Here is a 72,089-nt window from a genome sequence, read left to right as displayed (position 1 = left end):
GAAATAAATAGATACATAGAAAAATTAAAAGAATTGGATTGGCATTTCTGGATACAAGGATGGGAAAAAATCAATACAGATAATTGTTTGCATGTGCTATTGCATGTGTTGTTTTCTAAGTTGCATTGTTCCAAGAGAATAATTTCAAGGAATTTTGTCATTTCTAATTTGGGTACCTTTAAATTCCTATGATTCAAATAGATACATGTCCATTTATCCGTAACTAAGATTTTGCATGAAAACAAATTTGAGGTTGAAAAAATGGGAAATGTTTGGAATTTTATTTATTTAAAGCTTGAGCTATGAAATAGAAAAAGTTGAGTTTATTTTACAAGATGAAAGCTCGAGAATTCAACCATATCCATGAGGTTTCTCAATGAATCAACTTCTGGACAGGGAAGAATCAAGGGGCGGGTGGGGGTAATCGCCCCTTCTAAGATTAAATTCACTCCCTAAAATATAGTTAGGCATGTGAAATCAGGTAATCATTCAGGTTTCAATCGAATCTTGTCAGGCCAGGTCAAATTTAATATAGGTCATTTCAGGCTAATTTGGTGGTTCTAATCGGATCAGGTCAGGTCTAGGTCAAATTATTTTGGTCATTTGTAGGTTGATTTGACATCATATTCAGTTTGGGCTCAGGTCAGATTAATTTCTATTCGAATCAATGTCATTCAAGGTCAAAACGGTTCAAGTCTGAAGTAGTTAAGTATCGAAATAATTCAGGTTCATATGGACTTCAATCGGATCTTGTTTAGATCGAGTCACATCATTGACAAACAAATTTCAGGTGCGATCGTATCAAATATGGATTAACTATTTTTAACCTTTCATGAACATTGAATTGTAAATCGTAATTGTGTATTGTTTAGAGTAAATTACAATTATAGATCAATTTTGATAAAAAAAAACTATTTTTAAGGACTAAAATGAACAAACATGAAATTACAAAAAAAAATTAAATAAATTAAACAACACACATTGATGAGGGATTAAATTGAAATAATTTTAAAATGTGAAGTTGAAATTAATATAAAATGGAATAAATTGCATCCATTTAAAAGGTTGGTGAACAAAATTTTATAGGGTTTGGAGATTATAATATAATTTATAAAATTTGAAATGGAGTATATCATGTGCTGTATAGGGTTTGAAGTAAATTACAAAATATAAATAAGTCTGGGCCAATTTCATATACAAATATAATTTTAAGGACTAAATTGAAAAATATAAAATTATAAATTTAAATTTAAATAAATTAAACAACACAAAGGGATTAATCGAAATAATTGTAAAATGTGAACAATTTTTATAAAATAGACTAAATTGCTTCCATTTCAAAAGTTAAGAAAAAATGTGAAACAATTATAGTATATATTAATATATATTATATAGTATAGTGTGCTTTATACTTATGCATACAATATAAGTATACATTATGCTTCTAATATATATACATATAAAGTGTAGACGCCTTTTTTTGTCCGAATTTTAATTGTTTATTATTATTATTATTGCTACTATTATTATTATTATTATTATATAAAATACTAACATTTATTTGTTTATGCACATATCCAAAATACAAAATTGGCCCAAATGCCATCAATTAAAAAGTAATTGGACCATTGAAGCTAAAAAAGTTCAAAACCGATGCAATTGTTCAGGCCCAGCAACTAGCCTACTCGTGTGGCCCAAACCCGACTAGGGTTTCATCTCAAGTGTTGCACTACTATCAGCCACACGGTCTAGACCTATCAAATGGTCCAAATCAGTGCTTTAATATTAGGGTTTGTACCCTAATACAGCAGTCACTGCCACCAGCAGATCTGGACCGTCCGGTTGGCACATGAGATGCACGTGTCGACCCTTTAACATCCCTGCCTCGTGAGCCATCGCTGATGACTCCCAAGCTACCATTGTCAGCAAATCTGACCAAACAGTGACTGAAATACAACCAAATCAGTAAAAAAATCCAAGAAAATGAAAACCCATTAAAAATGGGTTAAATTACAAAAAATCAGGGATTTTACCTATAGAGGCTTAGAGAAATCATTCCCCTATCGAATAGATTTCATGATTTTTGCTCGAAAATCAACTTAAAATCTAGCATGCAACAACAAAAAAAAGTACATTTCAAACAAAAGAAAAAGGAACGAAGAAGCAAAGCACCACAGGGGAACAAAAGGGGTTTTCGGTATAAAAAAAGATATTTTACAGCCATCATTCGAAGAAAAAAAAAGAAAGGAAAAAAACTAAAACCCAAAAAAAAATCATACTTTCGGGAATAGTGGTCACGATTTCTTCTCCGTTATTAAAGGTGACCTCTTACCTTTCACCTAAGTTGAGTCTCAAAAAGGGTTGGGCTTAGGTTCCCTCGTCGGTGCCACCAGTTTAAGGTGGCCATGAGTTTTTTTTTAATCCCACGGTAGTGGGGAGTAGAGTGGGGGAAGAGTGTTTTTAGAGTTTTTATTTTAGGTGGGATTAAAAAATGAAGTCCAAGTTTTTTTAGGTCCATTTTCAGCAGTGTCTTTGGTTATATTTCAGACGCCAAACATTTTCGTTTTGAGGGGGAAGTATTAATGCTTCATCGCATGGTGTAATAGCTCATTGGGTCCTTATTCCTCTGTAACGTTGCATTTTGGTCACTTAATGAAAGTTTTATATTGCCATTTCTCGCTTGTCATTTATTTTTTGTTCTATTTTAGTCCATATAGGTTTGCATTTATGCTTATTTGTATTTAGATTTTGACTGTTGATTTTGCATAATATTTATTTTGGTCTTGCATATATACCAGTACATATAAATTATTTTTTTATTGTTGTGTTTTGGTTAAATTTATGTTGGTTGCATGATGTTTTTTTTTTAGTCATGCATGTTGTTTTGGATTTATTTCTACTTCAATACTCCTGTTCTATAAGATTCGTATATTGGCTATGATTCTTGATAAGTTCACTGTTACACTTAAAATTGTTGCTTTTAATATTTTAATCCTTTTATTAAGCATGATTAGTTTTTATTTTAACCCATGAAATATGTATATATACATTTTAGTCCAAATTTGTAACCTTGTTTTTTTATTATCGGTCCATATTATAATTCATAATTTCATATATATATATATATATATATATATTAAATGAATTTTATTAGTCACATTCGCACTAAATTTATTTTATTCTTTATATAATTTGTTATATGTATGTGTTGTATATGTTTGTTTGATATATCATGGTTTCTTTATATGTATCAAAATATATTTATTTTAATTATTAATATATACTCCTTTATTTGTTAATACATATATATTTATTCAAACATTTTCAAGAACACTCATCATAAAATGGGTGTGAAAAGCACCACTTTATAGAGGTAGTGTGATTCAATACAATATTCGAAAGAAGGGTGGACTTAAAATAAATTGAGCATTTTTATTTATATATAAAAATAATAGTAATTTTTTAATTTCGCCTTTTATTTTAAGTACTGATCATGTGAGCTTTAAGAAAAAGTAACGGATTATTTCATACAAATTATGATATTAATTTCTTATTTGATTTAACATTTTTAAAATAATTCAAGGAGTGAACATTCTTTTACATATAATAAATAGGGTAGCCTTCCCATTGGAGGATGTGCGAATCCTAAGATTTCTTTTTCATATTAAAAAAATTTCCCTAATAATTCATTTGAAATAAATTAATGGTATTCAATAAATGGATCATACCTTAATTTTATATTTGAAGTTACAGTTTTCATTATTACGACAATGTATAAGTGACTAGGTACCAATTTCAGGAGTTGTGGGCGTACTTATCCTTCTCCACGCGTAATCGATTCCCGAATCCTCAAAAATAATTTTTTTTGTAAAACAAACCAGCTTTTATCTTTAAAAATGATTTTTAATTGTTTTAAAAGATGCTTTTAGGTATTCGTTCTACCTAACTCAAATGTCCATAACGACTCCAATTCATAATAATGAATTCAATAATCCCAATTTTTTAAAATAAAGTCATAATTGTTTTTAAAATATAAAAAAATTAAAAAAAAGGTTACGACAGCTTGGCGACTCCGCATGGGACACTTTAGAGAGTCATGCTGCAAGTCGCTTATACAATTTTGTAGTGGTGAAAATTATGAGTATGTTTCTATAGTTAGCTTATGATCCATTTATTGAAGTTTTTTTCTAATTTCTTTATCGTTTAAATTGTCATACTAATAATTTAATTTATGTTTTCAGCTTTGTTAAAGTTTCTGCCGAGACTTTTCTATTTTTTTGAGTCAAATGTTTTTATGTTCCTCCTCACACACCTCATGTGTATTTGCATGATATAAGCTTTATACTCGAGCTTCGTCCCAAGTAAGTAGGGGTGAATGCTTGATCTCGTAAGAATTTATTCTTCTTATGATGCTTATCAGATAACCTCTGGGGTACACATGCCTTATACATTCGTATGGATTTATTCCTCGTATTGGTATAAGAAAGTAAATCCCTTCAAATTGAGATCGATCCATGTAAGCCTATAATGGGTGAGGATTGAGGGCTTAGCAACCTAAAAGGGCACCAACAACAAGGATAATTCGAGCACCTTTACCTTTTAGAGCCGAAACATACATATAGTGAACCATAGAGTGGTCACCCTAGGTAGAGCCGTATAGAACCTCTGCCCATTAGTAGGTAACGAAATAAGTGTAAATGAATGAGCAACAACTCTAAACCTTTATATTTTGCTTTAAATTCATAAAATAGATTTATTTTCAAATGAAAGCAGCGAACCAGATACCATGTGGTTAGGATCAATTTCTTGAAAATAAAGCATGTCGGGTAGAAAACATGTCTGTGTAGGATTGCCATTTAATAAAAGCATGCTCGGGTAGGTGTTATATGATGGCGGGTAGGGGATATTTAAGTGGAAATTTTCACAATGAGAGATAAATGTTTTCAATAAAGTAGTTGCGTAAACAGATATCCATCGAGGGCTAAAAGAAGTTTAGAGAGTACAAGATTGGATCTGTTTGAAGATCATACAACATTCGAGACTAGAAAGATGATCCATTGATCCAATAAGTAATCTAGTACCAGAGTCTTACCTATGTTCGTTCCATCGCTAATCACCAAGGAGTGACACGTGACATCAGCACTGCAGGTGCATTAATTGAGTTAGGTTACAGAGCGTTTGAGGGGCATAATTTTCAAGGTTGAAGCTCCTAGATGAAGCATTGACCCCTTTTAAACTCAACGTCTAGGCAAAATCATGTCTATAAAATGACTATCTTGTAACATGAATACTTTTATCTCTTATGAAAATTGTTCTACGGTATTTGTCATTGAGATCAACATTTTTTGTATATGCATTTGCATCTTTGCATTTCACACCTGTATTTCATTTACTTAAACAGTTTCACATGCATCATTCATGAAAACATTGGGATTAATTCATGGAGAATTCAATGGTTGTGGTCTTAATAACATGATATAATGGAATCAAAATTCAAAAAATTAAAGGAATAATTACAATAGAATTTACAGAGAATACAACAAGATTAGGAAGCTAAATTCGAGCAATCACAAAAGGCTACCATAGACCACATCTTGCAAACTCAAGCCAACATGGTTGATCAGATTGTTGAGAAATTGGATGGGTTCAAACAGGGAAAAAAGCAAAGAGCGTTCATTTTCATCCACGGAAACCTCTAAGTGTGTGATGACATAGGTTAATCCACAACTACTCATTTCACCCAAGAGGTTTCCAAGCCACCGAGTAGGTTCTCCACCACAAATACTCAAGCAAATCTGTTAGATCCTCAGGATAACCCTACTGATCACAACATGTCCAATCCTGATGATATGAAAAAATGCCCAGAATGAGATCACTGAGAAATTAAAAAATTGGTGCAGAGAGATAATCAATGGAACGAGAGGACAAAGCTCTCATAATGAAATAGATGCAAGTGAACTAGTCTTGGTTCCTAACTTGGTGCTCCCGCCTAAATTCAAAATGCCCGATTTTGAAAAGTATAATGGAACAAGTTGCCCTACTGCCCATCTCCCAATGTTTATTCGAAGGATGACTTTATACACGAACAATGATCAGTTGTTTATCCATTGTCTTCAAGACAGTCTGACTGGACTGATATAGCCCTTGATCGAACAACACTATAAATATGGAGATGAAGCGTAATGAGAGTTTCTGACAATATGCACAATGATGAAGGGATTTTGCATCTCAAATGCATCCACTAATTATTGAAAGGGAGTTCGTCACTTTATTCATCGATATATTAAAATCTCCATATATCAACCACATGTTACAGGTTGACTCTAAGAGTTTCTCTAACTTCATCACATGTGGAGAAATGATTGAAAGGGCGATCAAGAATGGTTCACTGAGGAATGAAAGCAACATTAACACCAAGGAAAAGATGAAATCAGTATGATGTGAGCCTATACAGTTGGTTGTAAAGCTGAGCCTATAGGATGATCTGAGAAAATTGTCAATTTGACCCAATTCCAATAACTTATGAGGAATTACGTCCAATACTTCGGATGATGATTTTCAATGATGATCATGATTTTCACAGATGGAATAGTTAAGTATATGAATCTGTTTAGGACAGTTCCTAGGAAATTGAACTCAAATGATGAGATTTTCTGACTTTCAACAACACCTGGATCATGTCACTAAAGGAGATATATTTCTAGAATATGTTGATACTTTGCATCAATTAGAAGATATTTTTACAAAATCTTTACATAAAGAAAGATTTTGGACACGTAGGAGAGAATTAGGTTTAACAAACCTACCTTGACTTAGTGTTTAAAATAATTTTAGCACTTTTAATTAGAATTGAAAAATGCTTATAAAAATAATATTTTTGATTGCATTCTTTTCTAATAGTTAGGGGGAGTTTATGATCCTTTAGTGAAAATTAATTATATGTTCAAATAAAATTTAAGGATAGATTTGATTGATTGAACATTGTTAATTTTTTATATATGAGTTGTTAATACCACTAGAGCTAATTAATTTAGCATTCTAATTGTTTAAAACAGTTTTTTAACATTTTTGTGTAAAGTCCATCGATACACTATGAAAGTGTACCGATGCATTCCTTAAATGTGCATCGATACACTGTGAAATTGCACCGATGCATTCCTTGAATGTATATCGATACACTCAAGAGTGTACCGATACACTTGTTAGGTTTTAGGCTTATAATCCCTAAAATATATCATTTTTCCAAAACCCCAAACAAACACTCTCACAGCGTTTCATCCCTCTCTCTCACCCTACTTTAAAAAATTGCTCAAATCTAACGTTTCAAGTCATAATTTGTTCTCTCTTCAACATATAACCCTGTTAGTAATCATTAAATCGTGCAAACAACATCTAATCCCTATCAAATCCAAATTTTCAAGGTAAATTTTCTAAAACCACTATTTTATTAAATTTTGAACTTATGACTAGATTTGATTAGTTCTCGGTTGAATTATATATCGGGCATTTGTTATATTGTAGTCTAGAACTATAATCTTCAACTAATTTCTTCAAAAACAACATCATTTTGTCATTTTTTTAAATTTCTAAATAAAAAAATGTTTTGATTTTAAAATTGTTGTTTTTTATTTAATTATGTTTTCATGAAAACTATAAGTATTTTGATTCTTTAAACATAATTTTTCAAATTTTCCCATTAGGATACTATTTTAGTGAACCTTGAATATTAAGGATTCGTATTGAGTTTTGAGATTGATTATATTGTATACATGTGTTTTAAAATTACAGGTAATCATATCCATTCTGATTCTAATCATGTCTAAATGTGCTAGGTAATCCTCTATTCGGTCGTCATACCAACCTCAAAACTGACCTCCTATTCCTCCTCCCAATCCAAATCAAAAACCGAATGAACCATAAATGACCATTCTAAACTCTTGTTTTAATGAGTCTAGTCGTAGACAAGATCTCTACCATAGGTTCCATAATCTGTTTGAGTCATATAAAATTCGGGAAGAACGTATTCCCTCTATCCAAGCAATGGTTTATATGGAATTTAAATATCTTCCTACTCTCCGTTCTTGGAAATTTGATAATCTCTTTCACCTCATTCCTATCATTTATCACCAACTAGTTCGCATTTTCTATTCCAATGCAGTTTGTGTCCAAAACGAGTCTCGTACCGAAACCATAGGAATTCAATCCTATCTTCTAGGTCAATTTGTTTATATTGACTCTGACACTATCGCTAACACCTTTGGACTAGATAACGTAGGTTTAGATAACGAAAAAGAGACTGTGGCAACACCTTATAAAACTAAGTCTAGTGCAAGTACCTTAAGAACTCATCACAAGCGATTTCTTCACTTGATCATCTTTTGGCGGTTTAGACCATCCGTAGGTAGGTACTCCTCCCTTAGAGTTTTAGATTTATAGTGGATACATTGTATCCAATACAAAAAAAAAAATTTGCCACATATTATTTTTGATGAGCTAGTAGAAACCGTGAACAATGTCCCATCCAAATATGTCGAAACCTTAGTTTACGTTTGTCTTCTTAGCAACTTGTTTATCAAATCCAACCTTAAGGTCTCGCTTGATGTACCTATCCCTCTCAAGAACCAGATAAATTTCACAACCTTGAAGAAATCGGGATGGTCTATGGACAAGGATCATTGGGTTCGATCACCCGAGAAAACACTGGGAGCTAGCTCTTCACGAGCTCCTCCGGCACTGGCATCGGACGATGATCCAGAGCTTGAAGAACTCATGCGCGATATAGATGATCACGTACCTGAGGATGAGCCGGCACAGCAAAAGAGTCAGATTCCTTCATACATCCGATCATTTATGGAGAATCTTGACATGGGGTTTGCATCCATCAAGTCCCATTTAACTGCTAACAACGAAGCGATGAATCATCATTTCGATGCTATGGACGAAAGGGTTGATGCACTTACATGTGACGTGGCCAATATATGGGCACATCTATCTCCTCCTGATCCACCGATAGACAATTAGACCTTTTACTTGCTTTGTTTTTTTAGGTTGATTGAACTTAGAACTTAATTGTTAAAACATTTTGGATGTTTGGATGATTGAACTTGGATATTTATATATTTGGTTATGGTTGTTTGAATATTGGTTTGATTTGAATATTTAATTTGAGCTTCATGTTTATTAATTTTACATCATTTACATTTTAGAAATATTATGACCAATTTACCATTTCACATTGATTATGAATATTGTTTATGAAATAATGGCTAATCTTTCTCTTGATTGTGATCTTAGCAGCTTAAGCTTTATCTAAAATAAATTGCCTATATTCTTACAAAATCTTGTTTAAAACGTTTATAGAGTCTTTTTGATTTAACAAAAAGGGGGAGAATAAAGTAAGGGGGAGTAATTTTCAAAAATTGAGTTCAAAAATGATTTTCAAAGAAAAATCTTAAAATTACAAAAATGTTTTGTTATATCAAAAAGGGGGAGATTGTTGAAAACATTTTGATATTTCGATATATCAAATTAAGTGTTATTGAATTTTAAGATATTATAAGTATATTCGATTAAATTATTCGAATATCAAAAATATTACTCCAAGTTTTTCAAAGGTCAATTGCAATCCTTACTAAAGTGTAAAATTGTGTTTTAAACTTAAAATATTTTTGAAACAATTTTTACAAAGTATTTCAAACAATAATCGAGCCAAAAATTATTTTCACAAAGGGATGTACTGATACACTGTTGGATGTATCGATGCACACCGAACATTAAATGTATTTTGTGTACCGATGCAAAGACAATGCATCTTGAGTGTACCGATTCAAAGGTCTATTAAAACATTGAATGCAATTAGTGTACCGATGCACTTGGAGTGTACCGATACACTAAGTCATATAACGGTCAAAATATTTGAATTTTACACGTAGTGTACCGATGCATCCTTGAGAGTGTACCGATACACTTACAGTCCCACCAGATTTTTAAATAATAATTACACCATAACAGCTCTATTGACTTCACCAATGATCCCCAACGTTCAAAATCAATTCAAGGTGTATTTAAACAAGCTTAGGAGCCATTGATCAATAAGAATTAAGAAAAGAAGCTAGAGAATCAAAGTGAAAGCCTTGAACTTATCGTTTGAGTATTTTCAAGCCTGCTGTCCACTTTTTGTGAGTACTATAAATGGTGCGGATATGTGTGAAATTATACACAATCGAACAAGTAATAAAGTGATGAGTGAGTATCGTTCTCCACAGGGATTGGGGGAAATCAAATAAGTTTGTCACGGCACTTTACTTTGTCACCTAAGTAAAGTTAGAGATGGTATATATACAAATGATGATGTTGTGGCAAAATGAATGGATGATATGGAAATGGAACGATGGCAATGTGGTAGCAGATGAATATGTTGTGGCAAAATGGATTGTGTGTAGTGCGATCAAATAAAAATGTAAAGGCAAAATAAACTGTAAATACTGGATTTGCTTATAAGAACTTTAGACTCCTCACACGACAAACTACTATGGGAATGAGTGATGGGAGTTACCTAGGAAAATCTAAGTCCACTTCTCATAATGGTTTTACTTCTAAGCCTTAACTGCCCGACAGAGTTTACTAAGGGTGCCCTATGCTATCTCTAGTTAAGGGACTCGACAGGTTGAAAATGACTTGGCAAAACCGATTGGCGTTAGCTACTGCAGGGATCCTACTGGTTCAAATAACAAGATATGTCTCGACAATACCTTTTTGCGGTAGCATTAACTTCTAACCTATCGCTCGAGCACAACTCCTTTTAGTCGAATGAAATCCTAGCCTTATCTCTAAGGTGGATTAGGCCTAGTTACTATCTTGAACCCCTTGCTTATGTGGTTCCTCCCTAGTTTCTCTCGAATACTAAGGATATGCTACTTAGGCATTCTCTCGAACACTAAGTAATCACCTAAGGAATGGCTACTCTAATAGTTCCTACAACCTTAAGGCATTAAAATTCATAAGCAAAATAGATTATAACATAGAATAACAATCATTCATTAAAGCAAATCTTAAATATCCAAAACAAACTCCCACCAAATAGGATTAGTTCATGGTGGGTTCGAAATAAGCAAGCACAAAGCAAGTTAATCCGTTCCGTACAACCCAAATAATAAATAACGAAAGCAAAGAGCAAAGGGAAGGAGGAAAAGCCTTCGACGTGCACTTTCAGAGCTTCCCTCGGCCACCACGAACAGTCCCAACGATCTAGCTCCTCTCGGACGCCTAGTTCGCCACTCCCTATAGCCTGTCAATGGAGGAATGCTACGGCAAAAATGATTGACGGGAAAAAGAGATAACTTTTTCTCCGAATTTTTAGGGTCTTGGCGGCTGTCTAAAAATCTCCAAAATCTCCTTCAAAAGTCAGGCTTTTTCTTCTATTTATAGGGGAGAATGAACCTAGGGTTTTGTGTTACCTTTTATGCGAGAGTTGGTGCAAAGATTGTAATTGGCCCCTCCTTTAATGTTGATTGCATAAAGCACTTTTTATGCCATGACAGATGGCTCTTACTAAAAATATATTCTTTGACTTTTTCTGCCCAGAAATGTCGTCCGAGATGTCGCGGCAATCGCATTTTGCTCAGTAGTCTCCTTATGTCATGGCATTTAACTTTTGCTTTTCCTTGCTCCCAAATCCTACACATCATTAAACAAAACACCTTCCCCATAATGCAATACTGATTACAAAATAAAATACCGCGACAAAAAAAATTTCACCACATGCAACTATATGCTCCTAAATGCATCTATATGATCCTAAATGGGCTTTTAGACAATCAATAACTTAAGTGAAAATATCCTAAATATGACCTTTTTACAAAGTTATCACACCCCCAAACTTAAGCTATTGCTTGTCCTCAAGCAATGGATAGTATTAAGAAATATAAAAATACCCTGGCAAATTCAGAAGCAGAATAGTTATATGGTATAGAATTTCAGCCCTCAGAACATTTGACTTCAACATGTTAGACTAGTTTGAGAAATCAAGTATTGTCCCCTAGGGCAAGATTCTTTGTGTGGGTGTGTGCGTGCTTGTATCCAGTCCATGCTTAACAAACCAAAAAATTTTCTACGCAAGTTTTCTTGTTTTGCCACAACATTTACAATTTTTACTCCTACATTGTTTTTTTTTCCTTTTTGCTTTTTTTAACACTGCTACGAGGGGAGTTAGCCCATCAGACCTACCATCCCACACTCTAGGTGAAATGGAGCATACCTTCTACCCCCGAGCTAGTCAGGTAGAGTCATCCCATGACTACTTTCATTCACTCATATACCATAGCTGCCATTTATTTATTTGTGGTTTCCAGGAAATGCCATGGCATAGCGGAGTGTCCCTCTATAGATATACCGAAGCATTTATTCACAGCTTCATTTTTTCTTTTTCTTTTTTTCTTTTCTCTTTTTTTTATAAAGTGGGCTTTTCATCGTTTATGCCAAGACATGCAAGAGTTCTCTTATAAAAAAAATTCAAGTTCCTTAAGCATGAAAAATATACAATCGTGTATTCAAAGGTTTCAAAGAAGCAAGTCCTAGAGTTGGTTCTATCATCCTCAACAGTGATTTACATTCAATCCTATCCATCAAGAGTTCATCATCATCGGGCATCATTAATTTATTCCAGAAAACTCATTCAACCTCTTACTAATGTCATGGCATATTCATTCTACTAATACTATCATGCAATGATTTAAGAACCCTACCTCCCCCAAACTTGAGAGAAGCATTATCCTCAATGCTAAAAAAAACTATTGAAAATTAAACTACATGTTATGACATGAAATGCAATGCAAGGTACCTTGACTTTACGCTTGTGGTGGTGCGGCGATCGTACGACGTGTGCGCTTTTGAAATTGTGTGGAGTAGGACTATTCATGATTTGATGCTGGTACGATTGAAATTTGGGCGGACCCTAACCTTGCAAAGAAAAAAAATAGTAAATTAAAAGGAAACTGAATAAAAACAGTAACAAAATAACCATTTATTTTTTCACAGGAGTAAAACTAAAATGTCACGGCATCCTTAAGATGTTGGGCCAGTATCAACTTCATGCAAGAAAAGTGCAGTCTTGTCACGCAATGGTGGGACTCCTTGGTAGGCCTTCAAGCGCTGTCCATTGACTTTAAAGATAGACCCATCGTCCATGTTCTTGATATCAACATCGTCGTACGGGTAAACATCGTGGACTTCGAATGGTCCCGACCAACGTGACTTTAATTTCCCCGGGAAGAGTTTGAGCCTAGAGTTAAACAACAATACTTCCTGGCCCACATGAAAATGTCGAGGCAAAAGCATTTTGTCATGCCACTTCTTGGTTTTTTCCTTGTAGATCTTGGCATTTTCATTTTCTTGTGCTTGAAACTCCTCCATTTCATTCAGATTGAGCAGTCATTTTTCCCCAGCAAGTTGCGCGTCGAAGTTTAGCTTCTTGATTGCCCAGTATGCCTTGTGTTCTAGCTCAACTGGCAGGTGACAGGCTTTTCCATATACCTTCTTGAAGGGCGACATTCCCAAAGGTGTTTTAAATGCCGTTTGGTATGCCCAGAGTGCATCATCGAGTTTTGGGGAACAGTCTTTCCTTCGAGGGTTCACCACCTTCTCGAGAATCTTCTTGACTTCACGGTTGGACACTTCAGCTTGCCCATTTGTTTGTGGGTGATATGCCGTGGAAATTTTATGTCGTACTCCGTATTGCTGTAATGCCTTGGCAATTAGCTTGTTATCAAAGTGGGTGCCCTCATCACTGATGATGGCTCTCGGTACTCCAAATTAAGTAAAGATGTTCTTGTGAAGGAACTTGAGCACCGTTTTAGAGTCATTCCTCGGTGTGGCAATCGCTTCAACCCACTTTGAGACATAATCCACAGCAAGCAAAATGTATAAGTCTACAAAGGAAGATGGGAACGGTCCCATGAAATTAATGCCCCAAACATCAAAGAGTTCTATCTCCAAAATATTTTGCAGCGGCATTTCGTTTCGTCTGGAAATGTTTCCAGTACGCTGGCATCTGTCGCACGCTTTACAAAATACTTGGTGGGGGTAACTTTTCGATCACCTCGATCTTTGCTTTGTCCACCTCAATGCCCTTTGCAGAAAGTTTATGGCCAAAAACAATACCCTTGGTCACCATGAAGTGGCATTTTTCCCAGTTCAACACGAGATCGGCCTCCTCGCATCGCTTCAGTACCTTCGTCAAATTGCTGAGGCATTTTGAAAATCATCTCCATAAACTGAAAAATCATCCATAAAAATTTCCAGAAAGTCTTCAACCATGTCTGAAAATATGGCTTCCCTGTAGCGCTGAAAAGTTGTCGGGGTATTACAGAGTCTAAAAGGCATTCTTCGAAAAGCATGCGTGCCATAAAGACACATGAATGTTGTATTCTCTTGGTCCTCCGGTGCGATGTCAATCTGATTATACCCCGAGCATCCATCCAAGAAACAATAAAATGCCTTGCCAGCAAGTCGATCCAACATTTGATTGATGAATGGCAAAGGGAAGTGATCCTTCTTAGTGGCCTTGTTGAGCTTGCGGTAGTCCATGCAAATCCGCCACCAGGTGACCGTGAGAGTAGGTATCAACTCGTTGTCTTCACTCGTCACCACTGTCATGCCTCCCTTCTTTGGCAGACATTAAACAGGACTCACCCAAGAACTATCAGAAATAGGGTATATTACGCCAGCGTCAAGCCATTTGAGAATCTCCTTCATCACAACTTGCTTCATGATTTGATTTAGTCTGCGCTGTGGCTCTATGGATTTGCCATGACATTCTTCCAGTAGGATTTTGTGCATGCAGATTGTTAGACTTATTCCCTTCAGATCTAACATCGTCCATCCTAACGCTCGCTTATGCTGTGACAAAACACTTAGCAAACTAGATTCTTGGCTAGGAGTAAGGGCAGAAGAAATAATCACAGGTAAAGTTTCATTACTACCCAGATAAGCATATTTAAGATGTCGTGGCAAATTCTTAAGTTCTAGGGTAGGGGCATGCTATAATGAGGGCTTGGGAGGAATAAACTCTTCAAAATTAAGAGGTTCAAACCGCGTACCTGGGTTAGCTTTGAGGAAACTAGCCTTATGTTCCTCGGATAAAAAATCATTAGGTTCTCTAACCTTTAAGTCTTCGATTAGCCCCTCATTAGGTTCCAGCTGAATGAAATTATCCTGGCAAAATTGATATACTTCTTTCGTGATTACTGTATCCACTTCTAAAATGCTTTGGCATTCTTTATAATCATCCATGTACTTGAGAGATCGAAAGACATTCATAGTGATATGTTGATCGGCCACTCGCATGGTCAGCTCTCCCCTCTCACAGTCGATGAGAATACGACCGGTAGCTAGGAAGGGTCTTCCCAAGATGATAGGTGTTGTGGCGTCAACCTCACAGTCAAGAATTAGAAAATCAACAGGAAAAACAAATTTGTCAACCCGCACGATGACATCTTAAATTTCCCCTTCAGGACGCACATGTGAACGATCGACTAATTGCAAAATGACAGATATGGGTCTCACATTTCCTATCACAAGCTTTACGAAAATTGATTTAGGCATTAAGTTTACACTCGAGCCAAGGTCACATAGTGCCTTCCCAACAAATTTGTCTCCTATCAAACATGGGATGATAAAACTGCCTGGATCATGTCTCTTCGGTGGCAGCTTGCTTAAGGAAGAGCAAAATTCTTTTGCCGTGGCAATTATCTCGTACTGCTCAGCCTTTCTTTTCTTTGTAACAATCTCCTTAAGAAATTTAGCATAAGTGGGCATTTGTTCCATGGCTTCCAAAAAAGTAACATTGATTTGAAGTTGACTCAGAATGTCAACAAACTTCTTAAACTGGATATCTTCGGTATACTTCTTCAGTCTTTGCGGAAAAGGAGGTGGGGGTCGGGCTTCCTGTACTGACGGGGTGTGAACAGAAGTTGCCTTGGCATTTTTATTTGCCCCCTCAGTTTCTTTACTTGACAAATCCTCAGCCTTGTCCTCTTTCTCTGGTGCTTCTTCCATCACTTCTTGCTCAACTTGTACGATTACAGGGGGTGAATCATCCTTCGGTCTTCCCCCAAACTTAACTTCGACATTAATTTGTGTACCACTTCAGAGAGTTAGCACACTGTACTGTTGTTTACCATGAGGTTTTGTGACTTCAGTGTCACTCGGTAGATGTTCTGGTCTACGTTCTTGTAATGATGCGAGAATTTGACCAACCTGACTCTCCAGTGCCCTTAATGACGAACTATGGCTATGAAGTAGGGCTCATTGATTTTTGATGGAGGTCGTATGATCTTGCATCATTGTCTTCGTTGTTACAATAAACTCTTGCATTCTGGCATCCAAAGAACTAGTGTTTGATAAAGATGGCCCTCTTTTGTGAGAATTATGCCATGGCATATTCGATTGAAATCCCTGGGCTTGGATAACAAGATATGTCTCGGTAATACCTTTTTGCGACAGCATTAACATCTAACCTATCGCTCATGTACAACTCCTTTTAGTTGAATGAAATCCTAGCCTTATCTCTAAGGTGGATTAGGCCTAGTTACTATCTAGAACACCTTGCTTATGTGGTTCCTCCCTAGTTTCTCTTGAATACTAAGGATATGTGTTGAAAACATTGCTAAGGTAGTGGACGTAGACTTTGTTTGAGAAAGTCGAACCACTGTAAATCGCTGTGCAATTACTTTCAATTTTCTGCAAAAGCTTCCTCGAAATTTTTAATTGCCAATTCACCCCCCTCTTGGCCGATTCCGTCGATCGATTAACTCAACAATATGCTACTTAGGCATTCTCTCGAACACTAAGTAATCACCTAAAGAATGGCTACTCTCAAAGTTCCTACAACCTTAAGGCATTAAAATTCTTAAGCAAAACAGATTATAACATAGAAAAACAATCATTCATTAAAGTAAATCTTAAATATCCAAAATAAACTCCCACCAAATACGATTAGTTCATGGTGGGGTTCGAAATAAGCAAGCACAAAGCAAGTTAATCCGTTCCTTACAACCCAAATAATAAATAACGAAAGCAAAGAGCAAAGGGAAGGAGGAAAAGCCTTCGACGTGCACTGCCATAGCTTCCCTCGGCCACCACGAACAGTCCCAGCAATCTAGCTCTTCTCGAATGCCGAGTACGCCACTCCCTATAGCCTGTTAACGGAGGAATACCACGAAAAAAACGATTGAAGGGAAAAAGAGAGAATTTTTTCTCCGAATTTTTAGGCTCTTGGCGGCTGTCTAAAAATCTCCAAAATCTCCTTCAAAAGTCAGGCTCCTTCTATTTATAGGGGAGAATGATCCTAGGGTTTTGTGTTAATATTACCGTTGCACCCAAAAGTTCATTCCTTTTATGCGAGTGTTGGTGCAAAGATGATAACTGGCCCCTCATTTAATGCTGATTACATAAAGCACTTTTTATGCCATGACAGATGGCTCTTACTAAAAATATATTCTTTGAATTTTTCTGCCCAAAAATGCCGTCCGAGATGTCGCGACAATCGCATTTTGCTCAGTAGTCTCCTTATGTCATGCATTTCCATTTTGTTTTTCCTTGCTCCCAAATCCTGCACATCATTAAACAAAACACCTTCCACATAATGCAACACTGATTACAAAACAAAATGCCGCGACAAACAAAATTTCACCACATGCAACTATATGCTCCTAAATGCATCTATATGATCCTAAATGGGCTTTTATACAATCAATAACTTAAGTGAAAAGGTCCCAAATATGACCTTTTTACGAATTTATCATACCCCCAAACTTAAGTTATTGCTTGTCCTCAAGCAATAGATAGTATTAAGAAAAATAAAAATACCCTGGCAAGTTCAGAAGCATAATAGTTATATGGTATAAAATTTCAGCCCTCGGAACATATGGCTTCAATATGTTAGACTAGTTTGAGAAATCAAGTAATGTCCCCTAGGGCAAGATTCTTTGTGTGGGTGTGTGTGTGTTTATATCCAGTCCTTGCTTAACAAACCTAAAAATTTTCTACGCAAGTTTTCTTGTTTTGCCACGACATTTACAATTTTTACTCCCACATTGTTTTCTTTTCCTTTTTTGCTTTTTTTTAACACTGCTACGAGGGGAGTCAGCCCATCACACCTACCATCCCACACTCTAGGTGAAAGGGATCATACCTTCCTCCCCCGAGCTAGTCAGGTAGAGTCATCCCGTGACTACTTTCATTTTTTCTTTTTCTTTTTTTTTCTCTTTTTATTTGCAAAGTGGGGTTTTCATCGTTTATGCCAAGACATGCAAGAGTTCTCTTATAAAAAAAATTCAAGTTCCTTAAGCATGAAAAATATACAATCATGTACTCAAAGGTTTCAAAGAAGCAAGTCCTAGAGATGGTTCTATCATCCTCAACAGTCATGTACATTCAATCCTATCCATCAAGAGTTCATCATCATCGGGGCATCATTAATTTATTACATAAAACTCATTCAACCACTTACTAATGTCATGGCGTATTCATTATACTAATACTATCTTGCAATGATTTAAGAACCCTACCTCCCCCAAACTTGAGAGAAGAATTGTCCTCATTGCTAAAAAAAACTATTGAAAATTAAACTACATGTTATGACATGCAATGCAATGCAAGGTACCTTGACTTTACGCTTGTGGTGGTGCGGCGGTCGTACGACGTGTGCGCTTTTGAAATTGTGTGGAACTGGACTGTTCATGATTTGATGCTGGTCCGGTTGAAATTTGGATGGACCCTAACCTTGCAAAGAAAAATAAAATAGTAAATTAAAAGGAAACTGAATAAAAACAATAACAAAATAACCATTTATTTATGCACAAGAGTAAAACTAAAATCTCACGGCATCCTTAAGATGTTGGGCCAGTATCAACTTCATGCAAGAGAAGTGCAGTCTTGTCAAGCAATGGTGGGACTCCTTCGTAGGCCTTCAGGATGTGTCCATTGACTTTAAAGATAGACCCATCTTCCATGTTCTTGATATCAACAATGCCGTACGGGTAAACATGGTGGACTTCGAATGGTCTCGACCAACGTGACTTTAATTTGCACGGGAAGAGTTTGAGCCTAAAGTTAAGCAGCAGCACTTTCTGGCCCACATGAAAATGTCGAGGCAAAAGCATTTTGTCATGCCACTTCTTGGTTTTTTCCCTTGTAGATCTTGGCATTTTCATATGGTTGTGCTCGAAACTCCTCCATTTCATTCAGATCGAGCAGTCGTTTTTCCCCAGCAAGTTGTGCGTCGAAGTTTAGCTTCTTGATTGCCCAGTATGCCTTGTGTTCTAGCTCAACTGGTAGGTGACAGGCTTTTTCATATACCATCTTGAAGGGTAATATTCCCAAAGGTGTTTTAAATGTCGTATGGTATGCCCAGAGTGTATCATCGAGTTTTGGGGACCAGTCTTTCCTTCGAGGGTTCACCACCTTCTCGAGAATCTTCTTGACTTCACGGTTGGACACTTCAGCTTGCCCATTTGTTTGTGGGTGATATGCCGTGGAAATTTTATGTCGTACTCTGTATTTCTGTAATGCCTTGGCAATTAGCTTGTTATCAAAGTGGGTGCCCTCATCACTGATGATGGCTCTCGGTACTCCAAATCAAGTAAAGATGTTCTTGTGAAGGAACTTGAGCACCATCTTAGAGTCATTCCTCGGTGTGGCAATCGCTTCAACCCACTTTGAGACGTAATCCACAGCAAGCAAAATGTATAAGTCTCCAAAGGAAGATGGGAACGGTCCCATGAAATCAATGCCCCAAACATCAAAGAGTTCTATCTCCAAAATATTTTGCAGCGGCATTTCGTTTCGTATGGAAATGTTTCCAGTGCGCTGGCATCTGTCGCACGCTTTACAAAATGCGTGGGAATCCTTAAATAGTGATGGCCAATAGAAGCTTGATTGGAGGACCTTTGCAGTAGTCCTTGCACCTCCAAAATGCCCTCCACAGGTTGCGGTTTGGCAATGATATAAGATATCGCATTGCTCCTCTTTGGGGACACACCGGCAAATCATTTGATCGGCACATTGCTTGAACAAGTACGGCTCCTCCCAAAAATAGAACTTGGCATCATGCATAAACTTCTTCTTGCCCTGGTTGTTTAGTTCATAAGGAAAAACACCACTAACAAGAAAATTGACAAGGTCAGCGTACCACGGAATTGCCGTGGTATATAAAATTTTCTCATCAGGGAATTCTTCTTTATTATCGAAAATGTCATGGCATTCTAAAATGTTCTCTAGCCTAGATAAATGATCTGTAAGCTGGTTCTCAGTACCTTTCCTATCTATTACCTCTAAGTCAAATTCTTGCAATAGTAATATCCACCTAATAAGTCTAGGCTTGGCATCTTTCTTGTTCTCTAAATATTTTATAGCTGAGTGATCAGTGTGAACAATGACTTTGGTCCCTATCAAGTATAGCCTAAACTTGTCAAATGCAAATACCACGGCATGTAATTCTTTCTCAGTGGTAGTATAGTTTAATTGTGCCTCAATCAAGGTACGACTAGCATAATATATAACATGAAAACTTTTACCTCTACGTTGCCCAAGTACAGCTCCCACGGCAAAATCACTTGCATCACACATCAATTCGAACGGTGCCGTCCAATCTGGGGGAACCATGATCGCTGTAGAGGTAAGTCTTTGCTTCAGCTCTTTGAATGCACCATGGCATTTCTGATCAAACACGAACGACTGGTTCTGTTGCAGTAGGGTGCACAAGGGCTTGGATATTATGGAGAAGTCCTTGATGAATCTCCAATAAAATCCAGCATGTCCAAGGAAACTCCGAATGCCCCTGAAAGAATTTGGTGGGGGTAACTTCTCGATCACCTCGATCTTTGCTTTGTCAACCTCAATGCCCTTTGCAGAACTTTTATGGCCAAGAATAATGCCCTTGGTCACCATGAAGTGGCATTTTTCCCAGTTCAGCACGAGATTGGCCTCCTCGCATCGCTTCAGTACCTTCGTCAAATTACTGAGGTATTTTTGAAAATCATCTCCAGAAACTGAAAAAATCATCCATAAAAATTTCCAGAAAGTCTTCAACCATGTCTGAAAATATGGCTTGCCTGCAGCACTGAAAAGTTGTCGGGGCATTACAGAGTCCCAAAGGCATTCTTCTAAAAGAATATGTGCCATAAGGACACGTGAATGTTGTCTTCTCTTGGTCCTCCGGTGCGATGGCAATTTGATTATACCCCGAGTATCCAACCAAGAAAAAATAAAATGCCTTGCCAGCAAGTCGATCCAGCATTTGATCAATGAACGGAAAAGGGAAGTGATCCTTCTTGGTGGCCTTGTTGAGGTTGCGGTAAACCATGCAAATCCGCCACCCGATGATCGTGCGAGTAGGTATCAACTCGTTGTCTTCACTCATCACCACGGTCATGCCTCCCTTCTTTGGCACACATTGAACGAGACTCACCCAAGAACTATCAGAAATAGGGTATATTACGCTAGCGTCAAGCCATTTGAGAATCTCCTTCATCACAACTTGCTTCATGATTAGATTTAGTCTGCGTTGTGGCTCTATGGATTTTCCGTGACATTCTTCCGGCAGGATTTTGTGCATGCAGATTGTTGGACTTATTCCCTTCAGATATGACATCGTCCATCCAAACGCTCGTATATTTTGTGACAAAACACTTAGCAAGCTAGATTCTTGGTTAGGAGTAAGGGCAGAGGAAATAATCACAGGTAAAGTTTCATTACTACCCAGATAAGCATATTTAAGATACCGTGGCAAATTCTTAAGTTCTAGGGTAGGAGCATGTTGTAATGAGGGCTTGGGAGGAACAAACTCTTCAAAATTAAGAGGTTCAAACCGCGTACCTAGGTTAGCTTTGAGGAAGCTAGCCTTATGTTCCTCAGATAAAAAATCATTAGGTTATCCAACCTTTAAGTCTTCGATTAGCCCCTCATCAGGTTCCAGCTGAATAAAATTGTCCTGGCAAAATTGATATGCTTTTTTCGTGATTACTATATCCACTTCTAAATTGCTCTGGCATTCTTCATAATCATCCATGTACTTGAGAGATTATAAGACATTCACAGTGACATGTTGATCAGCCACTTGCATGGTCAGCTCGCCCCTTTCACAGTTGATGAGAATACGACCGGTAGCTAGGAAGGGTCTCCCCAAGATGAAGGGTGCTGTGGCGTCAACCTCACAGTCCAGAATTAGAAAATTGACAGGAAAAATGAATTTGTCAACCCGCATGATGACATCTTCAATTCACCCTTCAGGACGCACATGTGAACGATCGATTAATTGCAAAATGACAGATGTGGGTCTCGCATTTCCTATCCCAAGCTTTACGAAAATTTATTTAGGCATCAAGTTTACACTCGAGCCAAGGTCACCACTTGCGTCTAATCTTGAAAACCATGATTCGAACACTTACGAAGCAAGCTTTTATATCGGTCCCAGCACTCATACATTGATTCGTCATCAGCATGACGAAAAGAAGTAATTTCGTTCCTCAGTTGGGTATTCATGTTCGGAGAATTATACCCCACCAAAAAATTTTGCACAGATCAGTCTAAGACTCCATTGAACCCGCTAGAACACCACTCAACCAAGACCTTGCTCGGTCACGCAGAGAATACGGAAAGAGCTTTAATTTCAAGACATCTTCGTGCACTCCTTGTTGGCGAAAGGAATCACAAACCTCCAAGAAGTTACGTATGTGCTGCCTGGCATCTTCATTTAGCATGCCCCCAAATTACCCTATGGAGTTCAGCATATTGAACATGACAGGTTTAAGCTCGAAGTGGGCTGCCTGAATTTCTGGTGCCACAATTCCAGGATTTAATCATCTAAGATCGAGTTTAAGTGATCACGAATGACACGAGGTATGGCTGCATTCCCAGCATTTGGAATTGCCCCCACATTTTGATCATCCTCATGACCAATGCCTTGATTTCTGATTTGATACATATTTTCACGTTGATCACGTCTTCTTCTCCTAAAGAGCCTCTCGATCTCAAGTTCAACCGGTTCTAATGGCTCGTCCGAATGTCTTCTGGTCATACACCACAAAAAAAAGCCTGAAAAAGATCAGGAAAATAAAAAGTAAAACTATTAAAAATATTAAATAAATAAATAAACAAGTAAAATAATAATGCTATGACAAAATAATTTAACTTCCAGTTGCCAATCCCCGGCAACGGCGCCAAAAACTTGTCCGCTTTTTGTTAGTACTATAAATGGTGCGGATATGTGTTCAAGTATACACAATCAAACAAGTAATAAAGTGATGAGTGAGTATCGTTCTCCATAGGGATTGGAGGAAATCAAATAAGTTTGTCATGGCACTTTACTCTATCACCTTAGTAAAGTTAGAGATGGTATATATACAAATGATGATGCTGTGGCAAAATGAATGGATGATATGGAAATGGAATGATGGCAATGTGGTAGCAGATGAATATGTTGTGGCAAAATGGATTGTGTGTAGTGCGATCAAATAAAAATGTAAAGGCAAAATAAATTGTAAATACTGGATTTTCTTATAAGAACTTTAGACTCCTCACACGACAAGCTACTATTGGAATGAGTGATGGGAGTTACCTAGGAAAATCTAAGTCCACTTTTTAGAATGGTTTTACTTCTATGCCTTAACTGCCCGACAGAGTTTACTAAGGGTGCCCTATGCTATCTCTAGTTAAGGGACTCGACAGGTTGAAGATGCCTTGGCAAAACCGATTGGCGTTAGCTACTGCAGGGATCCTATTGGTCCAGATAACAGGATATGTCTCGGCAATACCTTTTTACGGCAGCATTAACATCTAACCTATCGCTCATGCATAACTACTTTTAGTCGAATGAAATCCTAGCCTTATCTCTAAGGTGGATTAGGTCTAGTTACTATCTAGAACCCCTTGCTTATGTGGTTCCTCCCTAGTTTCTCTCGAATACTAAGGATATGTTACTTAGGCATTCTCTCAAACACTAAGGAATGGCTACTCTCATAGTTCCTTCAGCCTTAAGGCATTAAAATTCATAAGCAAAACAGATTATAACATAGAAAAACAATCATTCATTAAAGCAAATCTTAAATATCCAAAATAAACTCCCACTAAATAGGATTAGTTCATGGTGGGGTTCGAAATAAGCAAGCACAAAGCAAGTTAATTCATTCCTTACAACCCAAATAATAAATAACGAAAGCAAAGAGCAAAGAGAATGAGGAAAAGCCTTCGACGTGCACTGCCGAAGCTTCCCTCGGCCACCACGAACAGTCCCAGTAATCTAGCTCCTCTCGGATGCCTAGTTCGCCACTCCCTATAGCCTATCAATGAAGGAATGCCAAGGTAAAAATGATTGACGGGAAAAAGAGAGAACATTTTCTCTGAATTTTTAGGCTCTTGGAGGCTGTCTAAAAATCTCCAAAATCTCCTTCAAAAGTCAGGCTTCTTATTCTATTTATAGGGGAGAATGAACCATGGTTTTGTGTTAAAATTACCCTTTCACCCTAAATTTCATTCCTTTTATGCGAGAGTTGGTGCAAAGATGGTAACTGGCCCCTCATTTAATGCTGATTGCAGAAAGCACTTTTTATGCCATGACAGATGGCTCTTACTAAAAATATATTCTTTGACTTTTTCTGCCCAGAAATGTCGTCCGAGATGTCGCGGCAATCGCATTTTGCTCAGTAGTCTCCTTATGTCATGGCATTTTCTTTTGCTTTTCGTTGCTCCCAAATCCTGCACATCATTAAACAAAACACCTTCCCCATAATGCAACACTGATTACAAAATAAAATGCCGCGACAAACAAAATTTCACCACATGTAACTATATGCTCCTAAATGCATCTATATGATCCTAAATGGGCTTTTAGACAATAAATAACTTAAGTGAAAAGGTCCCAAATATGACCTTTTTACGAAGTTATCACCTATTTTTATTCAATATTCATTTTGCTTTCAAGACACCATTTGTGATCAATTGTATTCATTCTTGAGTGTTCGTTTTTTATTCTAGAATTGTGCAAACATATTGCCTTATGAGGTTTTTCTGTAAGTTTGCAAAATTTGTGTTTTTCTCTTTGGGAGAGAGTGTTCTCAAGAATTTGGGGTATAATTCTTGAGGGAGTTGTAAGGTTACTTTTTATCCTCAAAAGAAAGAAAAATTAGTGAATTTGTGGAAAATCCTTAGTGTGGATAGCTAAGGTAGTGGACGTAGACTTTGGTTGAGAAAGTCGAACCACTCTAAATCGCTGTGCAATTATTTTCAATTTTCTGTAAAAGCTTCCACCAAAATTTTATTGCCAATTCACCCCCTCTTTGCCGATTCGTCGATCGATTAACTTAACACTACCTCCATTTCCTTGAAGTAATCTTAAATACTCTGACTTCCTTGTTTGAGATTTTATAACATGTAGAATAGGTCACGATGGTAATAAACATTGATAAATCTTATTCTCATAATGGCTTTCATATTATTCCAAGTATTGATGGGGCGTTCACCATTTCTTCTCCTTGTGTTCATCAATTGATCATACCATACTATAGCATAGTCTATGAACTCCATGGTTACCATCCAGACATTCTTTTGTTCTGAGTAGTTACGACATTCAAAGACATGTTCCACATTGGTCTCCCAGTCAAAATAAGCTTCAGGATCTATTTTTCCTTAGAATGGAGTAATGGATGCTCTTATATTGTTGATATTATCGTCAAAGAAGTAGTATCCACCATATTCCTTGTGATACTTGATCAATTTCAGCATTACCTACATCTTCAGATTCTTCTTCATCTTTTCTTGGTTGGGGTTGCCTTCTAGGAATGGAATTGTTCCTTTAATTGCCTATGGATTCTTGATCTATTCGTTCATATAATGATTCAAGTTCCAATCAAAGAAATCTTAGAATTTCTATCATGATTGCTTGTACTTGTAGATTGGATGCTTCGCTTGGGGTGATTGTCATAAACCTTGAGACATAGTTAGTGAATATGAAAGAAAAGAGTATGTAATATAACCATACCAACATAATCTCACTAAGCCTCGTGAGAACACTCCAAAGAAAGTTTGAAATGTCACTTAATCACTCATGTTTGTACTTAGGACTTTAACGGCTTTTACAAGTCCTCTTCTAGTCTCACCACACACTTTTCCTTTTTAAACTCTTTGTCACTTGCAAATTGTTTTGTAGACTTACTCAAAACTTTTGTAAGTAGTCCTATTTATGATATGTCAGCTGCAAAAAGGTTAGTAAGTAGGGGTAAAATAAAATATAATGCAAATGGTGTTTTATTATCATTTGAAGAACCATATTCTTTGCTATCCTGAGGTCTCGACTACAAACATGTTGCCCCAAATACTACACATTCTTCATAGAAATCCACAGTTTCTTAATATCATCGAGCCCGATTTTCACAGCTTCATCTTCTACTGCAAAAGTTGTTTATTTCAACATGGATTCAATCTCGATCTCAAGCTGACCGATGAAAACCCTAATATTATCTAACTCTTTAATGACCACATAAGTCTCTGCTTGCATTGAGCTAATCACTTCCATGTATCCTTTCAATGTGTTCTCGTAGCTTTTCCATATGGAATCATTCTATTTCCCCATCGAACCTAATGAGATGGAGGTTGTAGCGGCCAGAGCTGTTGTAATCAGTGGGGCAGCCATGGATGCTTCCATGATCGAACAGATCAAAACTGCAGTGAATGTAGCCACAAATATCTACTATAGAAGAATTGGTCTATAGCGACGTTTTTTGTCCTATAGCGGAGTTTAAAAGCACCGCTAAAAATGATGTCGGTGCAAAAAAAAATGTCATTATTACAAACGCTGCAACTGTTAGTGGTATTTCTACTAATAAACGCTTCTAAAAGCCAAGTTATGTAACGGCATTTGTATACTAAACCGCCGCTAAAGGTCAAGTTATATAGAGGCATTTTAGAATACAAAAACCGCAATAGGTTCGCTATATAGTGACATCTTTGTGTTCAAACGCCTCGGTAGGTTTGATATTTATAGGCATTTTCCCGCTACAGGTTTGATATTTAGTGGTGTTTGTTGTCACAAACGCTGCAATAGATAACGACGTTTTGGGCACAAAAGTTGTTATAGGTTGGTCATTTAGCTGTGTTTATTCCTAAAGACCCCACCACATATGCACTCTATTAGTGGCGTTTTTCCCCTAAAACGCCGCTAATCGAAACTGATTTTCAACATATCTTCTTCTTATTTTGTATTACCCAAATTTAATCTGTAACAATTTCCAACAACTGGCAGTAAATTTAATTATGATTCGAATTAAGTAATAATACATAAAAACATAAATAAATCATAGTTTACAAACGTCCAAGTTAAATATAATGTAGTTCAATATTTTCAATAACATAAAGGAAGCATTAACCTAATATAACACTTAGGATGATGAATTCTTCGTTTGATTCTGATGCATCATCTGACTCATAGCTTCAATTTGTTTTTGAAGTTCTTCATATTTTTATGAAATCATGTTTCTCTCTCTGCTGCTCTCTCTACTTCTCTCACTTCAGCTTCGGCTTTCATTTGAGCAATGTTTTCATCAACTTGACTCAGAAGTTGTTTTAATCAAATAACTTCTTATTGATAAGATTGGTTGTGTGATGGCATATACTGAGACGAGCTTGGATCCAAAAAAATTGGTTGCAGTAACGAATGATCCCTACAAACGAACTGATAGGGAAGCGGTGGCGGATTGATGAACGTTGCTCTTGTTGAAGAATCAAACCTAGAAAAGCTCTAGACTCGATGAAGAACAATAAGGAATGAATGAGGAAGGTGGCAGTAATAGCTAGGATTCTTTAGGGTTTCTCTTAGTGCTAGAAACAAGAAAAGAAACAAGATTAAAATAAGATAAACAAAAGATAAAGGAATTAAGAATAGAGAAAATAACCAAGAAATCAAAGATCTCCCATATGAAAGTGAACGGTAAAGATGATTGATGGCGTGGATGGATGTGGAAAATCGATGGATAATGTCCTATCGAGCCCTCCTAGTCGCAATGAAAAGGCAAACACGATAATATGGCTCTAACCAACCCTCCTAGTCACGATGAAAAGGCAAATTGGAGTGTGAAGATTAATCTCCCTCACAAGAACTTGAAAGAACTCCAGGAGAAGAAGCTTCGAAGGCACAAGGCAATCAGCACTTGCAAAAACAAACTCTTGTTGTATTATTGATCAAAGAAATCTGATTTACAAAGTTGAATGAAGCCTCCTTTATATAGGGGCTGAATTCTAAAGGTCCTAAATAACTAAAGAATAAAATATTAATAAACTAAACATGTTTTAACTCTAATTCCTAATAAAATAATAATAACTAAAAATATTGTTTTAACCCAACCTTAATTCCTAATAAAATAATAAATCTGGTCCTAAAAGATAATTAATCATCCTATATTAAATTATATTACAAATAATCAATATAAATATTGAAAATTCGTAATATTTACAAAATAACGTATTAATCCCGTATAGGATTTCCTGCATGCACCGTCTTCAGTAAAATGACCATATCTTGAGTTCCCAATTTCGGATTGATACGATTCAAGAACCGTTGGAAAGATAAGAGACAGACGGTTGTATCTCCAGAAGAAATGTCGACCGGATAACAATTGGATACCCTTTAAAAAGTTGTTGCAAATATGCTTCTATTAAACCCTTCCGGATGAATGCTTGAACTGCGATTTGAAGCTTGTCTTTAAGAAGTTTGATCCGGCCTCGTGTGATAGGGCCAAGTGGTATAGTAAATTCATCATCCTTAGCTTTAGGGCATGTGGTGCATGTATCATCTCCCCCTTCCTTAAAAGGATTTGTCCTCGAATCTGAAATATCAAAAGGAGATAAGTCAGAAACATTAAAGGATGCACTCACGTTATACTCACCGGGAAGATCAATACGGTAGGCGTTGTCATTGATTCGTTCAAGAACTTGGAATGGGCCATCGCCTCGTGGGTCTAGCTTGGATTTCCTTTGTGTCGGGAACCTTTCTTTTCTCATGTGAACCCATACCCAATCTCCTGGTTCAAAGGTGACATGTCGTCGGCCCTTATTAACTCGGTTTACGATTGCCTCATAGGTTTTCTCCATCTTGAGTTTGGCTTTGGCGTGAATGTCTTTGACAAGGGCAGCCTTCTTTTCACCATCTAAACTGGCAACCTGATCTAAAGGTAAGGGATTAAGATCCAAAGTAGTTAGTGGGTTAAAACCATAAACTATTTCGAATGGAGAATAACCTGTTGTGGAGTGAATGGATCGACTATAAGCAAACTAAACAAAAGGTAAACATTCTTCCCAATTACGGGTATTCTTACCTACCACAGCTCTTAGCAAAGATCCTATAATCCGATTTATTACTTCGGTTTGTCCATCGGTTTGAGGATGACAAGAAGTGGAATAGAGAAGTTTTGTGCCAATCTTACCCCATAATACCTTCCAAAAGTGGCTTATGAACTTAGTGTCACGATCGGACACAATGGTGCGAGGAATGCCATGAGGGCGGACTATTTCTCGAAAGAATAAATTAGCAATATGTGTGGCATCGTCCGTTTTATGGCAAGGAATGAAGTGTGCCATCTTTGAGAATCTGTCCACAACCATAAAAATACTATCTCGTCCTTTCTTAGTGCGGGGTAAGCCAAGTATAAAATCCATCGATAAATCGATCCAAGGAGAAGAAGAAATTGGTAAAGGCGTATACAAACCATTAGGATTTACCTTTGACTTTGCTTGTTTGCACGTGATGCATGATGCACAAATCTTTTCCACTGTTTTACGCATGTGCGGCCAAAAGAAATGTTCCATGACCATATCAAGTGTTTTGTGAATACCGAAGTGTCCCATAAGTCCTCCGGCATGTGACTCGTGAACCAAGAATTCTCGCAAAGAGCTTTGTGGTATACACAACCTGTTCATGCGAAAAATAAAGCCATCTACAAGATAAAACTTGTTAAAAGCACCTTTTACACATTGTTTATAAATCTCAGAAAAATCTGGATCGTTAGGATAAAGTTCTTTGATATGTGCAAAACCCATAACAGTAGCATGCATTCGAGTGATAAGTGTGTATCGTCGGGATAATGCATCAGCTACGATGTTATCTTTCCCTTGTTTGTATTTGACGATGTAAGGAAAAGATTCAATGAACTCAACCCATCGAGCATATCGTTTGTTTAACTTACCTTATCCATTTAACCATTTGAGTGATTCATGGTCCTTGTGAATGACAAACTCTTTAGGGAGAAGATAGTGTTGCCACAATTCAAGTGCTCGGACGAGTGCAAGAAGTTCCTTGTCGTAGGTAGAGTAGTTCAATTGTGCACCTTTTAACTTCTTACTAAAGTAAGCGATAGGTTGTCTTTCTTGCATGAGGACGGCACCAATCCAGCGTTTTCTAGGTTTTCTGGTTTGGTCCCTTTTTCTTTGACTCTTAGTGCTTTAGGTTCTTTTGTTTTTCCTTGTTATTGTTCTTTTGCATTATCTAACACATTATCTTCTTTGTGTTAGTAGGACTAAAGAGTTTGCATACTTCTTCCTTCTTTGCATTCTCGTTCTCTTGGAGTCTAACCTTTGTTTGGCCACTTAGAGCTTTTAGGTTTTTCTTATTGCCTTTGCTAGTAATCAAACTCCGATACGAACTGTGAAAGACTACTTGGTAAAGTGAGTTTTAAAGAGTACAAGATTGGCTTACTTGCCTCTCGTTGTGTTACTTTCTTGGAGTGACTTGTGAGGTTTCTTGCTTTGTTGAATTTTCTTTCTTTTATTTTTATTTTACTTTAAAAATTTTCTTTTGAGTGTTATGATTTCAGAATGGGCGACACTAACAACAAGACACTTACGGCTATCTTAGCCACACTTGCCCGACTCACGACTCAAGTTGAAAGATTTGATGAAATCGTGAGAGAACAACAAGAACCACAACTGGATCTACCAAACCAGAATCCAAGACCAAACAATATTGAACTTTTGGTACCCAGGTGAGAACAACCACGTTTCCAAGCACCCAAACTCTTTGCAAAACCAAAGTTCATGATCCCTTCTTTCAAATGAGACAATGATCCGGAAAGGTACATCGATTGGGAAGAAAAAGTTGATCTCATCTTCGCATACCTTGACTACCCCCAAGCTAAACAAGTTCCCCTCATCACCATGCAATTCGAATTATATGCTCGAACTTGGTGGATGCAAACAAGGAAAAAGATCCAGAACTTCCAAATTCCAACAATCACTTCTTGGACCGACCTCAAACAAACCATGAGGAAGTGATTTCTACCGACACATTATACACGAGAAGTTAAACTACGACTACACCGACTTCGACAAGGTAGAATTTCAGTTGAAGACTACTACAAGGAGATGCAGTCCTTACTCAATAGGGCTAACATAACCGAAAAAGAAGAGGTCACCGTGTCAAGATTCGTCGTCGGCTTGAACTCAAACATCACTGCTCTTCTTGACCTCCATGGGTACGAAAACCTTGAAGATACACTAAAGAAAGCAATGACAATCAAAGCACAAATCCAGATGAGATTTCGAGAACATTACCAAGGTACTTCATCCTCTTACCAAGGTAATCATTCAAATCCTTCCTCATCTTCTGCTCCATCTTCTCTGAAAAAGCCAAGAGATGACAAACCTGACAATGAGAAAGAACGACCAGCAAAGAATGACACACTTCCAGCCCCTAAAGATCAAATTTGTGAGGAGGTAGGGAAATCAAAAAAAGAAAAAGTTGAGAAAGAGGCAAAAGAAAAAGAGGTCACTAGTTACAAAAGACAAAAGCATAATGACCCATGGGAGGTGAGTGAACCTAATTGTGAGAAGAAAAGAGTGACTCAAAATCTACGTGTGAGCACAAAAGAATTGAGAGAGAACCTTTTTTACAAACAACCTTTCATCCTTGTTCGCTTTAGAGAATCAATTGTTTCGATTTCTAACATTAACAAGGATTTGCCTAGTGTGTTTTCATCTTTGTTGCAGGATTTTCGAGAAGTGTTAGGTGATCCACCTGACGGATTACCACTGGAAAAAGGAAAACAACACCAAACCAATCTAATTCAAGGTTCCATCATACCTCGTCAAACATATAATCTCGAAGAAACCAAAGAGTTAGATTTGTTACAAAAAAGGATACATCCATGAAAGTCTTAGTCGTAACGTCATCTTAATGACGAAACATGACTTGAACAACTCCACATGCTTTATAGTTCGTGCACAGGGAATCCATATAAATGATGAGAAAGTAAAAGCAACACGAGACTGGCCCACACCATCTTCCATCGCCAAGAGTTGTCGAATAGTGCTAGGTGACCCTCCTGACGGGTTACCAACTGAAAGCCCTAATCACTATGTCATATTAATGAAGAGTCACGATTTACGAGAGTCCAAAGGTAAGTATTTTATTACTCATTTTAATGACATTATAACGTACTTCTTCTCCTTCTTACAAGGTAAGGCTCGTGAATTTGTCAACCATACTAAACACAACTCCTTTAAGTGCGTAACATACCGAGGTAAGCAAAACACAGTAGACGATACACTACCACGAAGGTATACTCTTACCTATCAAACTCATATTACTATTCTGAGAATTGAACATATCAAAGATTTATATCACGATAACTCGGATATTTCTGATATTTCTACCCATACTTTTAAAAGTGCTTTTAATGAGCTTTATCTTGTATATGAGTTTCCTTGCCAACTAAACAGGTTCTACAGTCCACAAATATCCTCCTGGGAATCATTAATTCATGAACCACACTTAGAAGACTTAAGGGATTACTTTAACAAACCAGTTGACATGGTTTTTAAACACTCATTCTCACCACACACGAATAAAACCATGGAGAAATTATCTGAAATAATCATACAGAAAGCCAACAGTGGCCGGCGCCATATTGAATTTCAACCAAAACATCATATTGCAAGACTTGTATGGAAAAGAGGATATCAAGACTACAAGAAATCAGTTCCTACAAAGAAGAAACCTCGACTAAAACGCATAAAGACACACCACATTGATCCTGGTAAATGTTTCACAAGTTTTTCTTTCAACACATCTAAATCTCTTTCTTTTGGATTTTCAGATTCGAGGACGAATCCTTTTGAGGAGTGGGGGAATGATACATGCACCAGAGTCCATAATACATGCTTCTTTGGACTAATGTTTCTACTCGAACCTATTAGAAGAACAAAGTCTCGAAGATTCAAAGCATATCTATACGGTAAGCATAATGTGAATGAATTATTAAACTATTCTAATTTTGCTCCCTTTAATATTTCAGATTCGAGGTCGAATCTTTTTTAATAAAGGGAGGATGATACATGCATCACAAGGCTCACATCAAAGGAAGAAGTAATAACTCTTCCAAATGATCCACTCGTCCAAGCTTTGGAAAAGAAGATCAGAACAGTAGCAGACTTGAGATGACTTTTTGAATGGGATCCTGATCTTATTTGGTCAACATATCTTCTGGCGATACAACCGTCTGTCTCTTATCTTTCTAGCGGTTCTTGAATCGTATCAATCCGATATCGGGAACTCAAGATATGGCCATTTTACTGAAGACGGTGCATGCAGAAAATCCTATACGGGATTTTGTAAATATTACGAATTTTCAATATTTTTATTGATTATTTGTAATATAACTTAATATATGATGATGCATTATCTATTAGGATTAGATTTATTATTTTATTAGGAATTAAGGTTGGGTTAAAATATTATCTTTAGTTATTATTATTTTATTAGGAATTAGAGTTAAGACATGTTTAGTTTATTATTATTTTATTCATTAGTTATTTAGGACCTTTAGAACTCAGCCCCTATATAAAGGAGGCTTCATTCTACTTTGTAAATCAGATTTCTTTGATCAATAATACAACAAGAGTTTGTTTTTGCAAGTGCTGATTGCCTTGTGCCTTCGAAGCTTCTTCTCCTGGAGTTCTTTCAAGTTCTTGTGAGGGAGATTAATCTTCACACCAATTTGCCTTTTCATCGCGACTAGGAGGGTTGGTTAGAGCCATATTATCGTGTTTGCCTTTTCATTGCGACTAGGAGGGCTCGATAGGACATTATCCATCGATTTTCCACATCCATCCATGCCATCAATCATCTTTACCGTTCACTTTCATAAGGGAGATCTTTGATTTCTTGGTTATTTTCTCTATTCTTAATTCCCTTATCTTTTAAAACCTAGAAAACGCTGGATCAACTTGAGCAATGTTTTTGAGGGGGTTACCGGTGTCCAAAAATTCTGAAAAATGTCTTGAATGTCTTTCGATGCGTCAATAAACCACCTGTAAAATTTCAGGACCAAATACCTTCAGTAGTATCCAGTGGACTCTGTTGAACGGTGAGTCCTCAAACAATCTGTTTTTCTTGATCACTTTTTTTGAAGTTTTTCTTGATCTCAAAAAATTCTGATATTTTGTTTGAATTATCTCCAATATATGAAGTTTTAATCTGGAAATTTTCACCACGAAATTCCTCCTGTAAAATTTTCAAGAAATTCGACAAGATTCTAAACCGAATCTGCCGATGAAACTTGAATGATGTATTTGACGGCTCCAATGAACTCCGATTGGGGTGAAATTTGGATTGGGGATTAATCATAGAATGAATATAATATATGGATAAAATCAGTCCTAAATACCTTCGTTTACAATTTTTTTGAAATTTTGGCTTTTTTTTTGTTTTTTTGCCTTTTTTTATTTTTTTGAAAAAAAATAGCAAACTAACAAGAAGGATTTAAATCTAAATTAAAATTAAATAAAAAGAACCTGAAACGCTGAATCGTTTGTGAACTAGCTCTGTTGGGGTACCTTGACGGTTTTGTGTGCAAGAACAAGCAAGATTGCTTGTTTCTCTCCAAGAATCGGCCCAACTCTGATACCAATTGATAGGGAAGCGGTGGCAGATTGATGAACGTTGCTCTTGTTGAAGAATCAAACCTAGAAAAGCTCTAGACTCTATGAAGAACAATAAGGAATGAATGAGGAAGGTGGCAGCAATAGCTAGGATTCTTTAGGGTTTCTCTTAGTGCTAGAAAAAAGAAAAGAAACAAGATTAAAATAAGATAAACAAAAGATAAAGGAATTAAGAATAGAGAAAATAACCAAGAAATCAAAGATCTCCCTTATGAAAGTGAACGGTAAAGATGATTGATGGCGTGGATGGATGTGGAAAATCGATGGATAATGTCCTATCGAGCCCTCCTAGTCGCAATGAAAAGGCAAACACGATAATATGGCTCTAACCAACCCTCCTAGTCGCGATGAAAAGGCAAATTGGAGTGAAGATTAATCTCCCTCACAAGAACTTGAAAGAACTCCAGGAGAAGAAGCTTCGAAGGCACAAGGCAATCAGCACTTGCAAAAACAAACTCTTGTTGTATTATTGATCAAAGAAATCTGATTTACAAAGTTGAATGAAGCCTCCTTTATATAGGGGCTGAATTCTAAAAGTCCTAAATAACTAAAGAATAAAATATTAATAAACTAAACATGTTTTAACTCTAATTCCTAATAAAATAATAATAACTAAAAATATTATTTTAACCCAACATTAATTCCTAATAAAATAATAAATCTGGTCCTAAAAGATAATTAATCATCCTATATTAAATTATATTACAAATAATCAATATAAATATTGAAAATTCGTAATATTTACAAAATAACGTATTAATCCCGTATCGGATTTCCTGCATGCACCGTCTTCAGTAAAATGACCATATCTTGAGTTCCCGATATCGGATTGATTCGATTCAAGAACCGTTGGAAAGATAAGAGACAGATGGTTGTATCTCCAGAAGACATGTCGACCGGATAAAAACTGGATACCCTTCAAAAAGTTGTTGCAAATCTGCTGCTATTAGACCCTTCCGGATGAATGCTTGAACTGCGATTTGAAGCTTGTCTTTAAGAAGTTTGGTCCGGCCTCGTGTGATAGGGCCAAGTGGTATAGTAAATTCATCATCCTTAGCTTTAGGGCATGTGGTGCATGTATCACGAACTCAACCATATCTTTCAGAACCGAAAACTTCAGCAATAACTTGATTTTCAATCTCCTCCGCATTAATAGAAGCGTGGCAAGAAGTCGTAGATTCATACTTTACCCTTTTATCGCTCAATTTTTACTAATAATAAGTTAAGAATATAGAAAATATTCAAAAATTATTTAAAATAAAAAATTTTATACTATAAATACAACATAATGCAAACTGTTATGTCTAGTAAATATACCATAATTTATATAGCTTCAGGAGCCATAGGAGAGCCATCTATTTTGTATGTATCATTTCAAAGAGCTTTATTCTTCAAACTCTATTGTCGAACGTGGTTTCCTAAAATATAGAATATAAATTAATACTCACAAAAAAGTAATAAATAATAAAATAATGTTAATTAATATATGCTAGCAACTTAAAATGACTATATGAATAATCATAATTAAAACGCGAATACCTGTTCATGAGCTACACGAGCAAAGCTCTTCGATCCAACAGTGTGAGTAAACTTTTGTTGTCTACTAGAAATACCAACGTGCTCTCGGTCCTACAATTTGAACTCCACATGACTTATAAATTCAATAATATAGTGACATAATATTATTTTTAAAGTGCGTCATACCTCTCCTTTCTTTGAACTCCAAAACCTGATTGTATCTTCCCATTGGTATATGAGCATTCCAGGTGGGACATTTTGTAGCTTTCCTTTAAGGCTTGGATTATTCTTAAAATATTTCTATTTTAAGAAACTATTGTGGTCTCTCTATTTCTTTCCTAACGCTTGCTTCAAATATTCATCTGAGACCTCTAAAGAAAATTTCTCCTATAATTTACATAAGTGTTGAAAGTAAATATATATTACTATTGAACTATAATGAATAATTTATCACAATGAAATTATTACATTAATGCAATCCACAGCCTGGTTTTTTCTACTATTTGGTATCTCACGCCATGGCTCATAAGATCGGTAAAAGACTTGCATTTCGTACAATAATGCATAGGTAACCTAACAAAACACGTGCTTATGTCCCAATATGTTGACCGGCATCATTACTTGAAACTCTCTCGTGGTCCACAAGAGAAAGGTCGTGCGATTACTTCATTATCGTACGACCTCTAGTCTTGTTCCTTTGACCATTTGCAACTACATAAGAAATAATTCAGTGTAGGTTTTCAAAGTCAAGCCATTAAGAAAATCAGTCACAATTTAAATAAAGAGTCGAACATTACCTTCAATTTCTACAGTTTCTTCAACTGTATTCGTAACTTCTGTAGATCCAACACCAATCGACTCTTAATTATTTGTTTCTTCCTCCTCTGTAGGAGCTCGAACAATTCGCAGATCACTTAATTTTCTCCTAGGCATAATATATGTAATAAACAAACAACAATATTAGTAAATACCGACAAAAATATTATAAATATATATATTTGACAACATCAATATATATAAATGATAACATTATAAATTACTCAATTAAGATATAAAATCTAACTACATTGTATGTCATACCAATTTTCATAAATATCTTCATCCATGGAACCCGAACCCATTGGAATTGTGAACTAGTACCAATAATAGGTTCATCTGAATTTTGTTCTACAAAAGGCAAAGTTTCTGATCTTGTTTCAATGTCATCTATACTTCTATCCCCAATGTCTATGAAGACTCTATGGGTGTTAGAAAGTACAACATACAAACCTTCATCCATTTGATCGTGGTAGTAAAAAACTTGTTTGACTTGAGAAGAAAATAAATATGGCTTGTCCATCAATTGTTAACTAGTGTAAATTAATCGAGAAAAGTTCACCATTGTAAAACCTAATTGATCTCTTTTAATACCTCGAGTAGTATTTACATCAGGCCAATCACACCAAAATAATACAACCTTTCGTTTGCAATAATAATCCAACTCAATGATATCCATAAGGATTCCATAATATTCTACATCTCCCTCTGCATGATGGTTGTCTCTAGCACTAGCATTACTTGTAGTTAAAGAAGTAACAACAACTCCACAATTTTGTGTCCTCCTTAATCTTTCAAGAGATTTTGTGTGGAACATGAACCCATTGATGATGATGGCATTATATTTTTTAACAATTATATTTGGACCTTGAGAAAGCCATTTAACCTCTTCACTAACTTCTCTCTCACTCCAAACCAATTACACATGAAAAGTGAATCGGATAGAATTTATATCAATATATTAACACAATAAGAGTTATACATAATTTACGTGTTGTGCAAGGATTTATTTACTTATCATATACCCTAACCATTCATGAAAAGTTTTTGTGAATAACTTTTGAACGTTTCACCGATGTATTATTCTAGAGTGTGATTAAGATCTTAAGACTTCTTTAAACTCACTATAAAGAAGATTATGTGGTTAAAGATTGAAAAATATGAAAGTTCACGAGAAATTACATTAGGATTTTTAATATAAAACTTAAATACGTAAAGGATATAATGAATCATGATCGAAAAGAACATATCATTGTGCTTGTACCCAAGACTTCTCATCAAACTGTGCAATTTCAACTTTGTCGAGCGGATCACCATAACCTTCAAACAAATAAGTCTCATATAAGTTATTCATATTGGACACTTCATTTGTATTTGGTCTATTTAATCTAGTTTCAACATCTTCCAAATATCTAGAGCAAAAAGTCATACACTCTTGTGCCAAATACCCTTCAGCAATTGATCCTTCTAGATAACGCTTATTACGACAGTAAGACTTCAACTTGCACAAAAACCTAGACACTAAATTGAACTATATATTAATAGTTTTCATTAAAATATATGTTCAATATAGATTGAATACATATAAGTCAATTAGCATCTCTCTATAGGATACATCCACCGATAGAAAATTGGTCTACCAACTTTAGCTTCAAGAGGGAGATAAACTAGAAAATGCACCATAATTGTGTAGAATGAAGGTAGAAATATCTTCTCCATATTACATAAAGTCAATACGACTCGATCTTGCAGTTTCTCAAGTTCTTCAACCATCAGAACTTTCCCACAAATAGATTTCATTATATTAAAAAGTTCAATTATACAAGACGTCACCTTATTCAATATTCAACCACTTAAAGCAACTAACAGTAAATATTGCATCAATATATGATAATCATGTGACTTTAGAGAATAATGTCTTCGATCTATAACACTGACACATCGAGATATATTTGATGCATACCCATCAGAGACTTTTATATCCTTCAACACATTGCAAAAGACTTCTTTTTCTTTCTTCGACATTGCAAAAATAGAAGGCGGTAACCAAGATTTTCCATTAGAAAGTAATTGAGGGTGAAGATCACGCCAAATTCTGATGTTAACTAAGTCAAGTCGACACTTTAGATTATCTTTAGATTTACTATCGATATTGATAATGGTCCCGATAATATTCTCACAAACATTCTTATCAATGTGCATGACATCAAGATTATGTCTTAAAAAGAAGATCCTTCCAATAAGGCAACTCGAAGAAAATACTTCTCTTTTTCCACAAATCCACCTCGTTTTGATCATCTTCTTTATCAGAGTCATCATCACTATGTTGTTCAACATCACAATCATACACATGTTTTGCCTTTTTCATTGATGGTGTATTTGCTGGTTGATTCATTTTTCCATAAGTGAACTTGATATGTTTCAACATTGCTAAGATATCAGACTTGATTGTTTGTTCAGGAGCCTTTATAAACACTTCAGTACCATCAAACGAATTTTTTTGATATCTGAATCTGTAATTTTCACTTAACCATCGATGATGTCCCATGTAAGAGAATTGTTTTCCATTATACAACCACTTTGAACATGTTTGCGCAGCACAACAAGGACAAGCATAACAACCTTTGGTACTCTAACCAGATAGATTTGCATAAGCAGGGAAATCATTAATAGTCCACAATAAAGCTGCACGTAAATTAAAGTTCTCATTCTTTAACACATCATATGTTTTTACACCCACCTATAATTGTTTCAACTCTTCAATAAGAGGCTGCAAATAGATTTCAATATCATTTTTGGGACCTTGCTCACCAGGGATTATCATTTATAAGATAAAGGATGATTGTTTCTTGCAAATCCACAGAGGTAAATTATAGGAAACAAGTATAACAGACCAAGTACTATACGAAGTACTCATGATTTTAAAAAGATTAAACCCATCAGATACAAGATCGAGTCTGTTATTTTAGGGATCTCTTGCAAAACATGGAAATTTTTGTCCAATTGACTTCCAAGCTAAACAATCCGCAGGATGCCTTAATAATCTAACATTGGTTCACCCATCATGATGCCACCTCATAGACTCTGCAGTCTTTAAAGACATAAAAAGTCTTTGAAGCCTAGGTATTAGAGGAAAATATCGCAAAAACTTTACTGTCTTCTTTCTTGATTGTGTTTCAACTTCGTCCGCACTCATATTTTCTATGTCCCCATTCATCCACCGAGATTTTCGGCATACATGGCAAGACTCTTGATTTTTTTTTATCACCCCAATACAACATACAATCATTCAGACAACAATGAATTTTCTCATAACCAAGACCCAAATCCTTTATCATTCTCTTCATATCTTTGCATTATTGAGGGATTTTTGCAAAAGGAAACATGTCTCTCAAAAACTCTAATAACAATGTAAAAGAGTTACCAGTCCACCCTCCCAAGATTTTTCAGTGGAAAAGACGAATGCAAAAGGAGAATTCTGAATATTTTGATCCCTCATAAACTTGCTCATTCATTTTAATAAGCAACTTATAAAACGTTTCCACTTTTCCATTTGGCTCTTCTCACATCCATTTCTCCCATCTCAGCGAAATTGTTACCACCAAAATCACAATCATCTTCTCTAACAGGTTGGTAATGACTGTTCATATTAAATGCATCTCGCAACATACCCTCTGTGTCATCTTCTCTAGCAGATCAATAATGAGAATTAGAAGGATAAACAAAATTACTCACGGAATAAGATCTACGAGGTGTACACTCTCCATGGAATATCCATTTTTATATCCCCAAACAAAGCCAAAAACAATAAGATGCTCGTAGAAAACTTCACGAATGTGCCAATTAATGTTAGCACACTTCTTACAAGGGAAAATAATCATATTCTCCTGGCTTGCATTTTCGAAAGCTAAATTTAGAAAAGCATCTACTCTATTTCGATAGCCGTCAGTTACCCTTTAAAAAATCGTCCAACTCTTATCCATTTTGTATTTCTGAAATATCCATTTCAAATGTAAGCAACTAAAAGAGACATTTTTCGAGTCTATCATAGCAGCAGCAACAAATGGTTAAAATTTTAACAATTGTTAGTTATTCTGTTAACAAACCTACTATTAGATTAAAATTATATCTTCAGAACTAAAGAAAATAAATATTTATGTTATTTTGTTAAATTCCTTCATATCATTATAGACATTTAAAGAACAAACACATTTTATCTTTACTTCACTAAGATTTTTTCCTCGCATAGATGTTAATCAAAAAATTGCTCATAAAAAACTATAAGAATGGACGGATCTCAGAACTGTGTAACTAAGTAGAGACTATTTCTTACAAGCCAAACTCTTTATATATATATATATATATATTTACTTGAAGAAAAGCTATATTCCCAAAACAGGTAAGAAAAAGAAAGCATATGGTCGAAATTCCAAGCAATTTGGGAAATTTAGGAGACTAATGGGTTGTTACTTGTTGGTATCCTCCAATAATAAAACATATATTTTCTTGTGATTAGCCTCGAGTCTTGTAGCTACTACACACACAAAAAGGACAAGAACCAAACTCAAAATTTAGATTTCAGTAAGACAGCAGAATACCATCCTCCATAACCGTGAAGTAGGAGGCCATTTTTTTTATCATGTAATCATATTTCAAGTTAGTTAATTTTCTATCACTTTTAAAACTAGTCAAGTTAAAGATCTACTACCCATTTTTTATGTTTTTTTTGCCTTTTTTTTCCTTTTTTTTTTTGTTTTTTGGAAAAAAAATAGCAAACTAACAAGAAGGATTTAAATCTAAATTAAAATTAAATAAAAAGAACCTGAAACGCTGAATCGTTTATGAACTAGCTCCGTTGGGGTACCTTGACGATTTTGTGTGCAAGAACAAGCAAGATTGCTTGTTTCTCTCCAAGAATCGGCCCAACTCTGATACCAATTGATAGGGAAGCGGTGGCGGATTGATGAACGTTGCTCTTGTTGAAGAATCAAACCTAGAAAAGCTCTAGACTCGATGAAGAACAATAAGGAATGAATGAGGAAGGTGGCGGCAATAGCTTGGATTCTTTAGGGTTTCTCTTAGTGCTAGAAACAAGAAAAGAAACAAGATTAAAATAAGATAAACAAAAGATAAAGGAATTAAGAATAGAGAAAATAACCAAGAAATCAAAGATCTCCCTTATGAAAGTGAACGGTAAAGATGATTGATGGCGTGGATGGATGTGGAAAATCGATGGATAATGTCCTATCGAGCCCTCCTAGTCGCAATGAAAAGGCAAACACGATAATATGGCTCTAACCAACCCTCCTAGTCGCGATGAAAAGGCAAATTGGAGTGAAGATTAATCTCCCTCACAAGAACTTGAAAGAACTCCAGGAGAAGAAGCTTCGAAGGCACAAGGCAATCAGCACTTGCAAAAACAAACTCTTGTTGTATTATTGATCAAAGAAATCTGATTTACAAAGTTGAATGAAGCCTCCTTTATATAGGGGCTGAATTCTAAAGGTCCTAAATAACTAAAGAATGAAATATTAATAAACTAAACATGTTTTAACTCTAATTCCTAATAAAATAATAATAACTAAAAATATTATTTTAACCCAACCTTAATTCCTAATAAAATAATAAATCTGGTCCTAAAAGATAATTATTCATCCTATATTAAATTATATTACAAATAATCAATATAAATATTGAAAATTCGTAATATTTACAAAATAACGTATTAATCCCGTATCGGATTTCCTGCATGCACCGTCTTCAGTAAAATGACCATATCTTGAGTTCCCGATATCACATTGATTAGATTCAAGAACAGTTGGAAAGATAAGAGACAGACGGTTGTATCTCCAGAAGACATGTCGACCGGATAACAACTGGATCCCCTTCAAAAAGTTGTTGCAAACCTGCTTCTATTAGACCCTTCCGGATGAATGCTTGAACTGCGATTTAAAGCTTGTCTTTAAGAAGTTTGGTCCGACCTCGTGTGATAGGGCCAAGTGGTATAGTAAATTCATCATCCTTAGCTTTAGGGCATGTGGTGCATGTATCACGAACTCAACCATATCTTTCAGAACCGAAAACTTCAGCAATAACTTGATTTTCAATCTCCTCCGCATTAATAGAAGCGTGGCAAGAAGTCGTAGATTCATACTTTACCCTTTTATCGCTCAATTTTTACTAATAATAAGTTAAGAATATAGAAAATATTCAAAAATTATTTAAAATAAAAAATTTTATACTATAAATACAACATAATGCAAACTGTTATGTCTAGTAAATATACCATAATTTATATAGCTTCAGGAGCCATAAGAGAGCCATCTTTTTTGTATGTATCATTTCAAAGAGCTTTATTCTTCAAACTCTATTGTCAAACGTGGTTTCCTAAAATATAGAATATAAATTAATACTCACAAAAAAGTAATAAATAATAAAATAATGTTAATTAATATATGCTAGAAACTTAAAATGACTATATGAATAATCATAATTAAAACACGAATACCTGTTCATGAGCTACACGAGCAAAGCTCTTCGATCCAACAGTGTGAGTAAACTTTTGTTGTCTACTAGAAATACCAACGTGCTCTCGGTCCTACAATTTGAACTCCACATGACTTATAAATTCAATAATATAGTGACATAATATTATTTTTAAAGTGTGTCATACCTCTCCTTTCTTTGAACTCCAAAACCTGATTGTATCTTCCCATTGGTATATGAGCATTCCAGGTGGGACATTTTGTAGCTTTCCTTTAAGGCTTGGATTATTCTTAAAATATTTCTATTTTAAGAAACTATTGTGGTCTCTCCATTTCTCTCCTAACGCTTGCTTCAAATATTCATCTAAAACCTCTAAAGAAAATTTCTCCTATAATTTACATAAGTGTTGAAAGTAAATATATATTACTATTGAACTACAATGAATAATTTATTACAATGAAATTATTACATTAATGCAATCCACAGCCTGGTTTTTTCTACTATTTGGTGTCTCACGCCATGGCTCATAAGATCGGTAAAAGACTTGCATTTCGTACAATAATGCATAGGTAACCTAACAAAACACGTGCTTATGTCCCAATATGTTGACCGGCATCATTACTTGAAACTCTCACGCGGTCCACAAGAGAAAGGTCGTGCGATTACTTCATTATCGTACGACCTCTACTCTTGTTCCTTTGACCATTTGCAACTACATAAGAAATAATTCAGTGTAGGTTTTCAAAGTCAAGCCAATAAGAAAATCAGTCACAATTTAAATAAAGAGTCGAACATTACCTTCAATTTCTACAGTTTCTTCAACTGTATTCATAACTTCTGTAGATCCAACACCAATCGACTCTTAATTATTTGTTTCTTCCTCCTCTGTAGGAGCTCGAACAATTCGCAGATCACTTAATTTTCTCGTAGGCATAATATATGTAATAAACAAACAACAATATTAGTAAATACCAACAAAAATATTATAAATATATATATTTGACGTCATCAACATATATAAATGATAACATTATAAATTACTCAATTAAGATATAAAATCTAACTACATTGTATGTCATACCAATTTTCATAAATATCTTCATCCATGGAACCCGAACCCATTGGAATTGTGAACTAGTACCAATAATAGGTTCATCTGAATTTTGTTCTACAAAAGGCAAAGTTTCTGATCTTGTTTCAATGACATCTATACTTCTATCCCCGATGTCTATGAAGTCTCTATGGGTGTTAGAAAGTACAATATACAAACCTTCATCCATTTGATCGTGGTAGTAAAAAACTTGTTTGACTTGAGAAGAAAATAAATATGGCTTGTCCATCAATTGTTAACCAGTGTAAATTAATCGAGAAAAGTTCACCATTGTAAAACCTAATTGATCTCTTTTAATACCTCGAGTAGTATTTACATCAGGCCAATCACACCGAAATAATACAACCTTTCGTTTGCAATAATAATCCAACTCAATGATATCCGTAAGGATTCCATAATATTCTACATCTCCCTCTGCATGATGGTTGTCTCTAGCACTAGCATTACTTGTAGTTAAAGAAGTAACAACTACTCCACAATTTTGTGTCCTCCTTAATCTTTCAAGAGATTTTGTGTGGAACATGAACCCATTGATGATGATGGCATTATATTTTTTAACAATTATATTTGGACCTTGAGAAAGCCATTTAACCTCTTCACTAACTTCTCTCCCACTCCAAACCAATTACACATGAAAAGTGAATCGGTTAGAATTTATATCAATATATTAACACAATAAGAGTTATACATAATTTACGTGTTGTGCAAGGATTTATTTACTTATCATATACCCTAACCATTCATGAAAAGTTTTTGTGAATAACTTTTGAATGTGTCACCGATGTATTCTTCTAGAGTGTGATTGAGATCTTAAGACTTCTTTAAACTCACTATAAAGAAGATTATGTGGTTAAAGATTGAAAAATATGAAAGTTCACGAGAAATTACATTAGGATTTTTAATATAAAACTTAAATACGTAAAGGATATAATGAATCATGATGGAAAAGATCATATCATTGTGCTTGTACCCAAGACTTCTCATCAAACTGTGCAATTTCAACTTTGTCGAGCGGTTCACCATAACTTTCAAACAAATAAGTCTCATATAAGTTATTCATATTGGATACTTCATTTGTATTTGGTCTATTTAATCTAGTTTCAACATCTTCCAAATATCTAGAGCAAAAAGTCATACACTCTTGTGCCAAATACCCTTCAGCAATTGATCCTTCTGGATAACGCTTATTACGACAGTAAGACTTCAACTTGCACAAAAACCTAGACACGAAATTGAACTATATATTAATAGTTTTCATTAAAATATATGTTCAATATAGATTGAATACATATAAGTCAATTAGCATCTCTCTATAGGATACATCCACCGATAGAAAATTGGTCTACCAACTTTAGCTTCAAGAGGGAGATAAACTAGAAAATGCACCATAATTGTGAAGAATGAAGGTAGAAATATCTTCTCCATATTGCATAAAGTCAATGCGACTCGATCTTGCAGTTTCTCAAGTTCTTCAACCATCAGAACTTTCCCACAAATAGATTTCATTATATTAAAAAGTTCAATTATACAAGACGTCACCTTATTCAATATTCAACCACTTAAAGCAACTAACAGTAAATATTGCATCAATATATGATAATCATGTGACTTTAGAGAATAATGTCTTCGATCTTTAACACTGACACATCGAGATATATTTGATGCATACCCATCAGAGACTTTTATATCCTTCAACACATTGCAAAAGACTTCTTTTTCTTTCTTCGACATTGCAAAAATAGAAGGCGGTAACCAAGATTTTCCATTAGAAAGTAATTGAGGGTGAAGATCACGCCAAATTCTGATGTTAACTAAGTCAAGTCGACACTTTAGATTATCTTTAGATTTACTATCGATATTGATAATGGTCCCGATAATATTCTCACAAACATTCTTATCAATGTGCATGACATCAAGATTATGTCTTAAAAAGAAGATCCTTCCAATAAGGCAACTCGAAGAAAATACTTCTCTTTTTCCACAAATCCACCTCATTTGGATCATCTTCTTCATCAGAGTTATCATCACTATGTTGTTCAACATCACAATCATACACATGTTTTGCCTTTTTCATTGATAGTGTATTTGGTGGTTGATTCATTTTTCCATAAGTGAACTTGATATGTTCCAACATTGACAAGATATCAGACTTGATTGTTTGTTCAGGAGCCTTTATAAACTCTTCAGTACCATCAAACGAATTTTTTTGATATCTGAATCTGTAATTTTCACTTAACCATCGATGATGTCCCATGTAAGAGAATTGTTTTCCATTATACAACCACTTTGAACATGTTTGCGCAGCACAACAAGGACAAGCATAACAACCTTTGGTACTCTAACCAGATAGATTTGCATAAGCAGGGAAATCATTAATAGTCCACAATAAAGCTGCACGTAAATTAAAGTTCTCATTCTTTAACACATCATATGTTTTTACACCCACCTATAATTTTTTCAACTCTTCAATAAGAGGCTGCAAATAGATTTCAATATCATTTTTGGGACCTTGCTCACCAGGGATTATCATTTATAAGATAAAGGATGATTGTTTCTTGCAAATCCACAGAGGTAAATTATAGGAAACAAGTATAACAGACCAAGTACTATACGAAGTACTCATGATTTTAAAAAGATTAAACCCATCAGATACAAGATCGAGTATGTTATTTTAGGGATCTCTTGCAAAACATGGAAATTTTTGTCCAATTGACTTCCAAGCTAAACAATCCGCAGGATGCCTTAATAATCTAACATTGGTTCACCCATCATGATGCCACCTCATAGACTCTGCAGTCTTTGAAGACATAAAAAGTCTTTGAAGCCTAGGTATTAGAGGAAAATATCGCAAAAACTTTACTGTCTTCTTTCTTGATTGTGTTTCAACTTCGTCCGCACTCACATTTTCTATGTCCCCATTCATCCACCGAGATTTTCGGCATACATGGCAAGACTCTTGATTTTTTTTTATCACCCCAATACAACATACAATCATTCAGACAACAATGAATTTTCTCATAACCAAGACCCAAATCCTTTATCATTCTCTTCATATCTTTGCATTATTGAGGGATTTTTGCAAAAGGAAACATGTCTCTCAAAAACTCTAATAACAATGTAAAAGAGTTACCAGTCCACCCTCCCAAGATTTTTCAGTGGAAAAGACGAATGCAAAAGGAGAATTATGAATATTTTGATCCCTCATAAACTTGCTCATTCATTTTAATAAGCAACTTATAAAACGTTTCCACTTTTCCATTTGGCTCTTCTCACATCCATTTCTCCCATCTCAGCGAAATTGTTACCACCAAAATCACAATCATCTTCTCTAACAGGTTGGTAATGACTGTTCATATTAAATGCATCTCGCAACATACCTTCTGTGTCATCTTCTCTAGCAGATCAATGATGAGAATTAGAAGGATAAACAAAATTACTCACGGAATAAGATCTACGAGGTGTACACTCTCCATGGAATATCCATTTTTATATCCCCAAACAAAGCCAAAAACAATTAGATGCTCGTAGAAAACTTCACAAATGTGCCAATTAATGTTAGCACACTTCTTACAAGGGCAAAGAATCATATTCTCCTGGCTTGCATTTTCGAAAGCTAAATTTAGAAAAGCATCTACTCTATTTCGATAGCCGTCAGTTACCCTTTAAAAAATCGTCCAACTCTTATCCATTTTGTATTTCTGAAATATCCATTTCAAATGTAAGCAACTAAAAGAGACATTTTTCGAGTCTATCATAGCAGCAGCAACAAATGGTTAAAATTTTAACAATTGTTAGTTATTCTGTTAACAAACCTACTATTAGATTAAAATTATATCTTCAGAACTAAAGAAAATAAATATTTATGTTATTTTGTTAAATTCCTTCATATCATTATAGACATTTAAAGAACAAACACATTTTATCTTTACTTCACTAAGATTTTTTCCTCGCATAGTTGTTAATCAAAAAATTGCTCATAAAAAACTATAAGAATGGACGGATCTCAGAACTGTGGAACTAAGTAGAGACTATTTCTTACAAGCCAAACTCTTTTATATATATATATATATATTTACTTGAAGAAAAGCTATATTCCCAAAACAGGTAAGAAAAAGAAAGCATATGGCCAAAATTCCAAGCAATTTGGGAAATTTAGGAGACTAATGGGCTGTTACTTGTTGGTATCCTCCAATAATAAAACATACATTTTCTTGTGATTAGCCTCGAGTCTTGTAGCTACTACACACACAAAAAGGACAAGAACCAAACTGAAAATTTAGATTTCAGTAAGACAGCAGAATACCTTCCTCCATAACCGTGAAGTAGGAGGCCATTTTTTTTTATCATGTAATCATATTTCAAGTTAGTTAATTTTCTATCACTTTTAAAACTAGTCAAGTTAAAGATCTACTACCCATTTTTTATGTTTTACTATTGGTTAAGGTTTATTTAAAAAATAAATATTTAAATTATATCATTTTTGGCTTCACATGGTTAAATCTTTTCTTGTTTTGTACCGTAATCATTCTTTTGATGGTTAGCAGAATATCTCGATGTTTCATCAAATTCAAACCTGTCGTTCTTTTTGCTTTATAACATTAGGAGCACCAACACCTATTAATACGAGATTCAATCGTGGATGGAGTTGTTCTTTGACAAGAAAATAAGTTCAAACACCTAAAGTAAAAGCACAGTACATGAAAAACAAACTGAAAAAACACATTCAACTTAACAATGTCAAAAGAAATGGGACCAGATTTTGGAACAATCGAAACTAAATGAAAGATTTTGGTCTCAAAGCATTAGGGTATGGTGTTTGGGTAAAAGCATTGTTGAATTCAAAATGATTTTGCATGAGCAGATAAATGCAATGGAGCAACAACCTAAATGTGCTCTCCTCATGATGGTACAAACTACCGACACTAGACGAATCCAAGTTATTAAAAACATATCACGGCTGACTTGTGAGTTTAGAATCAAATTTTGGATAATGTCTAATTACAACATGCAATTTGTTAAAAACCCATATCAACAAAAACAACTATGCAAAAGCAGCAACAGAAATCAAATAACCTCAATGCACTATAATGCTTCACCAGGTAATTTAAATTGCTGCCAGGAATTTCTTAATGTGACACGAAATGGCAAGAAAAAAGTAATGAAATGACAAACAAAAGTATAAGTGAATACTTGAAGTAGCAATTTTAGTATACTGTATAAGTACCTGGTAATATTCTGCCTCTCGTATAAGCTCTTAGTAATCACAATCTGTCAAGGTAGGAACAACACTATCTCTTAACCAGCTTACGGAAATAATTGCCTGAAATGATACCAAAGACATCAAACCCAGATGAAGAAACTCGTCATGGCAGCCCTGACTAAGAAGCAAAAATGGTACAGTGCATCAGCGACGACGTACCTGATGGTCGGCAGTTGGTGACCGGACTGGTGACGACGGAATGATTCACAATTGGAATTCTGATAACAGTTGAAAGGAAGAAGGTTCGAATAAAATTAGGGATTTTGATCCCGATATGTTAAAGTATTGCTCAGTAGCGGCATTTTTATACGTAAACGCCACTAGGTTATATTAAAATTGCGGCGTTTGGTATTAAAACGCAACTAAACTATAAGTCTATCATGGCGCTTACTGATAAACCCCGCCTTATACAATTCAATAGCGGCATTTTTTTAATAAAAACGCCGCTAAGGTACCTACCTATTGTGGCGCTACTCCATAAATGCCGCAACTGATATTATTTGGGATGCGTTTCCTAAAGTTCAAGTATATAGCGGCGTTTGTTTATAAATGCCACTAACGTATGGGTTTATAGCGGTGTATGTATACAAACGCCACTAAAGTCTGAGTCTGTAGCGGCGTTTGTATACAAAAGGCACTAAAGTAAGAGACTTTTGCGGCGTTTGATAAAAAAACCGCTAAAAATGTCGGTATACACCAAATGTCACTTTTGTTTTAAGTCTATCATATTTTGGTCATCCAGGTTGAAAAAATACATTTTACTCATTGCGGCGTTTGTATAAAAAAGTCACTAAAGTACTATTCTATTACGACGTTTGTTGAAAAAATGACACTATAGATAATCCTATTGCAGCATTTCTGTAAAAACAATGCTAAAGCACTACTCTATTGCGGCGTTAACGCCACTATATATTAATCCTATTGCGGCACTTGTATAACAACGCCGCTATAGTCTTCTCTATTGCGGCGTTTATATTCCAACGCCACTATTAATTATACCTATTGCGGAGTTTTTATAAAAATGCTGCTAAATTTACCATTTTGTGGCGTTTGGAATGAAAACGCCAATATATGTTTAAAGTCAATGATGTTTACTCTCAAAACGCTACTAAAAACACCGAACAATTTTGATGTAGTGATTTCCGCCATGCATGAATGCACCTAAGTTTCTTATCCAGCTTGTTCTTTCGTAGGTGCAATTTCTCAAGCATTGTAATTTGTTGAGTGTAAACAGATTGAAAGATCAGAAAGATTTCGTCGGTGAACGAATCACCCGCCCCTTGAAAATCTTTTACTCTTCCATTATCTTAGCGTATTTAACTTCACTGTCGCCTTCATTTTGACTTTCTTCGTCAAATTGTTGCAACGCGACGAGGATAAGCAACTGGCTATGACTAGCTCGTTTCAAACACTTGTCCAAGGACGAACAAAAATGGAGCGTTTTCAAGCTGTTGTCGAAATATTCCTTGACCAGCTTGAAAAATCCTGTGCTCTTCCATAAGTCTTTATTGCACTCCAAGATAACTCTGACGACTTCTTGGTCCATTTCTAAAAGGCATTAGGTCACCTCTCTCAGCGAATCGAAAGAAAGTGCACGGACCTCGATGACGACAGCAAGCTTGTTGATGACTTGATTCGTTCGAGCTTGGACATTCATTTCGAACGTTTTTAGCTCCGCGTCTAGTTTGCAAACAACTTCATACCAAGTTAATTCGGTAGTTTAGTGCAAATTGCTACCAACATTGACTGCCGATGCCGATGCTTCACTTGTCTTCTTGCTCATATGATTTCCCATAGCTTTGTCGGATCAGATCTAAATAATAAATAAACCCCAATAGCTTTTTTAACCCCCTGAGCTTGAAATCTGGTCTTTTATTATATAAAAAATTACTGCTTTAGCTTCTGAATCGAAACAAGATCTCTACTTTACCGAACTAGATCAACCCAGAAATGGAAAAGAATGGGGTTTTGAACAGTATTTTCAATAATATTTTAGAAAAGAAGTAAAAAAAATATAAAATATCTAAAAACCCCACGCATAAAACACACAAGATATTGGAGAAAAAGAAAGCAATCGGTGAAATGATTAATTGATGAATAATCTTAAAGTAACTTACACCGTTAAGAGGCAAAAGATTATCAGGGAAATAAATTTTAATAAAAAAATGAGTTTTAAGAGTAGTTACGGGAGATTTTTTTCTTTTATTTTTGGTTTAAAAATTTAAGAGAAAAATCATTTGAGAGAGTAGTTTGCACGCATGAGAAATGAAAATTGGGACATGAAACACGCAGGAAGCAATGTGTTATTGTTTTCTCTATCTCTCCTAATAAAAACTACTACGTTTTACAGTTTTCACGCGCAAAAGGCACAATTCTCCCAAGGGTACAAGAGAAAGTTTTCCCATGCTTAAAATTTAATTGGATAAATGACATAATTTTTACGAATGTTTATTATTTTTTAGATTTTTATTTAAAGATATTTTAATTATTAATTTAATTATTTTTATGATAGTTATTTTTACGAATTACAGGTGACTGAATCTTCAACTCTAATATTAAAGGTGACATTTGATAAGGAGGAGACTACAATTCTTTTTATTTGAAAAAAATATAAACTTTTATCAGAAATTTGTTAACCAGTCTTCGATAAATTTATATGTTTCTTGTGTTCAAATTGCCACTATCCCACTTTTATTTGTCGGTGCAATTCCTTCCTTATTAATAGTAAAAGAATAAAATAACGATGAAAGGTTGTAATAAATTTATTTTTTAAAATATTTATCTATACATACAAATTTAAGAAGACACTGGATTACTATTATTTGAATTATCATATTTGACATCATATATAACAATCCGTCACTTTAGTTATGATATTATTTGGATATATAAGATTTTTGCAAATATATAATATATTTTCAAATTAATAGATGAAATATATATATCATTTTCACAACAGGTATAATATTTATATATAAATATAACATTTTAATTAAAAAAATATAACGTTAAATATTTTAATATTTTTAATGAAAATTGCTGCTTTTATTAAAATAAAAATAAGTATAGCAACAAAATAAATACATAATTAAAATAGTTTTTACATCATTGACACACGCAAAAAATAATCATTAGAGATCATATAAAGAAAATGTTAAAAATCTAACTAAAATACTCGAACAAAGATAGATACAAATATATATGATTTCATCGATAAACGAATCATAAAAGGATATCAAAACTATTAAAAGGCCACTGATAAATAGTATATCAGAGTGGAGTGACGTGAAAAAATTATCCACGAACTTAATCGCGTATTCAAGTTCAATCAGATGGTCCAAAGTAGAGAATATAAGCAAAATAATAAATAAGTGTCATATTGATCAGTTGATGCATCATCAAATCCATCTCAAAGAAAAGATAAAATGAAAATAATGATTGAACTACCGGTAGAGAAGACCAAAAATATGTCAAAAGACAAATAAAACATGTCATAAAAATAAATAAAAATATGCCATAAAACATAAATATTAAATATATAGTGCCCACGATAGAAGATATAGTGCCCATGATATAGTTCCCACGATAGAAGATAAAGTGCCTTAGCATAGTTTTGGAACCCGGGGTACAACTGCTTCACCTTTAACAATAAAGATATAGTGCCCACGATAGAAGATTACACAACCTTGATGCACTTTAAAGGAATTCAAATGGATCACGTTTTCTTCAAATTTGTCAAGAGTCAAGTTTTCAAAAGTGGACTGAAAAATATCACAGGGTAGATGAAAAGTGGGTGACTCATCAAGTCAAGAAAAAGGAGACGGAGAAAGAATTGTATGGATCCATATCAATAAGTTAATGATGGATCATCCTGATGATTTAATGATAATAGATCTTTTTGCATTAGAAATATATGGTTTGGTCATTTTCCAAAAAAACCTTAGGATACATCGAAGCTACTCTAGTAGAAATGTACGAACCTGCTCCAGCAATTCTAGCTGAAACATTCCGATCATTGAATTACTATCGAAAACGGAATAATGGTGCTTCATAGGATGCATTCAGCTGCCACAAGTCTAGATACATTGCCATTTTTGGAAGACTGATGGGATCTCATATCTTCGTCTCAGTACAACAATTCACCTTTACAGGAATTCCTCACACAAAAATGATCGAATGATGTTTCAAAAGAAAGGTATACAATAATGGTTAGGCACCTTAAGGACAAAGAAATCATATGGAGAGCTCAATGGTTAACACATAGTAACATCATTTACTAATGGGAAGATTCTAATATAGTTATGTTACTCAGATTATGGGGAGAATTTGGCTATACCCTATTTTTAGTTCAACGATAACATGGGCCATAACAATTCGTTACAATCACTCACAAACTTTGTAAGTCTGTGTTTGCATTACAAGGGGATAATTATAAGAAGAAAATCAAACACATATTAGAATTATGGAAGAATGTGTTTCAAACTAACATCGTAGCAGCTCAAGACATACTTACTCCTGGTTATGTAAAATGAACAAAGCAGGAGCACAATCCATGGAAGATCATCTCAAGGTTTTCCCATCTCAACTAGAGATAGCGAGAAATGAGTTCGAGGTGGAGAGTAAAGAATAGAAAAAAATACTGAAATATTTGGAAGCAAAAAGGTTTTAATAGAAGTTGAATCCATATACTCAGAAAGATCGGGCAAATAAAGTAGAGAAAGAGCATAGGAAGGTCTGTACAAACTGAAGGATCTAAGAAAAGGGTAGAGTAAGTCTGAAAAATTGCTAGCCTGAAGAGATTCGTAGAAATATGGAATGATTAGACAATTAGCATGAAGAGGAAATATGAAGAGCAAGGTTAGCGGAAGGTTATGAAAGATTAGTTGAAGACTTCCCAGAAGCAACTATCAGAAAGCCAGTACGAGAACAAGGACTAAAAACCAGGGTAACAAATTTAGAGAAGTCTCTTCAAAAGTATCGAGATCAAGAAAGTGAAGCCATGAAGAAGTGTGTCACTAAGCTAGAGAACGTCATAGAATGATACAATAAGAGGACGAGTGAGCATCAGAAAGTTTCATATGATAGAGAATAATAAAGGTGGTTTTGATAGGAATAGGCTTAAAAAATGAAAGAAAGAGATGCAGTCATCTAAGAATTCCTATAGTAAGTTCATATAACGTCTCATCACCTGTATGGTTTGGCAAGAGAAGTTGGGTAGTGAGACAGGGTATCCAGCCAGTGACTAATGAAACTAGAAGATTTGTCAACTTGCTTGAAGTTGTCAAGAGCTTAGAGGATCTAGCTAAAGTGTACCTTTGAAATATTTTTAGTCTCATTGCAATAACACTTTGTTTGAATGAAGGTTATTAAATGATAGTCACGTTTTTCTTTAATTCTCTAAAATATTCATGCATTTTAACTCTACTTGTAACATCCTCAATACCGGGTTAGAGATCAAATTATAAAATTTAAGGATTTAGTGATTAAAGTAGATAAATTGAATAGTTTAGGGACTTATATGGAAAATGTTGTGTAGGACTTAATAGCAAAGAAGGATGAATGGAATGACATAATGGTCATTTTATCTAGAGATGAATTAAAAATGGAATATGGAGGAGATATATACACGTGGAATGAAGGATTAAAGGGAAAAGAAAGTTTTCCAGAGAACTCTTCTTCACTCTTTTTCTTCAGTCGTGAAACACATAGAAAAGGTGAGTTTTATTGTGAGTTAATTATTTGTTGAATTTAAGTTTGGTTTATGATCCTTAGGTAATACTTAAGCTTAAGGAAAGCTTAAGTTATCTTAAAACTATAAGACAAAAGAAATAGGAGGGATAAAAGATAAGGAGTTTTTAAATGAAATCTTGGAAAAGAGTTTATAAGTAGAATTTGAAACTAAATTTGACTTGTCATTATTTGAATTAAGAGATATGAAGTGACAGAATTGAAATTAGAACATGTTGGAAATTTGGTAGAATTCTTAAATTCAAGATATAGGAGGAGATTTTGAAGATAAAGATGTGTTAAATGAATAGAAATTGGTTTGAGTATGTGTACTTGAGTTAAGATTATGAGAGGGAATAGGAAATGAAGGAATTGAGCTGATAAGGGTAAATTTTTGGGCTTAAAAATTAAAATCTGGGCTTTGAGTATCGGTACTACTTCATCCAGTACCGATACTTCAAGAGTAAAAGAGTGATAATTGGTATAGGGTTATCAATATTGGTTGAACAGTATCGATACCATAAGTCTGAATTTGACAAAGGCATTCATGGGATATCGATACCTGGAGGGTAGTATCGATGCCAAGGGTACCAATACCATAAGGTCAGTATCGGTACCAATTTTTGAAACAACGATTTTGAATACAAAATGGGTATCGATACCAGACTTGGTATCAATACTATAGGTAGGGAAGTATCGCTACCTACCTTGGGTAACGATACTACTTCATGAGGAAAATATAATTAAACTTTTCTTTTAGCCTAAGAAATTAAGGATCGAATTATAATACTTAGAATGTATGATTGTGTAGATATCTAGCACAAGCAAGTTCCGGAATGACCGAAAAGTTAGAATCGATCAAGAAAGAGAAACCAAGCCATAGAAGTAATTGGGATCAAGTGAGGCTAAGGTGAGTGCATAGTCTGTAGTTCAATGGAAATAAGACTTGTGATAAGTCTATTTCCTATGTTAGTTTCATGGTCCAATAGTTATGAACATGCATATATAATATGATCATTATAAACACTTGCATGAGTTACATATGTTTATATGATTTGAAACATGCTATATGATTCATGTGAACATACTTAAATAACATATGTTATATGATATGAGATGATGGTCATATGTACATGTGATATATGACAGAAAAGAAGAAATATATGATTATAAGAGAAATGACATGAGTACATGAATATGTGGTGAAATTATGGTTATATGAATGTATGAAATATAATGATAATGCCCATGTTATATGATATGAGAGCTATAGGTATAGTGGCATGCCAAGAGTCGAGGGTTACATAGGTCCTTCTGGACATATACACAGGTCCTTCGGAACATATAAATAGGTCATTCGGGACATATATTTCATATGCCAGTCAGTGGATCTTTATACAAGCTGTGGTGACATCATATATGCACAATCTCAATGTACTCGCATACCTTAAGTTCTCAGTAATGTACATGGGCCTATAAAATATATAAAAAATGTTTACATTCTTATATGCTTTTATGTTATTATTGTTCAATGAATATTATGAAACATGATGGAATTATGAGATGATAGTTATGATTTTAATAGAATAATTACATTGCATGTTTATATTCATAGGAAATGCATTATTATAGTTTTATGCCTCACTAAGTCTATGACTTAGCGTGTAAGTGTTTTACAGGTACTGAGAAGGAAGAAGATCAGGCTTAGAACTTGCAGAACAACAAACCTCCACTCGAAGATCAGATCAAAAGTACTTTGCACAATATGTCTTTTTATGTAATAGGTATGTTGGCATATAAACAGAGTCGTAAAGTACGTATGCTCTGATCAATTTTGTAATGTTTTGAACTTACTTATGTAAATGGTTAACTTTACGTTATGAAAGTTTAAATGTTTTATGATTTTTTTGTAATTATGAGTTTAAAGGTTTTTTAAAAGTAAATGTGACACCTTGGATTTGTATTCGGGTCGGATACGGGTTGGGGTGTTACATTTAATGGTATCAGAGCTATGGTTTAGCCGATTCTAGGCATAAACCGAAGTCTAGAGTGTCTTTATAAGTGTACATGCCAACATAAATGTAAAAACTTTTGATCTGATAAGAGTAACAAGTATGTTGTTTTGCTAATAGAGTTATATGGTTATATCTTTTTAGATGTCTAGACAAGATAGCTCAAGAAGTGAAGCGGGAGATGATAGGCCAGCTTAATGTAGTAATTCACCTGCCCTGGCCAGGAAAGGTGAAGGACAAGCACCTTCTGGAGTGCCTGTACAAGACCAAGATGTTTTCTTCAAGACGTTGGACGTTATTCTGACACGTTTCCATCCTACTACTTCCTCTACTCAGAGAATAAATGTAGCAAATGAGTTGAAGGGATTAGGAGCTTTTGAGTTCAAAGGTGAAGCCGAAGAAGGTCCTGTTGTTGCGGACCTTTAGCTCAATCATGTAAAGATCATGTTAGAGGGACTCCACTGTTTTGATGTAGATAAGCTAGATGGAGTGGTCCCCTTGCTTCATGGGCAAGCGAGAATTTGGTGGATAAATGTTGCTTTAAGGATGACCAGTGATCAGGTGATATGGTCTTTGTTTCTTGAAGAATTTAAACACAAGTATATAAGAGATCAATTTAATAAGCAAATGAAGAAAGAATTCTTAAACCTGAAGCAAATGAATCACACTGTGTATGAATACGAGTGTGAATTCAACAAGTTAAGTTATTTTGTGATTGAGTTAGTTCCTACAGAGAAAGGCGCATGCGAGTGGTTTGTTGAGGGCTTGCACCCAAGGTTAAAGGAAATGTTAATTGTGTTGAACCTGTTCTTGTTTCAAGAGGTAGTTAATTATGCTAAAGCTCCAGAGAGAGCTCAGAATGAACGGTTTGGGGAGCAAAGAGCTCAACCGTCGAAAAGAACTAGGCTTCATCAAGTTCTGCACCACCGAAGAGTGGTAGAGATTATGGTTTTCGATCTCATGCTAGGTCAGAGTAGGTAGCATCCTCTGCTAGGGGATCAAATCACATGAGATTTATACAGACTCAATCGGTAGGGTCTGGTGATGGAACAGCATAGCAATGTCAAGCCAGACAGTGTCATATTTGTGGAAGAAACTGTAGCGGTATATGCAGAGTAAAATCTGGAGCTTGTTTCCGATGTGGTGAAACATGACATTTCATGAGAGATTGTCCATTGAGGGCGGAGAGCCTGCACAACTGGAGCGATATACTTTAATGTCTCAAAGAGAATGAGGTAGAAGTATAGGAAGAAATCAGACATAATCTTCTACTCAATAGGAAATACGCTCCACTGCTCGAGTGTATAACATCAAGACTAATGAAGATCGTGTTAATCCAGAGATAATTGCAGGTACTTTTCTACTGTATGATAAATGAATTATGGTATTGATTGATCTGGGTCTACATACTCATATATTAGTAGTAAATTGGTGAGAGAATTTGGAATTCAATTAGAAGCTTCTAGTAGTGATGTGATAGTGACAAATCCATTAGGGTACAATGCTCGAGTTAATGGAGTATGTTGAGGATGTCCCATACGGATTTAGGGAATTGAATTCCCTGCTAATCTGATGGAATTACCCTTCGACGAATTTGAATTGATATTAGGAATAGACTGGTTATATCGCTATCATGCAAATGTTGATTGTAGACTAAAGAGGGTAACCTTAATCAGTTCAAATGGACTGGAAGTAATAGTGTTAAGTGAAAGATGAAATCCATTGGCAAACATTATATTGGTAATGTCATCAAAGAGGTTATTACTACAAGGATGTCAGGGTTTCATTGCTAATGTACTAGATACTATAAATAAAGAGAAAGGGATTGAAGAAATTCCCATAGTCTGAGAATTTCCAGATGTTTTTCCTGCAGAGTTGGCAAGTTTACCTGCAGATATTCAGATTGAGATAATGCCCAAAAACCGCGCCTATTGCAATTGCATCGTACAGGATGGCTCCAAAAGAGTTGCAAGAGTTAAAGATTCAATTACAGAAATTGTTGGGCAAAGGATTCATTAGACCAAGTGTATCACCCTGGGGAGCTCCAGTGTTGTTCGTTCGAAAGAATGATAGTTCGATATATCTCTGCATTGACTCTAGGAAGCTCAACAAGGTGACTATCAAGAATAAGTATTCTCTCCCTATAATTGATGATTTGTTTTATCAGTTAAAAGGAGCTTCAGTTTTCTCTAAGATTGATCTGTGATATGGATATCATCAGCTGAAGATTCAGGAGAGTTATTCCAAAGACGACATTTAGAACAAGTTATGGTCACTACGAGTTCATTGTTATGTCTTTTAGAGTTACGAATGCACTATCTGCCTTTATGTATTTAATGAATAGAATATTTCAACCATATCTGGGCCAATTTGTAGTTGTTTTCATCGATGATATATTGGTGTATTCTAAATCAAATAAAGAACATAGTGCACATTTGAGGATAATTTTACAGATTCTACGAGACAAGAAGTTATATGCCAAACTATCTAAATGTGAGTTCTAGATGAATGAGGTAACATTCCTTGGACATATGATTTTTGCAGAAGGAATTCGAGTTTATCCTCAAAAGATAAAAGTCATTCTAGAATGGGAAGTTCCAAAGAATGTATCTGAAGTTCAAAGTTTTTTGGGACTTACAGGTTATTATCGAAGGTTCGTTAAGAACTTTTCGATGATAGCTTTACCTTTAACCAAGTTGATGAGGAAATATGTGGCATTTGATTGGACTCCTGAATGTCAAGAAAGTTTTGAAACATTGAAAAAGTTTTATTAAGCTCCAATATTGGTTCAACCTGAGTCTGACAAGAACTACATAGTTTATAGCGACACGTCCCATAATAGTTTGGGATATATGTTGATGCAATAAGGCAAGGTAGTGGCTTATACATCGAGACAATTGAAACCACATAAAAAGAACTATCCAACACACGATCTAAAGTTAGCTGCAGTAGTGTTTGCTTTTAGGATTTGGCTCAACTACTTATATGGTGAACGTTGCTATTTATATACCGATCATAAGAGCTTGAAGTATTTGATGACCCTGAAAGAGTTAAATTTAAGACAGAGGAGATGGGTGGAATTTCTAAAAGATTATGATGTGCTAATCGATTTCCATCCTGGAAAAGAAAATGTGGTGGCAGATGCTTTAAGTTGGAAGATGTTTGTAGCCTTGCGAGCTTTAGATGCTAGGTTGTCATTAGAAGGACATGGCGTAATATGTGCGGAGTTGACCCTTAAGCCAACATGGCTAGAAATAATTAAGGAATTGTAAACTCAAGATTAAAAGTGTTTGAAGAGGTTAATAAAAGTAAAGAATTGAGAACTTAATGATTATGAGATTAAAACTGATGAGAATCTGTATTATCGAGGGAGATTAGTGATTTCAGATGATGATGAGTTGAAGAATGAACTTTTAATGGAAGCTCACTGTAGTCCATTGACAATGCACCCGGGTGGAAACAAGATGTATATAGATCTCAAGAGTCGATACTGGTGGCCATGAATGAAAAAGAATATTACGAAATTTGTATCCAAGTGTTTGACTTGCCAACAAGTCAAAGTTGAGCATCAGGTTTCGTCAGGACTATTGCAACCAATGTCCATTCCTCAGTGGAAATGAGAGAATGTAACGATGGATTTTGTGACGGGTTTGCCTTTGACTCCATACAAAAGAGATTCTATTTGGGTGATCGTAGATAGATTAACTAAGTCAGCTCATTTCATTCTAGTAAGAACTAATATCTCAATGGATAAGTATGTTGAATTGTACATCAGGGAGATTATTAGATTGCATGGTGTACCAGTTTTAATTGTTTCTGTTCGAGATCCTAGATTTACATCGAGGTTTTAGAAGATGTTGCATGGAGCGTTAGGAACTCGATTAAATTTAGCACAATGTTTCATCCTCATATTGATGGATAATCCGAGCCCTGGAGGATATGTTGAGAGCATGTGTAATAGAGTTCAAAAGATCGTGAGAAAAATATTTTCCACTTATTGAATTTGCTTACAACAATAGTTACCAATCAAATATCAAAATGGCTCTTTATGAGGCTCTATATGGGAGAAAGTGTCGTACGCCCTTGAACTAGTACGAGCTTAAAGACCGAGAAGATCTTGGTCCTGAGTTGATTCAGGAAGTGGAAGAGAAAGTTCAAGTGATTCAAAATAATCTGAAAGCGGTAGCTGATAGACAGAAATCATATGTCGATCTGAAAAAGAATGAAATAGAATTTCAAGTGGGAGATAATGCATTCTTAAAGGTGTCTCTATGGAAGAAAATGTTGAGATTTAGAAGAAAATGAAAACTTAGTCTTCGGTTTATTGGACCCTATGACATCATTAAAAGAGTGGGACCAGTGGCATACCAATTAGCTTTGCCACCTGAAATGGAAAAGATTCATGATGTTTTCCATATTTGAATGCTTCGAAGATATAGATCTAATCACTTCCCTATTGTGACACAAGAAGAGATAGAGGTTCAACCTGACCTGACTTATGAAGAAGAATCGGTCCAAATATTATCTCATGAGGTAAAACAATTAAGGAACAAGACTATTACATTGGTCAAAGTATTGTGGAGGAATCACAAGATAGAGGAAGCAACGTGGGAGCGTGAAGAGGACATGAGGAATTAGTACCCACATCTCATTGTGCAGTGAAAATTCGATGATGAATTTTTTTAAGGGGGAGATTTGTAACATCCTCAATACTGGGTTAGTGATCAAATTATAAAATTTAAGGATTTAGTGATTAAAGTAGATAATTTGAATAGTTTAGGGACTTATATGAAAAATTTTGTGTAGGACTTAATAGCAAAGAATGATGAATGAAATGGCATAATGGTCATTTGATCTAGAAATGAATTAAAAATGGAATATGGAGGAGATATATACACGTGGAATGAAGGATTAAAGGGAAAAGAAAGTTTTCCAGAGAACTCTTCTTCACTCTTCTTCTTCAGTTGTGAGACACGTAGCAAAGGTGAGTTTTATTGTGAGATGATTATTTGTTGAATTTAAGTTTGGTTTATGATCCTCATGTGATAATTAAGCTTAAGGAAAGCTTAAGTTATCTTAAAACTATAAGATAAAGGAATTAAGAGGGATTAAAGATAAGGAGTCTTTAAATGGAATCTTGGAAAAGAGATGATAAGTAGAATTTGAAACTAAATTTGACTTGTCATTAGTTTAATTAAGAGATATGAAGTGACGGAATTGAAATTAGACCATGTTGGAAATTTGGTAGAGTTCTTAAATTCAAGATATAAGAGGAGATTTTGAAGATAACGATGTGTTAGATGAATAGAAATTGGTTTGAGTATGTGTACTTGAGTTAAGAATATGAGAGGGAATAGGAAATGAAGGAATTGAGCTGATAAGGGTAAATTTTTGGGCTTAAAAAGTGAAATTTGGGGTTTGAGTATCGGTACTGCTTCATCCAGTACCAATACTTCAAGAGTAAAATAATGATAATTGGTATAGGGGTATCGATACTGGTTGAACAGTATCGATACCATAAGTGTGAATTTGACAAAGGCATTCATGGGGTATCGATACATGGAGGGTATATCGATACCATGGGTACTTATACCATAAGGTCAGTATCAGTACCAATTTTTAAAACAATGATTTCGAATACAAAATGGATATCGATGCCAGGCTTGGTATCAATACTACAGATAGGCAAGTATCGCTACCATACATTGGGTACCGATACTACTTCAAGAGGAAAATAGAATTAAACTTTTCTTTTAGCATAAGAAATTAAGGATAGAATTATAATACTTGGAATGTATCATTGTGTAGATATCAAGCACAAGAAAGTTCCAGAACGACCGAAAAGTTAGAATCGATCAAGAAAGAGAAATCAAGCCATAGAAGTAATTGGGATCAAGTGAGGCTAAAGTGAGTGCATAGTGTGTAGTTCAATGGAAATAAGACATGTGATAAGTCTATTTCCTATGTTAGTTTCATGGTCCAATAGTTATGAACATGCATATATAATATGATCATTATAAACACTTGCATGAGTTACATATGTGTATATGATTTGAAACATGTTATATGATTCATGTGAACATACTTAAATAGCATATGTTATATGATATGAGATTGATGGTCATATGTACATGTGATATATGACACAAGAGAAGAAATATATGATTATAAGAGAAATGACATGAGTACATGAATATGTGGTAAACTTATGGTTATATGAATGTATAAAATATAATGATAATGCCCATGTTATATGATATGAGAGCTATAGGTATAGTCGGCATGCTAAGAGTCGAGGTTTACATAGGTCCTTCGGGACATATACACAGGTCCTTCGGGACATATACACAGGTCCTTCGGGACATATACATAGGTCGTTCGGGATATATTTCACATGCCACTCAGTGGATCCTTATACGAGATGTGGTGATAGCATATGTGCACAACCTCAATATAGTCGCATACCTTAAGTTCTCAGTAATGTACATGGGCCTATAAAATATATAAAAAGTGTTTACATTATTATATGCTTTTATGTTATTATTGTTACAATAAATATTATGTAATATGATGGAATCATGAGATGATAGTTATGATTTTAATAGAATAATTACATTGCATGTTCTTATTTATAGGAAATATATTATTATAGTTTTATGCCTCACTAAGTCTATGACTTAGAATGTAAGTGTTTTACACGTAGGTACTGAGAAGCAAAAAGACCAAGCATAGAACTTACAGAACAGCAAACACCTCCACTCGAAGATCAAATCGGAAGTACTTTGCACAATATGTCTTTTTATGTAATAGATATGTTGGCATGTAAACAGAGTCGTAAAGTACGTATGCTCTGATCAATTTTGTACTGTTTTGAACTTACTTATGTAAATGGTTAACTTTACGTTAATGAAAGTTTAAATATCTTATTATTTCTTTTGTAATTATGAGTTTAAAGGTTTTTGAAAAGTAAATGTGACACCTCGAATTTTTATCCGAGTCGGATACGGGTTGGGGTATTACACTACTAATCTTGCATTCTTATTTTGTATTCTACTTATACTAATCTTTTAATATGCATTCATTATTAAAACAAAATTGACTAATAAAGATATTATTTTTTTTTAAAACGGTGGATACTAGCCAACATGAATCCTTATAACACTTGAAGAAAGACATGGTAAATGGGTGCAAGACTGGATAAGTTAGAGGATGATATGTTAAAACTACAACAAAATATAATTGAAAACCAAAAGTCTACGGTGGAATCTATAGCACAAGGCCAAGCTAATATAGACAATGAGATTATAATAAAATTGTTTGGTTTAAGTGTTATATACTCTCCAGGGGTTGAAAATTTTGAATGTGCAGTGGTATAATCAACCCCAAAACTAGTCATTATGCCTAAAAAGTTACATGGATACCCAGGAGAAGACCCTATCACTAAGATGCAAGATGCTACAACCAATCTCAAGAACAATCTTAAAGATTATACTATGCCAAACCTAGAAGAGTTAAAGAGGGAAAAAAGTACTTGAGTACTTGAAAAACCAGTGAAAGGACTTTTTTATGTGTTAGGAAGACAAAGCTCTCATGATGAGACAGATGCAAGAGAGTAGAGCTTATTGCCTAATCTGGTTATAACTTTGAAATTCAAAATGTTAAAATTTGAAAAGTATGAGGGTAAAACTAGTTTCATGGGAGATGATAAACTCCTAGTTGATTACTTCCAAGCAAGTTTAATCAAAGCATATGCAAGGTGTTATAATTAGTTTACCCATGACAAGATAAGATCATGGAAGAATCTAGAAGCAACATTCAAGGAACAATACCAATATGTTTCTAAAATGATTCCTTATAATGTCACTCTCTAAAACATGGAGATGAAACATAATGAAAGCTTCCACCAATATACACAAAGTTGGATAGACGTCGTAGTTCAAGTGCATCCACCACCAATTGAAAGAAAATTCATGACCATGTTTATTGACACATTGAAGTCCCCTTACATTGATCACATGTTAAGAACTACTGCCAAAAGCTTCTTTGTTTGAATTTTTCTCTATTTTAATTTTTATGTATGGAGAAATGATCGAAATAGCATAGAAAAAAACCCTAATCATAAGAAATCAAATTTTTAAACAAGAAGAAGGAACACGATGTGACAACCTACCTTTTCTACCCACCATGGAGCTTAGTTGCTCTGATATGAAAGCATCACATATTGTTTGAATTTTTTTGTTCTTTCTTTGTTTTCTCAAACTTTTTAAAGTTTTTTAAATGAATAAATCCTACTTTAGGCCATGAGTAATGAAACAAGTTCTTTATTTGAAATTATTTGAATATCAAATATAATGAGTTACTCTTTTGAAAATCATGGTTATAACCTTTTGACATATGAAAAGAAATAACTCATCGCAAAAGAAAAAGCCTTATTTTTTTCTCCCAAACATCACACTATTTCCTGAAAGAACAATGATAACTTTCTCCATACACGATGAAACGGTAAAAAGCAAAACATTCAAGTATGTATAGAAGCAGACAAAATGGGGCTTCTTTTGTGTGACTTTGTAAAAATAATTCGATTGTGTTTCTATTGAGGATGTTTGGTGATGAATCATAATCTTCACAAATGGAATGATGGAATAGAGGAATTTAGTTTAAGTTAATTGCTTGAGAATTAACTTCTAAAGATGTAATTTCCAAACTTTCAACAACACTCAAACTATAACAAATTCTTCTTGATGAGCTTAAGAAATCTTCAAGTCAAATACTCAGGAAAATTAATAAGATATTAATGTAAGGAAATTTTGATATTGCTAGGGCATTCCGTTGAAATTAGTAAGTTGATAATCTTCGTAGGTAAGTTTGAAACATCTATAGAGGTATGTCCAAGCTTTATGAAGTGAGTTTCCATTCAAGTTGTCAAGTCAAAGACTTTTGAACACTTGAATCCTCTAATTAGAGGTATTCTGCTAAAGTAATGGGCCAAAGAGGTAATGTCGTGAGCCCTAACTTTATAAATAGGATTACATTCAAGTCATGATAATAATACCTTTGTTTTGGGATAAATTTCCTAAAAAATCAAAGTAAACATGAGAACACTAAAGTTAATGATATAACAAAGTTTATAAGGCTAAATGTTTGAATTATGAATGAATTTTTATGAAGGGTGGACTAAGGGAGTTGAGAAACACTTTTTATAGTTGACTACACATGAGCACTCAGGAATTTTATTTTTAGAATGATATTTTTGCACCGCCTCTACTAAAAGAATTTACGAAGCTTAAACAAATATAAGATTCCAAAGAGGTATTCTACTAAAGTAATGGGACAAAGATGTAATGTCGAGAGCCTTAACTTTATGAATAAGATTACATTCAAATCATGATACTAATAACTTTGTGTTGAGATGAATTCCCCAAAAAAATCAAAGTAAACATGAGAATACCAAAGTTAATGATATAAGAAAGGCGATATGACTAAAAGTTTGAATTAAGAATGATTTTTGATGAAGGGTAGACTAAGGGAGTTGAGAAACACTTTTTATAGTCGACTACACAAGAGCACTCAGGAATTTTATTTTTAGAAGAATAATTTTGCGTTGCCTCTAGTAAAAAAAGTCTATGAAACTTGAAAAAATAGAAGATTGCAAAGAATCAAAAAAGAAATATAGACACTCATTTTCGCTCGGACCTATATTATTATTATTATTAATCATTATTGCTATTATAGAATATTATTAATTTTATAATTGTTCATTCACAGATTCAAAATATTCCTTACAGATTCAAAATATCCCACATGTTACAAAAAATTACAAGAATTAATTTAAGTCCAACAAAGACTTGAGCAACCCAGACTAAAAAGGTTAACAAATGGAGGAAGCCTAAACCCCACTAGGGTTTCCTCATGTTCCACTTAGTTGTCGCTTTTTCAGACTGTTGAATCTAATCAGATTTAATGGTCTAGATTAAATATATTTAAGGTTTTATTACTAACCCTAAGAGTAACCACTATCTCTAAAAGCATCCAAACTCTCAGATCTCCATGCTTGGGATTCACTCCCCACTTGGCTCTCACAGATCTCATCAATCGTCAGCCATGTCAGAACACCTTTTGAATCAACTTAAAAAAATCAGAAAGAAATCGACAAGGAAATGATAACATACGCATTTAATGGGCGTATTTACCGAAAAATACCCTATTTTTTTATTTACGTGTTAGACACCGTTAGAGAAAATATTACTGATCTAGCACCCTTTGTAGATCCACGCCTTTCTGCAAGTCCAACCACGCCCCAGAAATGCGCGGATGGTTCATAATTGTATCTGAATTTCTCGGGTTTTAAAATTTCCCTCGGCTATAAATAAGACCCTCTCAACCCGTAAACATCACACATCAATTCCTCATATCTTTGCTTCACAGGATCGTTCGATCTTTCGTTGTAAGATATTTTTTTTAATATATAATATTTTTAATATATGATTATTTGAAAAAAAAATTATTGTACTAATTATTTTCTATTAATTTTTGTGGTTGTGAAATTGGAAAGCGGGATCATTCGTCGAAATATTTTTTTCGATACGATAATAATATAAAATTATATTATTTAAATTATTTACGTTTATTTTTAAATATTTTATTAAGTTATATTTTAATTCATATATTATTTATTTAGGCTTTTTTCAGTTTTTTTGCAGATATAAGACTGTTTATCTTTCAAACTCTTAGAATGACGCGAATTTCAACTATTGTTTACTATGATGGAGAAATTCGGGAAGAAGAAATCGGCGTTGTGTTTCATCAAATCATTTTGTTAAAATATCCTTCAAGAGAAACATAACTCCTGAGGAGCTGATAACGAAGATTTTAAGGAAGGTTCATGTTGGAAGTACTAGAAGATTGTCCTCGCTTCAGTACAGATTTCCAACATCAGTGTTTTCGTTAAATTATACACTGTTCAAACTATCGAATGATGATGATGTTTCGATGATGGTTTATTCTCAAAACCATTATTCAGACATCAATACGGAGATGTATGCAAAGTTTGTTGAAGTACGTGTTGTTCAGAGTATATCATTATGTTCCCACTATGGGCTAACTCAACAAGCTGATCAAGTTGACAGCCCAACTACAGTAGTGTGTAATGATTTTAACGTCATAATGGGAAATCTGGATCATGGTGTCATCCCATCAAATTAAATGGGGAGACATTCATCAACAACTTTTTATGATTTGTACTGAGGTGGGTTCACAAACAATCAGTATGGTAACATCACGTCTAATTCAAGGGGAAGGCATTTATCTGCCAATTTCTTTGACCTAAATATGGAGATACACTCGATGCAACAATATGTGCAGTTTCTATTTGACACGATGGCTTCAATCTCTAGGGGGAGGCATTCTACTGCCAGCTTTTTCAATCTCAATATCGAGATGCCTTCATGTTCAAGGGGAATGCATGCAAGCACCAGGTCGTTCGACCTAAATGTGGATAGCATGGAGGAACCCTCATCTCCACCAGAAGAAATGCTTCATGAGCCAGGTACGGATGGTGCTGAGACTAGACTTTTCGTTCACCCATAATCACCACATTTCAACATAGACTCCGATGATGATGATGATGCAGATGAAGTTCCCACAAATGTGGTACACATTGAACCTCTAACACACATGTATAAAGCTGACTATGATGAAATGTACAAGCCAAAATTTGCAGATATGCCTAATCTCGGGGACTATGGATTTAACTCATCAATAATTAATGGTGAGTTATATTTAGGAGTGGAGTTTTCAAGCAAAGAAGAAGCGATGATCACAATTAAAAATTACAATATATGTTATTCTGTTCAATCCATAGTCAACCGCTCTACCACTGAAAAGTATATATGCTATTGTGTCCAACATGAAAATGGATGCAATTGAATGGTTCGCGTATCAAAGATGAAGAGGAAAAACAATATATGAGAACTAACAATATACAATGGTCCTCATACATGTTGTGCTAGAGGGATCAACCAAGATCATCCCAACCTGGACTCCGAAATGATCTGCTAAGCCATCATGCCCATTGTAAAAGCAAGCAACCATATAGCTATTGTTGTATTGATTTCAGCTATACAATCGCAGTATGGGTATTCTGTCTTATATAGAAAATATGGATGGCAAAGCAGAGTGTGATTAAAAAACTTCCCAGCGAATGGGAACCATCTTACAATGAACTATCAAGTTGGTTTAGAGTGGTGCGCGGTTGAATCTTAGGACAGTTATGGACTTTGAAACTTGCCATGCATACAAAAATGATCGAGTTCTTCGTAAACGATGTTAATTCTACCAGTTTTTTGGACTTACCCACAGTGCATTAATGCTATGAAATACTGCAAGCCTATGGTCCAAATCGACATGACATTCTTGTATGGAAAATACAAGCAAGTTTTACTATTGGCAGTTATCCAAGATGGTAATCACAATATTCTTCCAGTTGCTTTTTCCCTTGTTGAAGGAGAAGATACAAATTCTTGGGCTTTCTTCCTCTGAAACTTACGCTCCAATGATATCACGAGGGAAAAAATATGTGTCATTTCAGATCGTGGAGCTGGGATCAAAGCAACAATGGAGTCTTTGGGTCCAAATGTGGCAACCACTCTATGTGCAACATAGGTACTGTATCGGACACATTGCTACGAACTATCATGAAAGGTTCAAGAAGAATAATGAGTGTCAATTACTTGTGAGCATGGGTATGTGAAAATGCTATTATATTTTTCTTTCAATCAGTTTCATTTTTTATAAAAACAAAGTTAGTAAATTCTATATTTGATGCTCAGGTTACGAACTATTACCTCAAGCATTTGAGTCCATGCTTCAAGATTTAAGGGCGAAGAATGAGGAATGATACGATTACATCAACCTCATCAATTAAGAAATGTGGAAAAATGCATATGATGGTGGATATTGATATGGACACATGACGACCAACTCGATTGAGGCAATCAATTCAACCTTAAAGGTGGCACGTCATTTAACTGTAACTCATTTGATAAAAACGACATATTTTTTGTTTGGGAGCGCTTTTTGCGAAGCTTGGGGGAGAAGCTCAAAAATGGATGCAAAGCGGTCATTTTTATTACCCTAGATTAGTTACAGATCTACAAAAAAATTATTGCATTACATGGAATGTCTGTAACAAGCTTCTATAAAATGCATGAATTGTTTCAGTCACAGAGATGTCGTGACCTCTTCTAGGGATTGAAGCTAACTATTTAAGAGTTAATCCACGAGACAGATTGTGCGAATGTGGGTTTTTTCAAGCTCTGAAGTATCCATTCTCTCATGTCATAGCAGGTTGCTCATATACCCGTTAAGACTATAACCATTTTGTGGATCTCATATATCTACTATCAGAAGTGTTTAAGGTATATGAATTTGAGTTCCCCATAGATAATGAGAAAGACCCTAATGAGGTTCAGAATTGGCTTCCGATTATACCAGATCTGTCTTTATTGAGGGACCGTGGTCATCTAAAATCCACTCGAATTCATTATGATATGGATATTCGAGAAACATCTAAACAAAACAAAAGATATGCGCATTGTAAAAACCGATGACACAGTAGAAAAACATGTTCATCTCTTTTGTCATCAAGTAACTGTTGATGTTCTGCTTGATGTAGTTATTGTTTATCAAAGAATAGTTCTTGTAATTTAATTCACATTTACTTTAAGTTAATGTCTTTTTTACCACGTCGATTGGTGTTATGCAACTCGTCAAGATTTTGAGGTGCTTCCGGAATTGATTATACAAAACCAATTTGCCGAAGCACGTGATCAGTGGGGTGCCACTTGACAATCGTATAATAGATCAGAGGGACCACCACCATCCATAATCTAATGGGCCCTTTAACTCGTGTGGGATGCAAATCTTCATATCATCAGTACAATAAGGAGCCCATTCAAACTAAAACAAATATATATAATTCTTATCAAAATAATAATCTAATTATATAACGATAATACAAAATAGATTTTCCAACATTTAAATACATATCTCTGTTTCAGCCTTCTGATCAATTAGTAGCCTAATTAATTTTAATTCATCAAGTAAATCCCGATCATCTTTCCTTGCAGTAGACCACCTATTCAATGAAATAATTTTTATTATATACTATATAAAATGATTAATA

The 72,089-nt window shown here is 34.9% G+C and overlaps 1 pseudogene; it reads right to left on the bottom strand.

The window, feature by feature from the left end:
* Positions 1 to 26,227: 26,227 nt before the first annotated feature.
* Positions 26,228 to 52,049, bottom strand: LOC120171929 (annotated as a pseudogene).
* Positions 52,050 to 72,089: the final 20,040 nt, after the last annotated feature.

The sequence above is a fragment of the Hibiscus syriacus genome, unplaced genomic scaffold, assembly GCF_006381635.1.
Source record: "Hibiscus syriacus cultivar Baekdansim isolate YM2019G1 unplaced genomic scaffold, ASM638163v2 tig00111837_pilon, whole genome shotgun sequence".
In the NCBI taxonomy this organism is placed as follows: Eukaryota; Viridiplantae; Streptophyta; class Magnoliopsida; order Malvales; family Malvaceae; genus Hibiscus; species Hibiscus syriacus.
Note: the sequence above shows the minus strand (reverse complement) of the source record. Positions and strands in the feature narration are given on the sequence as shown.